Source organism: Triticum aestivum, chromosome 3A (assembly GCF_018294505.1).
Source record: "Triticum aestivum cultivar Chinese Spring chromosome 3A, IWGSC CS RefSeq v2.1, whole genome shotgun sequence".
NCBI classification, from domain to species: domain Eukaryota; kingdom Viridiplantae; phylum Streptophyta; class Magnoliopsida; order Poales; family Poaceae; genus Triticum; species Triticum aestivum.
In genome coordinates, this window is record NC_057800.1 from 24,275,149 (window position 1) to 24,347,237 (window position 72,089).

General features: G+C 44.9%; 3 protein-coding genes across 4 annotated transcripts; 1 reads left to right on the forward strand and 2 right to left on the reverse strand.

Annotated features, from left to right (window-relative positions):
• Positions 1-7,172: 7,172 nt before the first annotated feature.
• LOC123059954 (disease resistance protein RPM1) lies at positions 7,173-13,222 on the forward strand. Of its 2 annotated transcripts, XM_044482512.1 has the most exons (3): positions 7,173-7,356; positions 7,471-7,689; positions 8,614-13,222. In XM_044482512.1, exon 3 carries the CDS (start codon positions 8,853-8,855, stop codon positions 11,619-11,621), a length of 2,769 nt encoding a protein of 922 aa, XP_044338447.1. In that variant the 5' UTR covers positions 7,173-7,356; positions 7,471-7,689; positions 8,614-8,852; the 3' UTR covers positions 11,622-13,222. The 2 variants fall into 2 exon arrangements, with proteins under 2 accessions (XP_044338447.1, XP_044338448.1); XM_044482513.1 differs by lacking the exon at positions 7,173-7,356 and having other exon boundaries at positions 7,375-7,689.
• A 343-nt stretch (positions 13,223-13,565) lies between these two features.
• LOC123059953 (receptor kinase-like protein Xa21) lies at positions 13,566-16,992 on the reverse strand. Its single transcript, XM_044482511.1, has 2 exons — positions 14,245-16,992; positions 13,566-14,166 (listed from the first exon to the last, which is right to left on the reverse strand). Exons 1-2 carry the CDS (start codon positions 16,976-16,978, stop codon positions 13,751-13,753), a joined length of 3,150 nt encoding a protein of 1,049 aa, XP_044338446.1. The 5' UTR covers positions 16,979-16,992; the 3' UTR covers positions 13,566-13,750.
• Positions 16,993-18,650: 1,658 nt separating this feature from the next.
• On the reverse strand, positions 18,651-25,314 carry LOC123059955 (synaptotagmin-4). The gene is made up of 14 exons (XM_044482514.1): positions 24,353-25,314; positions 23,995-24,069; positions 23,806-23,913; positions 23,504-23,536; positions 23,335-23,424; positions 23,100-23,225; positions 22,167-22,310; positions 21,614-22,027; positions 21,380-21,514; positions 20,852-21,073; positions 20,483-20,758; positions 20,095-20,232; positions 19,349-19,654; positions 18,651-19,231 (listed from the first exon to the last, which is right to left on the reverse strand). Exons 1-14 carry the CDS (start codon positions 24,539-24,541, stop codon positions 19,013-19,015), a joined length of 2,475 nt encoding a protein of 824 aa, XP_044338449.1. The 5' UTR covers positions 24,542-25,314; the 3' UTR covers positions 18,651-19,012.
• Between the last annotated feature and the right edge of the window lie 46,775 nt (positions 25,315-72,089).

Here is a 72,089-nt window from a genome sequence, read left to right on the forward strand (position 1 = left end):
CTGGCCTCTTTGGGTCCACCCAGGCAGTCAGCAACCCATCAGATCCGCCCCCATTGTCGCCGACGTGCCCCACCATGTCGAAGCCAGCCACTATAGCTTGAGAAGTATAGATTTTTTTTCTCTTTTTGTTATGATTGGTGTGGGAATATCTAGATTTGGGGGATTGCTGATGTGAAAAACAAATGTGATATGTTGCTGAAGCCACCCTATTTTGCACCCCAAAAATACAAAATATAAACGATAATGTTACCCAGCTGACGTTCGTGGAGAGGGGTGGCAAGAGAACGCCATTTGATGACAGTTTCAGTTGTGAAGAAAAATCGAACGACGGCAGTTTTAAAACAAGAAATGCCTTCTCTGAACGTTGGTGTCTTGCTCTTGGAAACTGCATATAGGAGCGGGATGGGGGGAGGGTTGCGGGCGGCGTCGATATTGACCCCAGCTTGAAACTCCAAAAGTCAACCCTAATTGGCTATAGGCAGTAGCATATACTATGGAGTTAGTGCTGCACTGCCGACAACCCTAATTAGCTTAGCTAGGCCGGCCCGTGCTGCACTGCATGAGATCGACCAATTGACTTTTTCCCGGCTGGCTGGCGGGCGGACGGGCGGCGCTGGCAGCTGGCCGGCCGGCAATCCACGCAGAGACCGTACAAGCTGATAGCTGAGCTGAGCTCCCAAGGGGCTGTTGGCATTAACTCGTCGCTGCGTCTGCGTGCGACTGCGAGAGCAATTGCTTTCCAGTTCGGGCGCTACATCGCCGCTAGCCTTTGGCCGTCCTAGGCGCCTCTGCCTCTGCCCCTGCACTCCCCTTGCTCGCTCCCGTGACTGTCCTCCGCCCAGGGACACCATGGCCTGAAAACATGGCCACCTTCGGGAAAAACGGATTGCACCCAAGTGTGCTGCCAATCTGCCATCACATGGACTGCACGCACGCATGGCAAGGGAACCAGTGACGCTGCAGGATGATACGTTGCGCCCACGCTCGTGTACTGAGATGTTTATCTTCGGACTTCAATGAAACACACGTGAAATATCAGGAACGAAACAGACGCAGCATGTCGTGCAGGCTGTGGCTGTTCCGTCACTTTATTGTTCAGATACAATAACGTCCTAATTTGTAGGACTTCATTTTTTTTAAAAAAAAAAGAAAAAGTGAAGAGTGTGGCAACGTAATCAAATGTTGGTATGTACTACTATCTCTGTAAACTAATATAAGACGTTTTAGATCACTATTGTAGAGTGATCTAAAACGTCTTATATTACTTTACATAGGGAGTATTTTAGTTTAAATTGTCCAAATTAAATCTAGAACGTTTCAGAGTTAAATTGGGATATGAGACGAGGCAATGAAAATACGTTTGCTATAGACCTCCCATGTCCACATTCGCAAAAAGAAAAAAAAAACTCATGTCCAAACTGGTTTGCTTTAGTTTTCTTGGGATACTTTTTTTAAACCCGCACCATATATCAATGGACAAATGTTTATATACTCATTGTATAAGATAGATCTCGCACATGAGTGAACATCACCGAGCAACATACCATAAACTTTAACTCTCCTTGCAAAAAAGAAACTTATCCCTAGAACAAGGTTTAGCAATCTCATGCATCACCTTATTCACGTTCCTCTCAATCTTGAAGAAGGTGGAATTTTCTAACTAATTGATAACCTCAATCCTAGAACAAGGTTAGTTCCATGTTTCTATTATTTACATTTGGAGCATTTGAGAAAATGTTCCAATAGTTTTAAAACTATATTGAGAAAATGTTGGTGACATGTCAAAATTGGTTCACGCAAAAACTAAATTTGTACATATCATTCAAAAAAATTTCCGTGACATTTTAGAAATGTTTGCACATTAAGAGTATGTTCACGATTATATTAAGAAATTTATGAAATGTAAAAAATAAAATAAAAATCGTTCGCATAGTTTTGGAAGAATGTGTTGTACCATCAACAAATGTTCATGAATTAAAAAATGTTGGTAACACTTAAAAATATTGCATACTTTTAAAAATGTTCATGGTATTATGAAAGTTCAATGTGCATTTAAAAAATTTACTGTTTATTTTAAATTATTCAATGTGCATTTCATAAAATATCCACCATGTATTCAGATAAAAATGTTTAACTAGCTTGGTAGGGTATAGGTCGCACGAATGCAAGCATGAAAATAAAAAAATATAGGTAACACATTTAAAATGTTTGCACATTTTGAAAACATGTTCCTGGCATTTATGAAAAAGTTCAATGTGTATTTCAAAAATGTTCACCATGTATTTAAAAATGTTCTATGTGCATCTGATAAAATATTCAACATGTATTTTGATAAAAATGATTAACTAACTAGCTCGGGTATGGGGTAGCTTAGCTGAAATTACAAAAATGTAGGTAACACTTTTAAAATGGTTGCACATTTTGAAAACATGTTCTTGGCATATATGAAAAAGTTCAATGTGTATTAAAAAATGTTCACCGTGTATTTATAAATTTTTCAACATGTAATTGGGTAAAAATGTTAGTGTATTTGGAAAATGTTCAATGTATTTAAAAAATTCTTATACCTGTGTATGAAAAATCTTCAACTTGCATGTAAAAAATTCGACATGGATTTAAAAAAGGGGTAAATAAAAGCAAATAGGAAAAAAAAGGAAAAAAAACTGGAAAAAAGGATTAAAAAACTTAGAAAAATAGACAATGAAAAATCCGGTCAAAACCTTCCTAAACTGATGGAATGTTCCGGAACCGCTCCAAGGAAGCTTTCGAAAACCAGGGATGAGAGGTTTGTATGTAAGTCTCGCAGTAAGCTGGACATAGTTCTTGTGAGTCAGGCGGACGAGCCGACTGCTACTAGCTTGCAGCTCGCCTTGCATTGCGTGAGCGCCGAATAGGATTATTGCGAGTAGATAGTGCGTCGCCTGAAAGAGTTACCCTTAGTCGACCGGCCTAAACGCACGGTTTTGGGAAGGTTATATACACCTGTTTAATTTTTTTGAGTAATTTTGGTTTTTGTCTTTCTGGTGGTTTTCAGCGGTTTCTTTTTCTTTCACATTCCTTCTAGGTTTTCATTTTTTATTTTCGTTGATTTCTCATTTGAGAAAAATGTTCTCTACTTTTAAAAAAAGTTTTGAAGAAATGTTCGTGGCATGGCAACATTTGTTCTGATAATTCCAAAAAAATGTTCATGACATTTTAAAAGTGTTCAAACATTTATAAGTTCACATTTTTTTAAATGCCCATGAAATGTAAAAAAAAGTTTATAACAATGTTTTCTACCATCAACAAATGGGCATGAAACTAAAAAAATGTTGATAACAATTAAAACAATTGCATATTTTTTTAAATGTTCATTGTATTATGAAAAGTTCAATGTGCATTTTTAAATTTATTTAAAAAAATTCAATGTGCACTTCATAAAATATTCACCATGTATTCAGATAAAAATGTTAACTAGCTAGGTAGGGTATAGGTGGCACGCACGCAAGCATGAAATTAAAAATAAATCTAGGTAACACTTTTAAAATGTTTGCATGTTTTGAAAACATGTTCCTGGCATTTCTGAAAAAGTTCAATTTGTATTTTAAAAATGCTCGCCGTGTATTTAAAAACTTTCTATATGCATCTGTTAAAATATTCGACATGTATTTACATAAAAATGATTAACTAGCTAAGTAGGGTATAGGGTCGCTTTCCTAGGCCGCACGTACGCACGCATGAAATTGGAAAAAAATGTAGGTAACAATATTAAAATGTTTGCACATTTTGAAAACATGTTCTTGGCATACATGAAAAAGTTCAATGTGTATTTAAAAGATGTTTGTGGTTTATTTATAAAATTTTCAACATGTATTTGGATAAAAAATATAGGGTATTTGGGAAATGTTCAACGTGTATTTAAAAAAATCTTATACCTGTGTATGAAAAATCTTCAACTTGCATGTAAAAAAATCCAGTCAAAACAAGGAAAAATACTTTCAGAACCTTCTGATAATAGACCTTCTGATAATTCCAAAAAAAAGGGAAAAAATAAAAAATAGGGAAATAAGGAAAATAAAATTGGAAAAAAGGATTAAAATACTTAGAAAATAGACAAAGAAAGATCCGGTCAAAACCTTCTGAAATAGGCGGAACGTTCCAGAACCGCTCCAAGGATTCTTTTGAAAACCAGAGATGAGAGAAGTGTATGTAAGTCTCGCAATAAGCAAGACATAGTTCTTGCGAGTCAGGCGGACGAGCCGACTGCTACTAGCCCGCAGCTCGCTTTGCATTTCATGAGCGCCGAATAGGCTTATTGCGACGTAGAAGATAGTGTGTCGCCTCAAGGGGTTACCCTTAGTGGACAGGCCTAAACGTATGTTCTGAGTAATAATGTTCTGAGTAATTTTAGCTTTTTATTTTCCTATCGGTTTTCTGTGGTTTCCTTTTCTTTCACTTTTCTTCTAGGTTTTTCATTCTCGATTTTCATTGATTTTTCATTTGAGAAAAATGTTCCTATACATTTTAATATTGTTTTGAAGAAATGTTCGTGGCATGGCAACATTTGTTCAGATAATTCAAAAAAATGTCCGTGACATATTAAAATGTTCACACATTTAATAATATGTTCATGATTTTTTAAATTCCGTTGAAATGTAAAAAAATGTTGAAAATAATTTATTGACGTTATTTTAAAAAAACATTGTACCATATAATTCTTTATGAAATTAAAAACTGTTTTAACACTTCAAAAAAGTTACATAAAGGTCCTTGTAGTTTTTAGGAATCAACCCGCCGTCCCTATTTAAGTGGATCTGAAAAAACATTTTGGTTTTGTAAACTAACCCCTGCATTTGTAGAAATTGCGTCCACGCTCCTTTGTGCATCTTATCCAGTAGCAGGAGATGGTGGAAGGGGAAAGACTTCGGCTGGGCTCCTCGGCGAGCACGGCTGCGCCCGCCTCCACTCCCTTTCCAGCCGTGGCAGAGGACGAGAAGGTGAGGGACGGCGCTCGCGGCCCGCCTCCACTCCCTTTCCAGCCGTGTCGGAGGACGAGAAGGTGAGGGGCGGCGCCCGCGGCCCTGGTCTAGGACGAGGCGAGCGGCTCGGCTGGAGGTCGTCAGGGCGGGCACGTTGTCGCTCGAGCGGGCGGACGAACGAGAGGCAGATGGTGGCGGCAGGTCCGGCCGGAACAACAACGTCGGCTAGAGTTGGAGTCCCGCGAGGAGGGGTCTGCAGGCGGCGGAGCCGGCGCATCGGTGTTCGCTCTTGCAGAGCCGCTCGGCGCCATGGCTGCTCCGGCAACGAGAACGGAGAGAGGTGAAGTGAGGGAGAACAGAGAAGGAGGGAGGAGGCGCGTCGGAGGTCCTGCCGGCGGCGGCTCGGCTTGCAGGCGCGCGGGTGTAAGCAGGTGGCTCTGGATCGAGCCCTTGCTTGCTCCTGAGTATTGTTTTTACCCCGGCTGCACGACCAGCAGGCGCGCAGGCACAGCTGGCTTGGGATCGAGCCCTTGCTTGCTCGGGAGATTTCTCTTTTTTGACCCCTTTCTCGGTGTTTTTGTATATCTGGAGGTTTGAAGCTTTGAGCCCTTGCTCGGTCGTGAGGTGGAGCACCCAAAAGCACATATACGTACTGGGCCACACGAAATTTCTCCCATGGGAAGGCATGCGAGTGCGTCTCTAGGAACAAGCGAAGCTACCTCACGGAGACCATTCGTTTAGTTATTCGGTAGTCTCATATCGCTTATTTATACTTCATCCGACCACGTTACATATGCCTATGATTTCAAGTCAATAAGCACCTTAAGAATCAACAAAAGTCCGAGGTGTTGGACCCGGTTTGCTCATAGAAAAGAAAAATAAGAAAATGAGTAAATTCTTGAGCCCAAGAAGGAAACGAGTTAAGAAGGATTGAAGGAAAGGAGTGAATTCTGCTCTTATCTGAGGGCAAGAAAGGGGGGAAATCTGCCCAAGAAGGAAAGGAATTAAAATATGGAATAAATTTCCCCTTGAAGGAAATAAAAAGTTCCAATGTCCTAGCCCAGGAAGAAAAGGAACTAAAATCAAAAGAAGAAAATGTTTAGAAGGAAAGAAATTATTCGTTGTTATGAATGTGCACGGTGAACCTCTTGCAATAAAGGTTTGATTTTTGGCTCCTGTCTGTATTAATTTTTTGACAAAGTAAGGAGTACATGAATTACAAGCATGTGCAAACGTGGGTCTAAAGTTTTTTTTCTCGATTTCCCACCTTCTTAAATTTGACCGTGGTAGCTACAACATGGCATGCTAGAATATAATGACCAATCTCACTACCTTGAGAACGGTCCTGTTTATCGTAAAATAGATATACATGTCACCACCTTCGACATGATACACATATATACAAAGATAAAAAGTGACAACACGGATGCCCCACTGGAGATGTGCGAGAGGCTGTTTATCCCGTTGCAACGCACGGGCAATTTCTATATCTATATCTATATCTATACCTACTATTAAAGTGAGGTGATATTCTTAGTTTCACGTCAATGCAGACGCCAATGAGTAATCAGATCCATTCCACTCCACTTCTTCAGATAGCAGTCGATCCTGGATCGTCCTCGCTTCCAAACTTCGTAAATGAATGAAACTCCTTCCCTGGTCTATTGCTCGGGTGTGATATAAAACTCGGATTGAGTCTCATGGTTCACCGTCGCGACATTTTTACATAAAGGTCTTTGTAATTTTAGGAATCAACCCGCCGTCCCTATTTAAGTGGATCTGAAAAAACGTTTCGGTTTTGTAAACTAACCCCTGCATTTGTAAAAGTGACAACACGGATGGCTCACTGGAGATGTGCGAGAGGCTGTTTATCCCGTTGCAACGCACGGGCAATCTCTATATATATATCTATATCTATACCTACTATTAAAGTGAGGTGATATTCTTAGTTTCGCCCCGCTTCATTTGGTCCCGCTTTAATTAATTTCACGTACGATATTTGGTTGATCCGGAGAAAAATAAAATTGCCGATGGGAGGGTTCAATCTCATAACCTGTCAATCGGGCACGTACAGTTTGTCCAACTGACCCAGCTAGAGATATGAGTAGATTTTCTAGCAGTTTTGCTAGTCCTAAAAAACGATAGCAGTTTTGAGCACGTGGCTCCATGTCAGCCGGTATCGTCAACGTGGCGTCCACATCACCTTTCCTTCTTCTCCGTGCCGTCGTTCTCCTGCGTGTCTGCCTCCTCCCATCCTCTTCGCCCCGGCTCCATCGCCGGCCATGGCACATGGAGTCAGCGGCGAGGCGTGTCCTTGTCCCCAGCGGAGACCACTTCAGGGACGCGGTGCAGTCGCGGGACGCGTCTCCACCGAGAAGCCTGAGCGCTGAGCTCTACCGTAAGTAACAACGGATCACAACGCATTCCCTTGGGTTGCTTACCCTTCGATCCTGAGCACCCTGTCTATTTTAATCACAAAATCTCGGTTCTCGATGCTTCAAACTGAGCGCAGGATCAGCAGGCAGAGGGTTCTGAATTCTGATGGATCAGTGTCGCCCGGAACGCGTTCGACAGAATGCCCCAACCAAAACGTGGGTATCTATCCACCGGCCTGCCGGGAAATTGCGGTGACGAAAGAGCCTGCTGCCCGCCGACAACGACACTGTGATGTACTGGCCAAATCTTGTCGATGGAAGAAGACCAATGCATTCATCCCACCGGCACATGCTCGGTAATGTAGCGGCAATTCAATAGTGTCCCCTTGAATATTTTCTTCCTCTTCATTGTTTTGAAAGTTTTCTTTGTTCCAGTTGTCTGGGGAAATACCCTTTGGCTCCTGCATGTAGATACACCCTATATGGGGATTTTTTTTAAATAATTAAACAAAAAGTCAAAATAGTTTAAAAGTATTTTTAGATTAAACTTGACTTACTTGCACACTAGTATATAAATTTTCACCACTATAAACAAGATACTTGCTAGATTAGTACGTGCCACATCCTCAACCATAGCCTTAAATCTTTATTGGTTTCCGTCTAAAGTGGTATTTTCCTGGACACTCAAGGCCACATCAGCTGGAAAACGACGCTGCGTACAGTCGTAAATAGCAACCAAGGACAAGAGCAAGAGACGCTAGCTAGATCTAAACTATTGACCGTTTTGGCGGCGAATCTTCTTGCAAAAGTATAAAAGGTTAGATCAGTACGTGCCCCATCATCGACCACAGCCTTAGTCTTTTATTGGTTTTCGCCTAAAGTGGTATTTTCCCGGACACTCAACGGAAGACCAATAGAACATTCATCCCACGTGGGCTCAGTAATCTACTGGCAATGCACTGGCATTTCCTTCAATATTTCTTCCTCCCCATTGGGTTCATCGCATTATTTGTTTCAGTTGTTTGTGGACTTGTTATAAACAATACAGTACTAAATTAGTAGGTGCCCCGTCATCAACCGTTGCCTTAATCTTTTACTAGTTTGCATCTAAAGTGGTATATTCCCAGATACTCGAGGCCACATCAGCTTGAAAACAATGCTATGGTTGTAAAATGTAAATAGCAACCAAGACAAAAGCAAGAGACGCTAAGATAGATGTAAACTATTGACAGTTTCGATGGTGAATCTTCTTGGAAAGATAAAAGATTCCATCTTTTCAGGTCTTGAAAGGGACAAGGACGGCGCTTAGTGGGTCTGCTACAAACAATAGTAATATTCAAGCTTCCTGTAAGGTTACTTTAGAAATATATGCACACTGCACACCACAGGATTGGTTTGGAAGTGTCCACTAACCAAAGATATAAACGTTCCGTGGCCCTCATAGCATACTCATGAGTCATCACCCAACAACTCCATTACTCAAGCAAAGGTTTGTATAGCCAGCTCCATCTAGGCAACCATGTTAGAGGGTGTAATCTGGTTGCTAATCCTGAAGCTTGGGGATGCCCTGGCAAATGAAGCAGCTGTTCTAGGGAGGTCGTTTCTCGTCGAAGCATCTGCTCTGCAAGGCCTGTTTGGTGAGATACGGAAAATGAAGGAGGAGCTGGAGAGCATGCAGGCCTTCTTCCGAACTGTCGAGCGGTTCAAGGATGCAGACGAGACAACGGTTGCATTCGTGAAGCAGATCAGGGGCCTTGCCTTTAACATCGAGGATGTTATTGACGAGTTCACCTTCAAGCTGGGGGAGGACCATGAGGGGATGTTTCTGCTTAAAGCAATTAGGAGGGTCAGACAGATCAAGACATGGTACCGGCTAGCCAACAATTTGCGTGATATCAAAGCCAACCTCAAGAGTGCTGCAGAGAGAAGGCGCAGGTATGACCTCAAGGGTGTTGAGAGGGATGCAAAACTGACAAGAATAGGCAGCTTAAGCATTAGACCTGCAGAGTCTGTACATTTTAAAAGGGCAGATGATCTTGTGGGGATTGCGGAGAACAGAGACTTGCTGAAGAAATGGATGAAAGATGAGGAGCAGCGACACATGATCATCACTGTTTGGGGCATGGGAGGTGTTGGTAAGACAACACTTGTTGCGCATGTCTACAACGCCATCAAGACTGATTTTGACACCTGTGCTTGGATCACCGTGTCTCATAGCTATGAGGCTAATGATCTGCTAAGACAGATTGTTGAAGAGTTCCGGAAGAATGACAGGAAGAAGGAATTTCCGAAGGATGTTGATGTCACAGATTACAGAAGCCTAGTGGAGACAATCCGCCGTTACCTAGAGAAGAAAAGGTATGTTCTTGTCCTAGATGATGTTTGGAGTGTGAATGTTTGGTTTGACAGCAAAGATGCATTTTTTGGTGGCAAACTTGGTCGGATAATTTTCACATCAAGGATATATGAGGTCGCACTGCTTGCTTCTGAAGCCCAGATGATTAACCTGCAACCCTTGCAAAATCACTATGCATGGGATCTGTTCTGTAAAGAGGCATTTTGGAAGAATGAAAACAGAGACTGTCCACCAGAATTGCAATATTGGGCAAACAAGTTTGTGGAGAAATGCAATGGCTTGCCGATCGCTATTGTGTGCATTGGGCGTCTCCTGTCATTCAAGAGCGCAACTTTTCTGGAGTGGGAGAATGTATACAAAACTCTTGAGCTTCAATTTACAAACAATTGCATCCTGGATATGAACATAATCCTGAAGGTTAGTTTGGAAGACTTGCCACACAACATGAAGAACTGCTTTCTTTACTGCTGCATGTTCCCAGAGAATCATGTGATGCAAAGGAAGTGGCTGGTACGGCTTTGGGTCGCAGAAGGATTTATTGAGGCTAGTGAGCATAAAACACTGGAGGAGATCGCAGAGGATTACCTGACCGAACTCATCAATCGGTGTCTGCTGGTGGAGGTTAAGAGGAATGAATCAGGATATGTTGATGATTTCCAGATGCATGACATCCTTCGTGTGTTGGCCCTCTCCAAGGCACGCGAAGAGAATTTTTGCATAGTCCTCGATTACTCAAGGACTAATCTTATTGGGAAAGCACGCCGTTTATCAATCCAAAGAGGGGATATTGCACACCTTGCAGAGTCTGTACCACATCTCCGCTCCTTGCTTATTTTCCAGAATTCGCTGACTTTTGGCTCACTCCGTTCATTCTCAAGGTCTGTTCAGTTAATGTCTGTCTTGAACCTGCAAGATAGTTCAATTGAGTCTCTGCCAAATGAGGTGTTTGACTTGTTCAACCTGCGTTATCTGGGCCTTAGACGGACTAAAATTGCTAATATCTCACGGCTGATTGGAAGGCTACAGAATCTGCTTGTGTTGGATGCTTGGAAAAGCCAAATCACCAACCTTCCAGTGGAAATCACAAGGCTCACTAAGTTGACCCATCTTATTGTCACCGTGAAGCCACAGATACCGGCTATGCAGTTCGTTCCTTCTATTGGCGTGCCAGCACCTATTGGCATGTGGTCTTTGGCAAGCCTGCAGACATTATTGCTGGTGGAATCCAGCTCTGAAATGGTCCGTTACCTTGGAGCTCTGGTTCGGTTGAGATCATTCCGCATCAGTAGAGTCCAAGGTCGCCATTGTGAAAAGCTCTTCATGGCCATCACCAATATGGTCCATCTCACCCGGCTCGGGATCCATGCGGATGATGACCAGGAGGTTCTGCAGCTCGACGCACTCAACCCACCTCCGCTACTCCAGAAGCTTTTCCTGCTAGGGACGTTAGAGAAAGAGTCACTGCCCCGGTTCTTCTTATCAATCAGCAAACTGAAAAGCCTCACCATCCTACGGCTCGTCTGGTCAAAGCTCGAGGAGGACATGTTCTGCTACCTCGAGGAGCTGCAGCAGCTGGTGAAGCTTCAGCTTTATGATGCATTTGATGGCAACAGGATGCACTTCCGAGCAACGTCGTTTCAGAAGCTTCGGGTGCTGAAGATCTGGGGAGCTCCACGTCTCAGCCAGATGACGATAAGAAGTGGGGCGATGCCCAGCTTGGTTGATCTGAAGCTCCTGCTCTGTCCGGAGTTGAAGTCGTTGCCGTGCGGGATCGAACACGTGACCACGCTTGAAGAGCTGACCTTGGATTCTACAGCGGAAGAGCTTGTGGACAGGGTTCGCCGGAAGAAAGAGGACAACATATCTCATGTTCAGAGAGTTTACGTCGGTTTCGTCAGGAACCGCGAGCTCGCTGCAGAGAGGATTCAGTAGTAGATGCAGCTCCATCTAGGCCAGTTATTGTTTTTTCTCTACTCTAAGTCAGCTGATGTAACTTGAATCCTTCTGTTTCTATCCACACCGTGGCCTTATTTTTGTGCACTTTGAAGTCTTCTTGTATCAATGTAACGTGTTGTGCTGTCATACATATGATTGAACCAAAGTTATATCATTCTCAATCCTAGGCTTCCTTCTCTTACAGACTGTTCCTCTTTCGTATTTTAGTCTTAGCAAGATAATCAGTTGTCATTCATGTGGGATAAATGGCTTATTCAATCATCTCAGCAGAACTGTGCTATATCATAACAGGAAATAGCCCTCAGCAAAAAAAAAAGGAAATAGAAATGCTATTTGCGATGTGTATGCCCCTATTAGGAGTTTCTCTATGCATTTCCATTATTTAGATTCAGTAGAATGATTTCTTCCATAATTGTGTATGTTAAGGTGTTGTGCTGTTTTCGGTGGTTGAGCTCTACTCATCCTGAGAAAATTATTCTGTAACATAGTTCTTTAATCCAAAGTGTGAGGAACTTGGTCTGTCCCGTGGGAGCTTTCCTTTTTGAATACCTAGAATTATGTTGTTCTTCCCCCACTCCAACATGGTTTGCTTATGTCTGAACTTTTTCTTTAGAAGGGCGTCTAAGCAGTATGTAGATTCAAATGACATGTGGATTCATGGGCAGAAGTATATCACTGTAGTTTGGGCTTTAGAGGGAGATGCTCTGGTTGCCGTAGATTTGTGTATAACTTATTTCCCTACCAATATACACAACATGATTTTCTGCAACAATGTTGCTTCTGTCAACGTTGGTTCCCAATGCTGGATAACTACGGTTTGGAACAAGGCCAGACAGCACGAAGTTTAACTTGTAGCCTCAACCGCTGTCGGTGTTAATTATGAGAGATGTTAGCAGGCAATAGGTTATCCGAAACTGAAGATGCACCCAACTGCATACAGTTCCTTACATCTTTGAGCCATAGTAGAGCTGCTAGCCTATTGTTCGGACTGAATTTCACACCAACGTTGGGTATCTCATCATAGATCAGTGTTTGAGAAGCTAAAAAAAATCATGATCCTGGTTTAGTTGTACTAGCATTTAGCATGAGAAAAGGAAAATAGAAGAAGGATTCAACAGAGCTACCCTGCAAGTAACTTAGACACATAAAGCATATTTCAATAATCAAATTAGGTAGGCCTCCTGCCTGCCGCCCTGCCCCTCGTCTCTGCCATCTTATCTCGCTCTCCAGATCCACCAAGTTATTACCATCCTCTTGCTAGGTAAGGTTGTGCTGCTCTGGTCATCTACTGCTTGTATTTTTACTGGCTGGTTGGTTATATTGCCCGGAGTGATAATGATGGTCATAGTCTGCAGTTACAAGGATTTATTAAGGTCAATTTCTGCTGCTACTGCCTACTACCCCCTATGTTCCTTTCTGTACACATGGACAGTATATACTTTGTTAACAAACAGTCTGACTGACTGCTGATTTGCTTGACTTACAAAACCATGTTGCTAACATGCTGGATTGAGGATACGGTTGTTCGAATCTTTGGAATTTTTGAAAAGCCACTTAATACGCTATCAACTGTTGTTGCTCTAGTGCTATTGCACAGTCTACTAGGATGATTTTACATTACATTTTTCTGACATGGAGCAAAGAAAATAGCTCTGATAATAAACAAATGCTTCGTTGTGCAGAGGTATTTTTTTTAGTAATTCTTGGAATTTAGCATGATGCGTTCCTGCAAATTGTTGCTCGACGTATCTGAATAGTACTGATGCACTTCTAATTAGAGATGTTTTTCCTGATGCTGTATGAATCTATATTGTTCTGCTTCCTGATCGCATACTGTCAAGTATGTCCGTTTGCTGTTACTGGACTATGCTTTGCGGTGCAGTCTGAATTTTTGTCAGTAGGTTTACCTCAAGCATGAACTAATGTTTCCTGTACGTGTACAGTTTTTTAGAATGGAAAAACAATTACACTGATTGATTTTTCAAACTCTCTACAACTTGCTGTGGTGCTATTATCGCAGAACACCATGGTTCTGCTTTTATTTGATACAGTTTTAAAGCAACATAGCTCTGAGAACAATTACTAGCCGATACATAAATTTATTATTATGCAACACTGTACTGTATTTCTCCAGCTGAGGCTTCTCTTTCTGGTCCTTGCTCCCCTATAAACTTGAGGTATGCATCTCTGATTGCATGTATCTCCGCCGCTGCATTTCTCGTCAGTGCTCGGTCTCGGGGCTGTTGCTTTGAGCAAGATATGCCAAGTCTGAAGACTGAAACCAAACACTCCTGCATTCTAGTACTTGTAGTTTCATCTTGTTGTCCGCTGTGGAGCCACATCGTTGGGTCAGCTATTTCCAGAGTTCTATCTGGAACAGCATCGTCGGCAAACTTATGCAGATCCAATGAATCTCCAAACGTGCCTTCTGTTGGGCTCCTTCCCGTAAACATCTCAAGCAGCAATATGCCAAGGCTATAAATATCACCGGTTGTTGAGACCGTAGAGCCTTCTCCGTATTCTGCAATTATGCAAAACTTTGTGGCTAGCATGCCATCGAGTGAAAAGTAAAATATAAAATTAGAAGAGTTTAAGTTACCTGGAGCAACATAGCCTATGGAACCTCTAATTCCAGTTGAGCTATATGAAGTTTGCATCCCCTCACTTGTATTTTCTTGAAGGATCCTTGATATGCCAAAGTCTCCAACTCGTGCGCTCATGTCTTCAGCAAGAAGAATGTTGCTTGGCTTAAGATCGCAATGGATTACCAATGGCTGACAGTAGTTGTGCAGATATTCTACTGCGTCCACAATATCGACAGCAATGCCAAGCCTCTGGGCAAGGCTAAGCGTGTTGTTTGTAGTGGGCTCTTGAGATTTTGGATGAAGCCAACTATCCAAGTTACCATTGGGCATGAACTCAAAAACCAATGCCTTGAACTCTTGACCTTGGTGGTTGACACTCGAACAAGAAGTAACGATCTTGATGAGACAACGGTGTCGTATCCTTCTCATGGCCTCACATTCAGCCTCAAAACTCTTGGAATACCTAGATTGACCAAGGTTAAACACCTTGACAGCCAATGTTCTGTCTTCAGTGTCCAGAACACACTTATAAACCGCACCATAACTTCCTCTCCCAAGCAAGTTGACTTCTGAAAATCCATTAGTTCCTCTCAGTAATGCATGATAGGGAATTCTCTTGTAATGGTCATCATCAACTGAATTTTGTGCTGATGTCTTGTGGCTTGGTTTGAGCTTCTTGCGAAATATCCAAGCAAGAAGAATAACTGAAAGTGAGAACAAGATTGCTCCAGTTGTTGCTAAAGAAATCACAAGAGACTTCGGCGCATTTTTCTTGTTCTTGCTTATGGAGCATGGAGCCAAATGAAGTTGAGGTGTACCACCACACAAGTTGACATTCCCAGCCACTGCTAAGTAAGTGATGTTTCTGAAAACACCTTCATTTGGAACCCCACCTTGCAAATTATTGAAGGATACATCCAGTTTGGATAATGCTGTCAAATTCTCTAGAACTACTGGGATTGACCCTGACAAATTGTTGTGCGCTAGGTACAGTCCCTGCAGGTTGCCAATGCTACCAAGGGCCTCAGGAATATTACCAGAGAACTTATTCATGGTCAGGTTCAGTATACGGAGCCCCTTTATATCTGCCAGTGACGGAGGTATGCTTCCCTCTAGCGAATTGTTGTCTAAGAATAGCCATTCCAACACTACGCAATTCTGTATACTGTCAGGTATCTTGCCAGACAACTGATTTCCTGATAGAACCAGATGGTTAAGATTTGACAAACTACCAACTTCATAAGAAAGGGGTCCAGAAAGGGAGTTGTATGACAAGTCCAGATAGTAAGAAAGGCCAGGTAATTTGAAGATCTCTCTGGGTATTGAGCCGTTAAGACGGTTCATTGAGAAATCCAGTTCAAAGAGGTTTTTCAGCTGCCCCAGGCTTGCCGGAATTGGCCCCTCCAAGTTGCCAAGGTATGCTTTAAGCTTATTCAACTGTGACAGGTTTCCTAGCGATGGCGGTATGAGGCCAGACAAGCTATTATTATACAATGATAGCACGTTCAAGTTCTGTAGCTTGCCGATGCTCTTTGGAATCACTCCGGACATGTAAGTGTTTGCTATCACCAGTATTTTCAGACCAACCAAGTTGCCGATATCTGCAGGTATGCTCCCAGAGATCCTATTATCCTGCAAGTATAGCCGCTGGAGAGTGGTTGTGAGGTTCACAACTGAACCCGGTAGCTGTCCCCCAAAAGAATTGTTGCTGAGTACCAATACCTGCAGCAGGCTGCAGTTTGACAAAGAAGCGACGAACTCCCACCCCTTACTATCATTAGCTTGGAGCCTATTGTCAGACACGTGCAGATATTGAAGCACTCCGAGCCTCCCTAATGCGGGAGGCACATGCCCGCTAAATCCATTTCCCCAGGCAATAAGCGACATGAGATGAGACATATTGGATAGTGATGAAGGGAGGACTCCAGTGAATTGGTTAGAAGGTAAGCTTAGAACTTTCAGCTTGGGGAGCTTGCTTCCGATATTGTTTGGGAGGCCTCCGTGAAGCGTATTGAACGCCACCACAAAGAATTCCAACGACGACCAGTTGTAGAGAGAAGGTGGAATCATACCAGAGAGGCTGTTTTGGGCGAGACTGAATTTCCGCATGCTCTGGAAGAAGCTTCCGAACCTCGACGGGATCGAGCCGGTGAGCTGGTTGCTGCCTAGATCAAGGTACCATAGATGGGACAGATTGGCCAGTGACGCAGGAACAGGGCCCGTGAACATGTTGCTGCTCAGCGAGATCACTGCCAGAGACGCCAGCTTCTGCCCGAGCTCAGGCGGGATGCGCCCGCCAAGCTTGTTGTTGTCCAGCACCACCTCGGTCATGCTGACGCAGGAGCTCAGGTTCACCGGGAACGTGCCGGAGAAGGAGTTGCCGTCCAAGTGGAGCCTCTGCAGGCGGCGGAGGCGGCCGAGGCTCGCCGGGATGCCACCGCGGAGCGAGTTGGAGCTCAGGTTGAGCGTCCGCAGGAACGTGAGGTTCCCGATGGCCGGGGAGAGCGCTCCGGCGAGCCCGGCGCCGTCCAGTCTGAGCGCAACCACCCGCGCCGGCCTCCGGCGGCTGCACGTCACGCCTTCCCAGCCGCAGAAACCGGCGCTGCTGTTCCAGGAGGCCAGCGAGCCGCCGGCGTCGCTGACCTCCGCTTTGAAAGCAAGCAACGCGGCCTCATCGCCACTCGCGGTCGCCATGGCGGCCAGGAATGAGCATACCAGCAAACCCATGCCCCCCTTCGCCATTGCCATGCTCCCCTCTTGGTTTGGTTGGCAAGTACAGTAGTAGCAGAAGCAGCCTCGTTGCTCCGTTACTATAATGCAGCATGCCCTTCTGGTCTTCGCGTGATTGACTGTCCTGAGTGCTGCGCTAACTGTATCTAGGCCCCAGAAATAATGTATGCAGGCTTTGTCCTCTTTTGACGACTTGGGAACGACTGATCCCAAAAGGAACTTGGGTCAGCAGTCAGCAGCGTCCAGGTTTTCTCTAACTGGATGCAAGAATATGGAGATTGAGTCGCACCATCCCAAAAGGCATCACCACTATGGTTATCTGATCCGAGAAAATTCTATTGCAGTAGCTAGCTACGGCGATCCATCAGTAGAACATTGAAATTCATTGCTCAGAGTTGCTCAATGTAACCGGCCCATCAGAGAATTGCCATTCTTTTAGCACAAAGCTGGCTGACAGTTAACTGTATTCAAGCATTATATGGCCGACATGAATTATGCACTTGTGGCAATGCTGATCGACGCCGGAGGAATTATGCACTTGTAACTGGCAAACAAACTACCAGTTCTCTGTTTCCTCCATTAGCACTTATTTTGCTTCATTCACAGCTTGCTTGTCCAGGTTTAATGTAAGTCTCACTCTGAATTATATTGTTCTTCCTCCACTCCAACATTGTGTTCACTTATGTGTGAACCTTTTTCTTTTCTTCTGCGAGGACAACTATGTCTGAACTTCAGTGACAGAAGATCATGCTAGAATGGCAGAAGGGTGCTTCAACCTGAATGCATGTGGATTCATTGGACCATTCATGGTCAGTCAGAAGAATGTTCCTTCTCTGAACATTGGTTCCCAGCGCAGGAAGGTTAACCTGAAACTTCAATAGGTTATTTTTAGAAAACACTCCAGCTTTTTCGTATTGTACTCTCCCATTTTGTATAAATACAGGATAATCAGAAACGGAAGATGCGTACAGTTCTTTAACATCTTCGAGCTGTATCACAGCAAAGCTGTTAGCTTATTGTTCGGATTGAATTTTGCATCATCATTGAGTATCTTATCATAAATCAAGTGTTTTTTTTTAGGGAAATGCCATATCATAAATCAAGTGTTTGAGAAGGTTGAAAGAACAAAAATAATGATTCTGGTTTATCTGTACTAGCATTTCGCATGAGAAAAGGGAACATTCTCAGTAATCCAGTTTGAGCGATGAAACGCTTTGCATAACGTGAGCCCGTAAGAAGTAGGAGAAGTTGGGCCAAGAAGGAGAAAGTGGATTCTTCTGGGTTTTTTAATGCAAAAAATAACCCAGATAGCCATATTTTCAGATAATTTTTAGCAGTTGCCCATGCTCCAGCCATATCTATCACTGTGAAAATTTTGGAAAATTTTGAAACAAAAATCCAAAGGGGTCCAATTTTATAAAGAGTCACCAGTCAAGGATTTGGTTACCAGTACCAAAAAAAAAAAAGAGGGGACATGTTGATCTAGTAACCGTCGGTAACCAGGAAATACCATTTTCTTATTGCTAAAATCTTCAGACTTCAAAATAATGTGTGGCATTTTTGTCAAAAAATAAGGAAATCTTGGCAAATTCGTCAAGTCCATTACCAAAACCATGGTAGCATTATATACCCGTGTGCAAAATGGCGAGCCTTTGGTAAGCTGCAAATACTGATGCTTCAGCACTAGAGATACCACAAGTCATGTACACTCTTTCTGAAAATTTACAACCCATTTTCAAGGATTTTTGTACAACTTTAAGGCCTTGTTCGGTTGCGGGTGAATCCGAGTGGATTGAAGGGGTTTGAGGGGGATTTAAACCTCTTCTAAGTCAAAATATGAACCAATCCCTGCCAATCCCCTCCAATCCTCTTGGGGAGAGGATTAACCGAACAAAGCCTAAGGGCGTCGGGGCGTGATGATTTCGCCGTGATTTCCTACCCATCTACTTACTTACAAGCAACCGCTGATAAATTATATAATTATATAGTTCTGCGAAAAATGATTAGCACTTTCGCCATCTTGTCTGTGGAGTGTATTTGTTGATCTAATTACTAGCAGGAGGTCCTTGCAGGACCGGAGGATGTCCTGAGGACTTCAGAACCAAGGTCACGTATCTTTTGCAGCATCAAGGCCTTCTCCCGCTCCAGCTGCTGTATGTACAAATCCTGCTCGTCCTGGACGCTCTCCACCTCCGTCAGGGCCAACGACAGTGCCTCCGCATCGCCGCCGTCGTCCACCAAGCCCGAGCATTTCTTCAGGCTGTCTCTCATCTGCAGAGTTTCAAAGGATGTTCATCACACGGGACATATAAGCAGTGATGGATGTCACAGAGGAGAATTAATGTTGGCAGGAGTGAACGGCAAGCATGGATTTATGCATTGGCTCACCTGTGCTGATATCTTGTGTCCTTTGCCGAGGGCGGACGCATCTGTCAGCAGGCTGGTTTTCTTTTCCGAGTTTGCGACCCTCCGGGTGATCTTCACATGGATTTCTCCGCTCCGCACTCCTTGCAGCGGTATCCATTTGTCGGCGGGTTGATTCGGAGAAAGCATGCTGTATTCAACGGTGCAGTTGCCTATGCTGGCGGTTGGAAGGACCGCGTTATGGTCCTTGACATGCAGGATCATGGGCTCTCCGGTTTCCGCAAACTCAAATGTCTGGTTCCAGTTTGGAGCCAGCGTCTTGTAAATGACCTGCATAGAAAGAATTATTCAGCTCAAATTGGTTCCCGCACCTAGCATCTGCAAGTAAAAGACTTTGACTTATTCTGGAGCCTCAGATATAGAAATGGTGGCAAAGACATGATTGCAAGAGTTAGCATTATACTCCCTGACGTTCTCACGTGAGCTCTTCCACTATGCTCACTGCTAAGCACAGACTGCTATGCTTACAGGATTTGGATAATCATTATTAATGACACACTATCAAATAATTATTCATGGCAGGTACTGCTACATTAGTGTGTGTGCACAGTTTATGCCTTCACCATGGTACTGAGCTTATTTTCTCTGTTTTAAAACTGCTCGGAAATTCAGTATGACTCGCGCTGTATCTACTGGGACAGATTCCATGTAAGAGAAATGTAATGGAACTCTTGACTGATGAAAAATGTCAATAGAACTAATCACCAGACCTTGGTTCGCTTCTTCTTGTTCCCATATTGCACCCTGACATAAGGATCACTAGTTCCTCTAAGATCAGCAGCAACAAGATCCCTGGCTTCAATTATTACTAGCTCGATCCAGCCAGCTTCAACTTTACTGCTTGATCTCTGTAAAAAAAGAAGCACAATTCACACCCAAGAGGCACAAATAAGTTGACAAAATGGAGACTATGAGGTTACCTGACTTTAACAGAAATCAAGGATACACACACAACTAGCAGTGGAGGGTTTCATGGGTACTACTAAGATAACTGTACAGAACATCACAATTTAATAGTTCTAGTAGGATCCTTAGCAAAATGTACTGGTGGTTGGTGCTCTTTCACAATCAAGAAATTCAATGCTTAGGAATGCACACCTTCAGACTGTCGTTGTGATCATTTGGTATTGCCTCTATTTCGAGCCTGATCTCTCCTGAATCTACTTTTTCAAGTGGTACCCACACATCTCGGCTAGCACCATCTAGAAGTCCCTCCAGATTTACTCTTGCGCTGCCAATGCTATCATCACTGAATGTATCTAAATTATAACATTTGACCTTCAGATATTCACCACCACCAATCTCATCAAATTCAAACTTGTCATTCCAAACTGGTTGGGCCGTACGGGAGAGCGTCTTTGTTCTGTATAGAGCCTAGTGAAATAATCTGATATTAGAATACAAAATTATCTAAGCTGAATATATTATTTTTGTTAGTGAAACCAAATTTGAGCAAGGTAGCAAAACCTTTCCATACTGGAGTTTCACATAAGGATCGCATTTCCCAGATTTACTGTTTACTGCAAGGGCCCTACCCTCCACTACTTTGACTCTGAGCTTCCTTCCTGTCCTTGACTGAAGCTTCGGTGATCCATCAATGGAACATTGGAATTCATTGCTCAGAGAGTTACTCAATGTAACCGACCCATCAGAGAATTGCCATTCTTTTAGCACAAGACTGACAGTTAACTGCAAACAAAAGGATTTGGAACGGTTTGCAGTGCAATCAATAAATATAAAGCAGTTCAAATATGTAACTATATACATATAGTAAGGATAACCTCCAACACATATGGCATAATTGGCAAAGCAGACAGACTAATATACTTTCTTTAGTTAGCTTATATGAAAATTAGCCAGCAGATATGAATCCATGTATTAGAAGTTACAATCTTATATCAGGTCTAAAAACAAACAGGCCATATATTATGTGAAAAGAACTGATGATGGACAGATAGTTACTAAAGAATAAACGAAAATAAATAGGCTAGTTACCTCGCCTGTGATATCCTCCTCAAATGGAACCACCATTCCAACTTCTTTCCCACAATGCTCAGCATGCCTTGCAACCACACCATCATTATGTCCTATAGCCCAGAATATTGTCGAACCATCTAAAACATACTTGACCTGTTCAAATCGATTCCTTAGTGTCCTTGTTATGCAGGAAGAACCTCAAATGTCTAAAGCGATGAAAAACATGGTGAAAGAAGAAACTTGACACCCTACCTTTATCTCGCAGCTTGTCAGGTAATTATACTTGACACCATCGGAATCCAGTTCATACAGAAGAAACTTGACAACACCTGTCTCTCCATGCAGTACCATGTTAAATGTGCTATTCCATGTAGGATTTGGACCCTCACAAGTAGTTGTTTTTCTCGTCAAAGTGCCGACTTCTACCTCAATAAATGTATGTGCCCTCCTGTTAAGAGGAATCCCAGGTGTAGTGTTTCCACTTGAGCTTTGGTTGTTCCCTAACTCATTAGTTCTGCTCTTTCTGCCAAGATTACTAGCTGAAACAACAGTAACAGAAAGAACACCACCAACTGCTTGTTTCTTCAGATCTACTGGTGGCAAAGAAAAGCAGAGACGGCGAGGCTCAACCATTGTCTTGGCTATTGTTTCAGTCAAAAGCTTTACCTGAATGGATTTAAGAAGCATGCATTAGATATGTCAACTGAATTTGGCTTCTAAATGTCAGTACACAATGGCCGCCGCCATTACCCTAAGAAGATGCAAAGATATCAAGGACTGAATTAAATGGTCCACACAGACCCACCAGCCATGTTGAGACACCCGGTAACTCCATACCAGGAACTGTTTGGCTTCCACCACTTCCAAATGCTACACCTATCCTGACTTCTGGAGTAGATTCAAAAGAATAGAGGACAGCTACGCCATCAAGAATGGGACTCAGTAGAAGCTGCAACAATGTGATTTGAATCAGAGATAGTAGCAGAACTCAATCCTGCACAGCGCAGTACGCTGATGCAGCTCGGGAGAGTCGATTGTTATCAATTCAGATCTGTTAATAAACATAGAATGTACCCCCCCCCCCTGCCAATTGCAAATTAGTTGGACCAAGTCTATAGAAAATTATAGTCCCTCCTTCCCACAAAATGGATCCCGTAAGTTTTTTCTTAAGTCAACAAACTCCAAACTTAAAAAAGTCCGACATAAGACAAAACTTTAAGGACTTAATCTTTTAGGAAGGAGGGAGTATAAACATCTACAACACCAAATTAGTTCATCATATCCATCATAAAATATATTTCCATAATATTATATACTTGATTTGTAGATATTAGCACATTTTCCCATAGACTTAGTCAAATCTAGAGTTTGAACTAGGACAAAACTAGAACTTCAATTAATTTGGAACAGAGGGAGTAGTCAAGACAAAAACATGTAACGGTATAACCATTGGGGCAAAAAAAATCAATGTACGGAAAATTCACTAAGCCTCGCAAAAAAGTGCTTCCTGTGAAATAACACAAGACACCATGTCCTTGCTGTGACACGCTTGTAATCTAAACTGCATGCTAACGCTTTTTTCCTTTGTCAACCACTCATAATTAAATGGCTCTTGCAAAACACATTTTTCGTAGTCAGTCTCTTGACATTATTAAAAAAAGTTTGAAACATGTCACTTTCAAATTAGATATAATGGTTAGATAGAGTATAACCAATGGAGAGAGCACAGAAGACATACATCTCCCTTGATGTGGATGCTGTTTATAACAATGCGAGCAGTGCCCATCAGAGGTTTTGCTAATTTCGCCATAAACATCACACTCATCTCTTTGCTGTGCCAATCAAAACCCAAGGACATGACTTGCTGCATATTCAAAAATAAACAAATTATAGTGTTAAGTTGTGTCTTAAATAAACTATATGGATTGTACAAGTCTTTCAGATAGCACACAATACAGAATATGGACAACTACCTGTTCACCTGAAGTCATCCAGCGCATACCCTGCTCTCCCAAGGTAGGTGGGCAAGAACCGAGTGAGAATTCCTGTAATTCTATTTTATCCTGGGGATGTAAGACCAAAGTTTTAGCACTGCAACCACAATAGCAAACAAAGAAGGAAAATGAATTAAGGGGAACTTACAATCAGTTTTGGTTTTCGATTCTTTAAGCGTCTCTGCAAAGTTGTAGACTCAGGTCAGCTACTTATAAACAAAAAACTGTAGAAACCAGTAAGCAACATATCTTGCAATGCATATTGACTACCTCAAATTAACAGAACCAAAGGGAATTTTGTAATTAAATTTGATTTGTAGACAATCAACTTCCATGGATCAAAGCATATAGTACAATCTAATTTGATTTGCCAAAACCTTTTGAACTACCGACTGCTAAGTTGCATCCAAGCAAAAATATATAATATCAAGATATGGTGCAGAAGCTGACCTCGACGGTAGATTGAAACTTCTTTGATAGTTTCGGTTCCATGTAGTTTGGCCAAACTTCAATCAAAAGTTTGTTCAACCACTCGCAAGGCTCTATCGGTGTGGTAGGCTACAACAGAGGTAAAATGAGTATTGACTGTATATCCATAAATAAACAGAAACATAAATAAAGCAAGGGAACGTCACATACTGTTGTGTTCAGTATAAGGTGCTTCCATCTTTTGTTCAAATCTTCTACAGCCATCTTTCGTTTGAACCTCCCATACTGCATCAGTGATATAAAAGTGTAAGGACTAAGAGACAAACAAACCATCAGGGGCCCAGATAAAATGCTGTTTGTGCTGTCAATCTCACATTCCAAATCATCATTAACACTTAACGAAATAAAACATATCAGAATGTCTGAATAAATAAAAAGGTATAGTTCACACTCTGTTTCTCTTTCAGAAAGTACAAAAGTATCATGTGAACGCCCAAGACCAGACACTATATCCCTACGAAACTATTCATGATCTGAACAAAACACGGGGGAAAAAAACAACAGCTACCTGAATGGTCGCCCAGACGGCGGCCGCGAGGGGCACCCAGTTGGAGAAGGGCACGACCCAGCGCTCGACGAACCACGCGAAGAGGCCGAGCGGGATGAGGAAGGGGAGCAGGGGCTGCTCCACCATGACCTGGTTGAAGAAGTCGAGCGCATCCTTGGCGTGCAGCTTCTTGAGCCCCTTCTTCGGCATCTCTGCTGCACCCTTGGCCCTGCGGCTTCAGGAACAAGCCACTCCACTCTTGTAGGATTCCACACAACACAAGCACACACACCTTGGCGCGGTGACTGACAGACAGAGATGGCTTTGTGTGGTGCTTTACGCCTTTGTTTCCACTGGTCTCTGTCTTGCTCCTACGCCCATCTCATCTTTTTGCACGCACCACACACAACTTTCTCAGGCACACTACCTGTCGTCCGTCCACCTGCAATTCAGCACGAGTTAATGCCTGGCCGCATCATGAAGAGGCACCACCATGAGATGATTAGGTCCTAGAACTGCTATTGGCTACTAGTATTGCTCCCACTTGTGGGATCTTTCAGTTCCACCTGTCCTTTCTCTCCCGATCCCCCATCTACTAGTGTATAGAGAGAATAATACAGTCCCTGAATTGAAATTCGTGCCTCGTACCGGCAATTATCATGGAGAAATTGACCTACTGCTGTTTGGCTATGGGCTATGGCAATTGCTCTGCTCCCCCCACTTGTGAGATCTTTCAGTTTCACCCGTCCTTTTCCCCTTGTAGAATAAATAAAATTCATGGCGCGTGCTAGGCAATTATGATGGGGAAATTGACCCAGATGAGCCTGCCTACCCAGGTCAATGGCCGAATCACGAGCCGTCTAGAACCGCGGAAAAGTAGAGGGGAGGGGGGAAGTCTATGGCACAGTGTCTTGGTCAGAATTGGGCAGCATCGCAATCTGGCGCTGGGGAGTCGGGAATTGGGTGCGAATCGTCGGCGGGAAGACTTGCATGAATGCGAGGAGGAGGAGGAGCGAAAGAGAAGAGAAGGAACCAACCTGGCGCCGCCGCGGGGGCGCCGTGGGACCGACCCGCCGGCAGGCGGCCAGAGGCCAACCCGGTCCGGGAACGCACGAAGGCCTACCGACGAGGAGAGGAGGAGGAGGAGGACCGAGCGGAGGGGAGCTAGGGCCCCAGATTGAGACGGAAGGCCTCGACCGATGTCCCGGGCGGAGCCGCCGGGGCAATAATAAGGATCGCCGGGCGCGGCCTAGGCGGCGAGGATGGGCCAAGTTTTGGGGCCGGGAATCGATCGGGGTCGGGGTCGGGGCGGGCAGGTTCCTTCCTTGCTTTTGGATTGGAGGCGCTCGCTCGCTGTCCAGTCCCGTGGCTGGGTTGGTTTGGATTTGGAAGCTATTGGGTGGGGGGAAGCGGAGGAGGGGCGGGAATGCGTCCGTCAAATTTGGGGGGTTTCCTCTCCTCTGCTCTGCCTCTGCTTCTGGCCTGCCCCGCCTGCTGAAGAGGGAATGAAGAGGGGCAGTTGAATCAACCGCACTCCGCTGCGCTGCGGACTCTGACAGGCCACCACCAGGGGAAGGGGGAGGGGCCCGGCGCCGCGGTCCAGTTTCGCTTTCGTCCACCACCCCGAAGGACGCGACGACGAACGGTGTGGCGTGCGTCGCGCATCGGAATCGGAAACCGCCAGAACATAATGACGAGATTCCGTTTGGGCTGGGCGGGTCGGCTGGGCGGCGGTCGATCTGCCCCTCCACGGCGACGCGTGCCGCTCGGTTGGCGTTGGCTTCGCGCGCGCTCACGCCGGCTGCGGGGACAATGCCCGGTCACCGCTTATTTTCGTCCGCCAGCCTTAGGGCATCTCCAGCCGCGCCTCAAGCGTTTTTTTTTTTCACCGACGCTGAAAAAACGGCCCAGTCGCGTTCTCGGTAGCCCGATTTTTGCCGGCCTATGCTGAAAACAGCGTCAGCGGACCCAGGCCGAACCCGGCGCGCTGGGGGCGCCCGAGGGTGCCGGGGCGAACTGTTTTGACGCGAAAAAACCACGGGCCAGCCGCGTCAGGGACACGGCGGCTCGTCTTCCCCCAATTGTCTCGGTTCCCGCGGGGAATCAATGGCTGATTCCTCACGGGCGGCGCGTCTCAGGACGCCTCCCCTCCCTCGCACGCATACACACGGGCCCGGAGCGGCTATAAAAGCCGGCGGTTCTCGCCGGTGCCCACACCAGACTCGCCCCTTGCCGCCGCTCAGCCCCTCTCACTCTGTCTCCGTCTTCCTCTCTCGAGCGCCACCGGCAGCCCCTCTCTCTCCCTCTCTACCACCGCCGAGCCCGTCGCCATGGCAGAGCGCTTCCCCGGAGACGAGGCGGCGGCGAACGGCTTCGGCCGGCGTTCGCTTCGCGAACAGGAGTCCTGGCTCCTGTTCCAGGCGAACATCCCAACGCCGCCGGACATGCGCGTCGGGCCGACGGGGTGGCGGCTCAGCGACGGGGGAGTGCCCGTTCCCCCGTTACCCGACGCCGTGGCGAAGCCCACGTACTTCGCCGAGGAGATCGAGGTCGCGCGCGCCTCCCTGACCGACGACGAGTGCTCCCTCCCCCAGTACGCCGCCGGCAATCACGCGGCTTGGGCGGCGTACTTTCAGCGCCGCCAGCAGCAGCGCCTGACCTCCACCAACGACGCGCCGGTGGTCGGCGGCGTGAAGAACAGCGTGGGGCGCCACCTGTGGTGGGGCGTCCCGGGCCGCACGCTGGAGGGCGTGCTGACGCACCTCGACGGCAGCAACAACCCGCCGTTGACCTATCCTGCGACGGGGGCCACCCCGTCGCAACACCGACGCGCATGGGCGCCAAGGAGGTTCGCCTCCTCCTCGTTTTCCTCCTCTCGCTCATCTTCCCACTCCTCCGGTTCTCCGGCGCTTCTCGGCGTCAAGGTCGAGCCCGCGGCGGAGACGCCAATCGATCGGCGCACTCGCAGCGTCGGCATCGTCATCAACGAGGGCGGCCGGCGCGCCCCCTCCTCGTCGGCTCCTCCGCGCTTCGTCAAGCCGAAGATGGAGCCAGGGCTGGCGCCGGTGAAGACGGAGCCGGGGCTGGCGCCGATGGAGGCGGAGTTCGACGACGACGACGCGGTCCTAGAATGGGCGCGCCAGGACTCCATTGCGATGGAGAAGGCGCGCCGGGAGAAGGAGAAGGAATGCCAGCGCGCCGCCCTGCGCCGCTTCGAGGAGGGTCAACGCGGCCGCGTTGAATACGGGGTTGTCGTCTTATGCGACAGCAACGACGACGACGACGCGCCGCCGCCAGTCCGCCATGGTGACGCCGGGCAGGGGTCCAGCAGGGGCGCCCGCGTCAAGGAGGAGAAGGCCGACGACGACGATGGCGGCGACGGCGGCGACGACTTCAGCCATTTTCTTTTTTAGATTAGGTTAATGTAATGAAAATGCGTGAATTTCACCGAAATTTGCCATGTTTGGCCGAAATTTAACTAGTTTTTATCATAACTTCGCTGAACGGTCTTTTTCTTTTAAATACGCGCCTGGGGGCGGCCTTGGGGGCCGACGGCTGGGGACCGACTCGCCCCCAGGGCCATTTTTTGCGCCGGCTCACCTTCAGGCGGCATTTTTAGACGCCCTCTGAGGGGCCAACGGCTGGAGATGCCCTTACGGCCAATTCCAACCCATGGCCCAAGCCAAGGTCCGTTCTGTCCGGATTTCATTTGTTTGGGTATAATAGCAAATGAAGCAACATCCAGCCATTTTCCCGAATGCGTCCATGGTGCATCCAACATCCGGTCGCATCTTGTTCGTTTCCCTATGACTATGCAAATAACCAAATAATGCAAATAAATCAAACATTGCAATTCCTTTTACAAAATATAAAACAGTTTCACGTCCAAATAAAAACACAATCAAATAGTTGTTTTACAACCCAATCAAAATTGTTTTGAATAGATGAAAAGTAAAAATAAACCGGTACATCTACTAGTTGCCACTGTGAGTCCAGATGTATTTGACCAAGACATCTTGGAGCTGCATATGAGTATGCCAATCACGCATTTCGTGATGAAATTGGGCAAACTGTTCAAAGGTTGCCGGTTCTTGGTGCTCAGGCTCAAAATCTTCGCCCTAAAAATTGAACCCTTGGTCGTAGATGCTATCACCATGCTCATATTCCAAAAGCACGCTTATGCATGATCAACACAAGCAGTCATCATCTCTCAAAACTTTTGGGTGCTCCATGTTAGTGCAGGGTTTCAAACGATACCCCATCGAGATTGAAGCACGCTCCGCATCCTTCCTGGCATTCTCTTGCATTTGGGCAAATATTTGTCGCTTCTCTCCTTGTGGATTGGGTATTGTCTTCACAAAAGTTGACCACTGAGGATAGATACCATCAGCTAGGTAGTATCCCTTGTTGTAATGGTGGTCATTGATATCAAAGTTGACCTCTGGGGAGTGGCCTTCTGCAAGCCTTGTAAACACTGGAGAACACTGAAGCACATTTGTTAGGGCATATTTTATCATTGGTAGTTTTGGTGATTGATGACAGTGCGATTTGCAGACTAACTATGTGCATTGAGTTTTAGAGATTATTAGATGGTTCGAGACGGTTTGTTTGCCCTCGGTGATTAAGAGTGAAGACGATTATTTTTCCAGCGATTTTTTTTGGTGGATTTGAGTCATAGGAAATCTATACTATCAAGAGGGGTCCGCATTTGGAAAGGTTAGGTTGAAAATCAACACGTACACATTCATCTTTGCACCCTCCTTCCTTCCCGGCAACGTGGATCACCATCTATCTTTTGCTTGGGCTTATTAGAAGCACACAAGCGGTAGTACTGTGTTGGGGAGCGGCAGTACTGCTCCAGCGGTACTACCGCACTCTAGTACTTTAGACAGTGCCGCTTGTTTTAGGCATTCTGTACAATGAGCGGTAGTAAGACAGTACTCCCAAGCGATAGTACCGCTCACGCGGTTTCACCGAACTCTATGCGGTACTACCGGCTTCTACCTCCGCCCGGAGTACTGCTTAGCTTTGGGCTTCTGTAACCCATTTTCGCTCCAGAGGAAGTAGAGCGGTAGTACCACCCTGTGTGGTATTGCCGCACTACCTACCTCTACTACTGCGGTTTCACCTCTGTGTGCAACAATAAGTGGAAGTACCACTGGCGGGAGTGGTAGTACCGCTCCAGCGGCACTACTGTGTCCTTGATTGTGTTAGTTGCATGATGTGACTGGAACTACCATGTGCAGCGGTAGTACCGTTCCCCCGAGCGGTAGTACCGCTTGTGCATGACTTGTGGGCAGAAAACAGTTGGATTTTGTTCCCTCACTATATAAGAAGGTCTTCTTCCCCAAGAAGACTTACCTCTTTTCCCCTCAAGCTCCATTGTTGCCCTTAAGCTCATTTTTTCCTGATCTCTCTCCCTAGCCAACAAAATTTGTTGATTCTCTAGGGTTTGCTTGAGGGGGCCCCGATCTACACTTCCATCGAGAGAAATTTTATTCCTCCCACTAATCCCTTGTTGATCTTGTTACTCTTGTGTGTTTGGGCACCCTAGACAGAAGAGGTCACCTTGGAGGGACAATCCATTGTGGTGAAGCTTCGTGGTGGTATTGGGAGTCTCCAATTAAGTTGTGAAGAGAGCTCCAACCTTGTTTGTAAAGGTCCGGTTGCCGCCTTCAAGGGAACCACTAGTAGAATCACGACATCTTGCATTGTGCGAGGGCGTGAGGAGAATACGGTGGCCCTAGTGGCTTGTTGGGGAGCATTGTGCCTCTACACTGCTCCAACGAAGACGTACTTCCCCCTAAAGGGAAGGAACTTCGGTAATACATCCTCGTCTCCATCGACTCCACTTGTGGTTATCTCTCACCATTAATTACTTTGTGCAAGCTATTATTGTATTGTATCTCTTGCTTGCTTGTGTTGTGAGCGTCATATAGGTTGTTCACCTAGTTGCATATGTAGACAACCTATTTGTTTCTAAACCTTTTTAAGTAAAGCTAAAAAGTGGCAATAGCCTATTCACCCCCCCCCCCCCCGCCCCCTCTAGTCAACCATCGATCCTTTTCAAGGTTGATATCATTGTGAGAACCAACCATGCCGAAGAAAGAATGCCATATCCACAAACCTTGTGAAGCCACCGCTTCTGGTATGACAGTGGTACCTTTCACGTGACACTCGTATTGCCCCTGCCAAGCAAATGGACAGTTCTTTCACTTTCAGTGCATACAATCTATACTAGCAAGCATGTCCGGAAAGCCCCTATCGGCATTGATGACCAACAACATCTCTGTATCAGCGGTAGTTGTCTCTCTCAGGTACTCAGGGCCAAACACTACCACCGCAATCTTGCATAAACTATACATCGATAGAAGACATGTGGACTCACTCATACGCACGTACTCACAACAAGATCACCTGGAATTCCATATGCAAGCATGCAAATAACCAAAGTGCATTTCTGGTAAGAGGAGAAGCCAAGCTTGCCAAGGGCATCCTCTTTGCACTCAAAGGATCAGTCATATCCTACCACTCCCTCTCAAATACAATTGAACACATGTCTCCTCATACGGAAGCGGCGGCGGAATCGGTGTGGTTTGAAGAGCGAGGTATTCTCAAAGTAATCGACATAGAGTAGGGTGTGGCCACTCTCCCTATTGTGGTTCAAGGCCGGAGCATGACCCAGGATTGATCCCCTGAACCGAGGCCGCTACCTAGCATTAGCAGTGTGGTCATTCACGACCAATGCAGTCACCACAAGGTCTTCGTCATCTGATGAACAAATGAAGTTATAAAAAAAAATACTCACCCCACTATCCATGGTATCTTATGAGAAAAGTGTTGAACACCTTGCGGTCGTGGTGGAGACGCGGCCGGGAAGAACATCTCAAGCTCCCCTCACAAGCAGCAGGCAAGGTTGAAGTTGGTGGGCGGCATCCTGCGTCTATGCAGCGCCTGCCTGAAGGTGTTGGGGTCGATGGGCGTCGGCGACGGCCGTAGCTTCTCTCCCACCGGTTGCAGCAACAAAGATCCACGGACGCCGGCAAAAAGTCCTACGAAACGCATGCGTGGAGTAGGCTATGGCATGGGGTGGTCGTGGTTTGGGCGGCCTGGTAGGAAAGCAAGGAAGGCGGATGGGAAAATGCACCGGCGCTGATGGATGGCGGCGGCGATGGCGCCGGGGGGGAGGGGGGAGGGAAGGGCCGGGGAAGAGAAAATGGGCGTCTTTGTCCCCGACGGGCGGGCCAGGGAGGACAAGGGGCGTGCACGTCCCGCCCGTCCGCGCGCTGTCCATTTTGGCGCAAAAGCGACACAAATTTGGGCCGGGAATGGTTTGAAAGCGGATGAAAACAAACGTTTGTCCGTTTGCTCCCGCGCGTTGGACCATGTTTTCTGTCCGTACGTTTACCCCCAAACGGACGCGGCCGGACCATTTGGGGTCATGCGATGGAGTTGGCCGAAGGGACATTTCCTTTAGGCGGCTTAAAATATAAGCTGGTTCTCCCGAGCTTAAAAAATAAATCTATGCTACACTGTGCAACACAAAATATCTGCGTACTACGTTATACATTTTTAAACCTACCTTGGTAGTTCTTGTATACGTCGGAGAGGTCGACGACCTCCGTGTCGACAGTGCCGGACGGACCGGCCTCGTCGTTGGCGGGAGCCCGCAACTCTGGCTCCTTGTTGGTGTCCAGGTCTGCGAAAACTTGCTCCAGCTCCGCGTCCGCCTGACGGAGGTAGTGCAATTTTACCGCGACCTCAAGCTCCGACCAAATGGAGTCGAGGATGATCTGTTGCCTTGCCGCCTTCTCTGTTTGGGCCACCTCAAACACGGCCAGCGTGTCGCCCATGCCGAATTCGGCAACAGGATGTGCTGGAACCGCCTCACCTTCCTTCTCCTCCTCATCATCCATCTCCGTGTCTGACGCCTCCTGCTCCTCCTTCGGAAAGTCCGGAGGCAAGTGGTTGCAATGTGAGCAGCGCGTCCTGCCTGGATCTCTGATAGGAGCTCCAAACGGCACTACAGAGTAAGCATGGCGTAGGTGATGATCTGGCAGTGCACCATGGCTACTGCCGGACAACGAGCTCTGAGTAGATAGGGAGTGGTGGCGTGGTCGGGAGGAAGATGGTGGAAATGGGACTGCCTAGAGTTAAGGGTCGTCGTCGGCTTAAATAGCCCAATTTGGCCCCTCGGGCGGCCCGTCGAAGCGGCGTTCTCACCGAACCGTTGGTTTTCCACGTGTGTCCGCCTGGGTTCCGCATATCAGTCTGGCATGGCAAACGTGTCCAGGCCTCTTATATCCACCCCGGAGACGAGTTGGTCAACCCGTACCTATTGGGCCGGTTTGAGGAGCTCAGCTAGGTCACGATTTTATGACCGGACACTGATCAGGCCGTCCACCCAAATATATAGAGGACATTTGAGAAGCCGATTGTAGATGCCCTCAGGTCACGGAAATGGCCTGAAATGGACGACCGGACGTGACGAGATAGACACTTTTAGCCATCCAGCAGGGCTCATCAAATATGTCCAAACTGGTCCAGATGTCTGAAATCGCATGGGAGCTATATGAAATTCTGGACAGTTCGTCCAACCCACTGTGAGTTGGATAATGTCTCCCACTCTCCTTTTCGTTCGTCTGGTCCATTGTAAGTCACAGCTCACAGTTAAGAAACAAGGGATACCGCGTCAAAAAAGGATACGCTGAAGGGTCTCCGACCTGGAGCTGTACACGGACATTTGAGGTGGTCCGTCTTATGATTTCCATTGAAGATGCCTTCATATACTCCCTTCGGTCCTTTTTACTTCATGTTTCATCAAGTCAAACATTGCAAAGTTTGATCAAATTTATATTGAAAAATACCAACATCTACAATACCAAATGTATAGCTATGAAACTACATTTTATAATGAATCCAACAATATTGATTTGGCATTATGAAGATTGATATTTTTTTTATATGTTTGATTAAAGTGAAGATACTTTGACTTTGTATAAAACTTATAGGCAGACTAAAAAGGACCGGAGGCACTGCACAAAAGGCATGCACGCTGCGAACCATAGCAACCATGAATGAAGAAGAAATTGACTTGTGCGAGCTCTCTCCAACCAAAGTCAACTCCTCAATCACGTGGCCTCGCATAGACCACCGAAAAGCAGAGGAAGAAGAGGCCTGGCCTACGGCACACACCGAAGTCACAACGGTATCCGATCCGGAACAGTCAACGAATTGAACTAGGCAAAAAAAAATTAAAAAAATTAGAGCAACTCCAATGGGGCGATCCATTTCGTTCGTCCGTGTCCGTTTGGGTCGGCGCGTTGGCGATTTGCGTCGGCGCGGACATGGGACGGACGCGCGCGCGCCTACTCCTCTCCCCGGGCCCGCCGGTCGGTGGCAGCCATCAACATTCCCCCCATTTTCCAAAAACGCTCCCGCCCGCGCGCGCCTCCGCCCCCCAACCAGCCATGGAGGACGCCATCGGCCTCAACCTCGACCTCGACGCCGCTGCCCAATATGCCGCGCTCAAGGCACGTGGGGGGAAGGGCGCCGTGGAGGATGTTGGGGAGGGCGAGCCGGCACGGCCGCGGGGGAAGACAAACTCCAAGAAGGAGGACAAGCGAGATGCGGTCACCAACGCCTTGATCGCAAGCGTGGACGGCATGATAAATAAGAAGGACTCAAGGAAGGAGGAGCGCCGACGTTTCAAGGCAGAGCAAATGGATACTTTCATGAAGATCCAAAGAAGGAGGCTTGATCTTGACGCCGAGAAGCAAGCCAAGATGTTCGAGCTCGAGGCGGAGAAGTAAGCCAAGATGCTAAAGATCGAGGCCGCCAACGCCAAGACAAAGGCGAAAGAAGTGGCTCTTGCAAGCATGATGACCGGGGTGGAGATCATGAAGGTGGATCTCAACACCTTGTCGCCAAGGAAGAGGCTGTGGTTCGAGAAGATGCAGGCCGACATGCTCAAGTTCGGGGACGATGATCTATGGCGTCGAGGGCCATCTTTTTGTATGCCGGCAGGTGTGCCGGCATGACCACGGGAGCCGCGATGGCGTGGTCGAACTCAAGTCCCACCATTTTTTGTGTACTGGCATGTGTGCCGGCCGGCTGGCGAGTGCGCCAGCATGAACTGTGGTATTTTCTGAAGCCGGCATTGTATGCCGGCGCTGCCATGGTGCCGGCATGAGGCATGGCCGCTGGCACAATCAGCCGCAGACCTTTTTTATTTAAAAGTTGAATGCGGACATGAAATGGATCGGCGCGTTGGGCGCATTGCCGACCCAAATGCAAAACTGAACGGATGCCCGGTGGACCGCCGAACCAAACGGACAAAAAGCGGACAAATACGACGTCCGTTTGGGTCGCTCCATTGAAGTTGCTCTTTATCGCTTGTAAAAAGTAGAGTAAAATGCATTGGCGGTAATTGAACTTGCGTCGGTAGCTCATTTTGGTCATCGTACTTAAAAATATGGTCAATACGGTCACTATATATGACTGTTGGTGATTATACGGTCACTGCATCACCGTATGGCTTTGTATTTTTTTCAAGTGACTGGTCAAACAATCCAAATGGTGCCTCATCAACTCAGGTCCCACATGTCAATGGGATATAAAGAAATAAACAAAACAAACTAAAATTATGTTTTTTAGGCGAACGGATGACGTACCAGTGTGAGTATGGATGATGCTCGGTGCGTCAAGACTCGCCCGACGTGTGTGCGCGTGTACTAGTGTGAGTATTGTGCTGGGTGTTCGTTGTGTGCATGCCTGCTGACTGCTGTGTGCTAGCGCGTGCGTGCGTACAATGTGTTCACGTCCTGTGTGCGTCGTGGGTAATTTATACGGAGTATTAAGTATCAACCAATTTTTTTACACAAAAAGGTTGTGCGCTCAACCGGCTAGTTTACGTGGTCGGCGGCGGCGAGCGAGAGATCCATGCTAACGTCCACAATTTTAGTTTAACCCACTCACATGCGGCGATTCACATAGGCAGAGAATACGATTTTTTTACCCCACTGACATACTGCCCCCGCACAGGCAGTGAGAGAACGCGAGTTGATGTGGCGCCACTTAGACTGTTTGACCGGTCAACCAGAAAAAATACAAAGCCATACAGTGAGGTAGTGACCGTATAATCACCAACAATCGTATAAGTGACTGTATTGACCGTATTCTTAAGTACGACGATCAAAGTGAGCTATCGACGCAAGTTCAATGACCGCTAGTACATTTTACTCTAAAAAGTACTCCCACCATTTCACAATGTAGTGCTTCCTCTATCCACGTGCTTCAACTTTGACCGTAAATTTAACTATCAAGACCGATTACGGCGAGGGCAAAAGTTATATCAGTGAATTCGTATTCGAAAGAAGTTTTTAATTATGTAACTTTTTCTCTCGTCGCAGTCGGTCTCGTTCGTTAAATTTATGGTTAAAATTCGACCTCAAAAAGCATGGGCGCACTATATTTTAAAATGAAGGGGGTATATACACGCAAGATCGGGACAGATGACTGCGCGGACAGATAAGCTCGCCAGGAACGAACCAGTCTGAAGCCACGGCGCAGTCCCCGTTCGCTTCGGTCCAGAATCGAGAAGGCAACGACGACGACCACGTCTGCTCCCGCGCGTCGCGGTCGGATCGGAACCAGCACGGGTAACGGCGAATAGTACCAGCTAGTGCTCGACAAATTCCGTTTAGGTGGCCGTCGCCGTCGATCGGCCTGTCAATCCGTCATGCCGACGGACGGGCGGTTGCGGCTGACATGGTTTGCGTCCGTGTACACGGGTTCGTAGGCGAACGGCGCGGCTCTGTTTTTTCACTACAGAGCACGGCAACAAAGTTTTCTTCTCTCACCACCCTCCAGTGGAAGCAAGCAACACGAAGCCAAGTTTAGTGCGATGTCTGTTTGATATTTGATTCGGATATTTGGCACCCCTTCATTAAGGGATAGGATAAGAATAGTGACAAGTGTGTTGCCAAGATGATGACTTTTATCTTACTGATGTATTACTTTGTAAGATCTTTGTGAATAATTAATAAAAATGGTTGCATGTCGTCTAGATGCAAAGGTCGGGAATATATAATCTTTTTTCTAAAAAAACAGTTGCTCAGGGAAGATGTAAGATACGTTTAACCAGTTTAAATTGTTGTGACAACTTTAAGTCTTGTTGGATAGATTGACATTTAATCAGAAGACCAAATACCCACCTTATTCTCCTTTAGTTAAGATCACTTAGACCTTGCCCGATCCTTTGATTACACATATCTTCTAGGTTATTACTTTTTTCCCATGTCATTTCATTATTCTTTCATTATTATTTTTGAAAATATTGTAAACACATATATTCCAAAAGAAAGAAAAAAGAACTATATCTGTAAATCATGAGTTTGCAAACATGTTAACTTAATTCAAACAATGTTGATAACATTAAACAAACTGTTTGTGACATTTTAAAAATGTTCATGTCATTAAAAATGTATTTGACATTTTTACAAAATGTTTACACAATGTAAAAGAATTGCGTAATTTATAAAAAAAACTACCATTCAAAAACATGAAACTTACATTTTTTAAAATGTTCAGGCGTTTCATAAATATGTTCATGACACTTTTAAGATATGTTTATACAATCTACAAAAATGATTGCTTAGTGTAAATAAAAAATCAATGCATATTTGAAAAGTGTGTATAACATTTTGGAAAAATGTCCAAAATCATGTGTTTGAAAAGGTGTTAATTGTGTATTCATAAAATGTATAAAAAATTATTTACATGTAAACAACAATGTACAATGTGTGCAAAAAATAAATAATATTTGAAAAATCATGTATTTTCAAAATGTTAAACGTGTATAAAAAAGTTCTTGATGTATATGAAAAACATACAGTGCACACAAAAATTCAGATATAATTGACAAAGGGGAAAGAAAATAATAAGAAAAAGAGGAAAAGATATTCACGAAACATGTATTCAAAAAATGTACATCATGTATTTAAAAAATGTTTATCATATATTTTAAAAAGTTCCAAACATGTATTTAAAAAAATTCAACATATTTTCAATATTAAAAACATGAATTCTTAAAAATGTACATTGTGTCTCTGAAAAATGGTCGATGTCTATCAATAAAATGTACTACGTCTAAACTAGAAGTGTACATTGTGTAAAAGTAGACATGTGTAGAAAACAAACACACACAAAATGGTGAGGAAATGCCAAAGACGAAAGAAACCAATTAAAGAAAGAAAGAAAAAAATGAAGAAAACAAGCAAAAACCGGCGAAAAAGCGAAGAAAACCACGAAAAACCGGCGAACAAATGAACTAGATCATAAAGACGAAAAAGCAGTAAAGAAACAAAGTAAAACAGGGAAAATGAAACTAAACGCGAAAACAGTAGTCCGACAAATTAACGAGTGAAAGTTCTTGTTCGCTCACATTGTACATCACTATTTATAAGCTCCAGTAGCCCCACCTGATGAGGAAATGGAGTTTCTTTCCCACAACCGCAAGGTGCCCCATCTCCACAATGGTATATAGATACAAGATGGTGCCAAACGGATACGTAACGACGGCATTCAGGTTCTCAACCGAGATCATTTTGCTTCACTCAGTTGTCTCAGATGAGTAAACAAAGGTGAACATGGTCTTTTCCTACCACGTTGGAGCCCATGAAAGATAAGAGGAAGGGACCGTCATGGTAGCCTAGGTGGTCGCAACAGTTCTTGGCACACAGGACCGCGGCCATCCAGGTTATCTCCTCTCCATCACAAAGTGTCTTAAATAGCTTGGAGTCGGTGGACATCACTCGCTGGTTGTCGTTGATGGGGTCCCAAACGATGAAATATGTATCCTTCTCCCGGGTTGTGTAGAAGAGGACGCGGCCATGGCGGGAGTCGACCGCATCCTAGTCTCCATGCTCGCAAATGAGTGGGCAGAAAGCTTTGGTGGGAACAAATTGAGCAACGTCGTGGCTCTTGTAGGATTTGTTGCGGAGGTAGACCAAGATCGGGGGCGTCACGTGGAAGGCCTGGTAGCCGCTAAAAAAGCGGGGTAAGAGATGATCTCAAGTAAGGTGGCAGACGACGGAGGCGCGGACGGGCTCGTCGGGTCATCTGACTGGATGCGGAACAAAATCTCGCGGATAGCGTCGTTGATCAGCGAGTGGAGGCTGAGTTGCGGTGGAGGTGGATTCATGGCGGGTGGTTGGGGCGAGTTGCCCTATCGCTCTATCAGCATTAGTGGCAAAGGGGCGGAGGTTGGAAGCAGTGTGGCGTCGCGGCAGCATGGAGTAGCAGTACGCCACCCGTTGAGCCAAAAGGGGCGCCACGCCGCTGCGTGTCGTCGAACGAACAGGCTACCAGTGGGGACTACACTTAAAAATATACATTGTGTAAAAGTAGACATATGTCGGAAACACACACAAAAAACTGATGAAGAAACGCCAAAACACAACAAAGAAAAACCAATGAAATCCATAAAAAATCAGTGAAGAAGCAAAGAAAACCATGAAAACCACAGAAAACAGGTGAAGAAATGAACTAAAACAGAAAGATGGAAAATAGTAATGAAACAAAGTAAAACACGAAAACCCAAAGAAAACGCAAAATACCTTAGCCCTACCAATTAATAAGTGAAATTTCTTGCTCGCCCACATTGTACATCACTAGTTTCGTGCTATAGTAGCCCCACTTTATGGGGATATACACTTTCTTTCCCCCAACCGCAGTGTGCCCCGTCTCCTCAATGGCATACATATGCAAGATGGTTTCAAACGGATACATAACGACAATACTTTGGTTCTCAACCGATATCATTTCGCTCCAGTCGGTTGTCTCAGATGGGTAAACGGAGGCAAACATGGTCTTCTCTACCACGTTTGGAGCCGACGAAAGCCACGAGGATGGGACCGCCATGGTAGCCCAGGGGTCACAACAGTCCTTGGCGCAGAGGTTTGTGACCATCCAGGTTATCTCCTATTCTGCAGAAAGTATCTTCAATAGCTTGGAGTAGGTGGAACTCACCCGCTGGTTTTCATGATGGGGTCCCAAACAATGAAATCTGTATCCTTCCCAGGCGTGTAGAAGAGGACACGGGCATGGCGGGATTCGACCGCATCCCAGTCTTCGTTCTCGCAAACGAGTGTGCATAAGGCTTTGTTGGGAACGAATTGAGCGACGTCATTGCTTTCATAGGATTTGTTGTGGAGGTAGCCCAAGACCGTGGGCGTCCCATGGAATGCCCGATAGTCGTGAAAAAAGGCATGGTCAAAGATAATCTCGATCAAGGTGGTGCAGACGGCAAAGGCGTGGACGAGGCTGTTGGGGAACGCGGTAATTTCAAAAAAATCCTACGCACACGCAAGATCTATCATGGTGATGCATAGCAACGAGAGGGAAGAGTGTTGTCTACGTACCCTCGTAGACCGTAAGCGGAAGCGTTATGAAAACGTGGTTTATGTAGTCGTACATCTTCACGATCCGACCGATCCTAGTACTGAAAGTACGGCGCCTCCGCGATCGTGAAGACGTACTTTCGGTACTTGGATCACGGAGGTGCCGTACTTTCGTTACTAGGATCGGTGATGTCCCACGAACTCTCGATCCAGCTGAGAGTCGAGGGAGAACTTCGTCAGCACGACGACGTTATGATGGTGATGATGAAGCTACCGGCGCAGGGCTTTGCCTAAGCACGATGACGATATGACCGAGGTGGATTATGGTGGAGGGGGGCACCGCACACGGCTAAGACAATGATCAACTTTTGTGTCTATGGGGTGCCCCCCTCCCCGTATATAAAGGAGTGGAGGAGGGGGGAGGGACGACCCTCTATGGAGCGCCCTAGGGGAGTCCTACTCCCACCGGGAGTAGGATTCCCCCCTTCCAAGTAGTAGGAGTAGGAGAGAAGGAAGGGGAGGAGAGAGGGAAGGAAAGGGGGGCCCACCCAATTCGGATTGGGCTAGGGGGCGCGCCTCCCACCTTTTCCCTTCCTCTCCTCTATTCCAATAAGGCCCAATAAGGCCCATATACTCCCCGGGGGGTTCCGGTAACCTCCCGATACTCTGGAAAATGCCCGAACTCATCTGGAACCATTCCGATGTCCAAACATAGGCTTCCAATATATCGATCTTTACGTCTCGACCATTTCAAGACTCCTCGTCGTTTTCGTGATCATATCCGGGACTCCGAACTACCTTCGGTACATCAAAACACATAAACTCATAACACCGATCGTCACCGAACGTTAAGCGTGCGGACCCTACGGGTTCGAGAACTATGTAGACATGACCGAGACTCATCTCCGGTCAATAACCAATAGCGGAACCAGGATGCTCATATTGGTTCCTACATATTCTACGAAGATCTTTATCAGTCAAACCGCACAACAACATACGTTGTTCCCTTTGTCATCGGTATGTTACTTGCCCGAGATTCGATCGTCGGTATCTCAATACCTAGTTCAATCTCGTTACCGGCAAGTCTCTTTACTCGTTCCATAATGCATCATACGCAAATAACTCATTATTCACATTGCTTGCAAGGCTTATAGTGATGTGCATTACCGAGAGGGCCTAGAGATACCTCTTCGATACTCGGAGTGACAAATCCTAATCTCGATCTATGCCAACTCAACAAACACCATCGGAGACACCTGTAGAGCATCTTTACAGTCACCTAGTTACGTTGTGGCGTTTGATAGCACACTAAGTTTTCCTTCGGTATTCAAGAGTTGCATGACTCATAGTCATAGGAAGAACATGTATAAGTTATGGAGAAAGCAATAGCAACAAACTAAACGATCATCATGCTAAGCTAACGGATGGGTCAAGTCAATCACATCATTATCTAATGATGCGATCCCGTTAATCAAATGACAACTCATGTCTATGGTCAGGAAACATAACCATCATTGATTCAACGAGCTAGTCAAGTAGAGGCATACTAGTGACACTCTGTCTGTCTATGTATTCACACATGCACTAAGTTTCCGGTTAATACAATTCTAGCATGAATAATAAACATTTATCATGATATAAGGAAATATAAATAACAACTTTATTATTGCCTCTAGGGCATATTTCCTTCAGTCTCCCACTTGCACTAGAGTCAATAATCTAGATTACATTGTAATGATTCTAACACCCATGGAGTCTTGGTGCTGATCATGTCTTGCTCGTAAGAGAGGCTTAGTCAATGGGTCTGCAACATTCAGATTCGTATGTATCTTGAAAATCTCCATGTCTCCCTCATTGACTTGATCGCGAATGGAATTGAAGCATCTCTTGATGTGCTTGGTTCTCTTGTGAAATCTGGATCCCTTTGCCAAGGCAATTGCACTAGTGTTGTCACAAAATATTTTCATTTGACCCGATGCACTAGATAATACACCTAGATCGGATATGAACTCCTTCTTCCAGACTCCTTCATTTGCTGCTTCCGAAGCAGCTATGTACTCCGCTTCACACGTAGATCCCGCCACGACGCTCTGCTTGGAATTGCACCAACTGACAGCTCCACCATTTAATAAAAATTCGTATCCGGTTTGTGACTTAGAGTCATCCGGATCAGTGTCAAAGCTTGCATCGACATAACCGTTGATGACGAGCTCTTTGTCACCTCCATAAACGAGAAACATATCCTTAGTCCTTTTCAGGTATTTCAGGACGTTCTTGACTGTACCGTTGTCCAGTGATCCACTCCTGGATTACTTTGGTACCTCCCTGCTAAACTAATAGCAAGGCACACATTAGGTCTGGTACACAACATTGCATACATGATAGAACCTATGGCTGAAGCATATGGAATGACTTTCATTTTCTCTCTATCTTCTGCAGTGGTCGGGCATTGAGTCTGACTCTAACTTCACACCTTGTAACACAGGCAAGAACCCTTTCTTTGCTTGATCCATTTTGAACTTCTTCAAAACTTTATCAAGGTATGTGCTTTGTGAAAGTCCAATTAAGCGTCTTGATCTATCTCTATAGATCTTGATGCCCAATATATAAGCAACTTCATCGAGGTCTTTCATTGAAAAATTCTTATTCAAGTATCCTTTTATGCTATTCAGAAATTCAGTATCATTTCCGATCAACAATATGTCATCTACATATAATATCAGAAATGCTACAGAGCTCCCACTCACTTTCTTGTAAATACAAGCTTCTCCAAAAGTCTGTATAAAACCATATGCTTTAATCACACTATCAAAGCGTATATTCCAACTCCGAGAGGCTTGCACCAGTCCATAAATGGATAGTTGGAGCTTGCACACTTTGTTAGCACCTTTTGGATCGACAAAACCTTCTGGTTGCATCATGTACAACTCTTCTTTAAGATATCCATTAAGGAATGCAGTTTTGACATCCATTTGCCAAATTTCATAATCATAAAATGCGGCAATTGCTAACATGATCTGGACGGACTTAAGCATCGCTACGGGTGAGAAGGTCTCATCGTAGTCAACTCCTTGAACTAGTCGAAAACCTTTTGCAACAAGTCGAGCTTTGTAGACAGTAACATTACCGTCAACGTCGGTCTTCTTCTTGAAGATCCCTTTATTCCCTATGGCCTGCCGATCATCGGGAAAGTCAACCAAAGTCCATACTTTGTTCTCATACATGGATCCCATCTCAGATTTCATGGCCTCAAGCCATTTTGCGGAATCTGGGCTCATCATCGCTTCCTCATAGTTCGTAGGTTCGTCATGGTCAAGTAACATGACCTCCAGAATAGGATTACCATACCATTCTGGTGCGAATCTTACTCTGGTTGACCTACGAGGTTCGGTAGTAACTTGATCAGAAGCTTCATAATCATCATCATTAGCTTCCTCACTTACTGGTGTAGGAATCACTGGAACTGATTTCAGTGATGAACTACTTTCCAATAAGGGAGAAGGTACAATTACCTCATCAAGTTCTACTTTCCTCCCACTCACTTCTTTCGAGAGAAACTCCTTCTCTAGAAAGGATCAATTCTTAGCAATGAATATCTTGCCTTCGGATCTGTGATAGAAGGTGTACCCAACAGTCTCTTTTGGTATACTATGAAGACACATTTCTCCAATTTGGGTTCGAGCTTATCAGGTTGAAGCTTTTTCACATAAGCATCGCAGCCTCAAACTTTAAGAAATGACAACTTGGGTTTCTTGCCAAACCATAGTTCATAAGGTGTCGTCTCAACGGATTTAGATGGTGCCCTATTTAACGTGAATGCAGTCGTCTCTAAAGCATAACCCCAAAACGATAGTGGTAAATCAGTAAGAGACAACATAGATTGCACCATATCTAGTAAAGTACGATTACGACGTTCGGACACACCATTACGCTATGGTGATCCGGGTGGCGTGAGTTGCGAAACTATTCCGCATTGTTTCAAATGAAGACCAAACTCGTAACTCAAATATTCTCCTCCACGATCAGATCGTAGAAACTTTATTTTCTTGTTACGATGATTTTGCACTTCACTCTGAAATTCTTTGAACTTCTCAAATGTTTCAGACTTATGTTTCATTAAGTAGATATACCCATATCTGCTCAAATCATCTGTGAAGGTGAGAAAATAACGATATACGCCGCGAGCCTCAATGTTCATTGGACCACATACATCAGTATGTATGATTTCCAATAACTCTTTTGCTCGCTCCATTGTTCCGGAGAACGGATTTTTAGTCATCTTGCCCATGAGGCATGGTTCGCAAGTACCAAGTGATTCATAATCAAGCGATTCCAGAAGTCCATCAGAATGTAGTTTCTTCATGCGCTTTACACCAATATGACCCAAATGGCAATGCCACAAATAAGTTGCACTATCATTATCAACTTTGCTTCTTTTGGCTTCAATACTATGAAGTGTATCACTACTATCAAGATTTAGTAAAAATAGACCACTCATAAAAGGTGCATGACCATAAAAGATATTACTCATATAAATAGAACAACCATTATTCTCTGATTTAAATGAATAACCGTCTCACATCAAACAAGATCCAGATATAATGTTCATGCTCAAAGCTGGCACCAAATAACAATTATTTAGGTCTAAAACTAATCCCGAAGTTAGATGTAGAGGTAGCATGCCAACGGTGATCACATCGACTTTGGAACCATTTCCCGCGCGCATCGTCACCTCATCCTTAGCCAATCTTCGCTTAATCCGTAGCCCCTGTTTTGAGTTGCAAATATTAGCAACGGAACCAGTATCAAATACCCAGGCACTACTGCAAGCATTAGTAAGGTACACATCAATAACATGTATATCAAATATACCTTTCACTTTGCCATCCTTCTTCTCCGCTAAATACTTGGGGCAATTCCGCTTTCAGTGACCAGTCCCTTTGCAGTAGAAGCACTCAGTTTCAGGCCTAGGTCCAGACTTGGGTTTCTTCACTTGAGCAGCAAATGGTTTGCTGTTCTTCTTGAAGTTCCCCTTCTTCCCTTTACCCTTTTTTCTTGAAACTAGTGGTCTTGTTGACCATCAACACTTGATGCTCTTTCTTGATTTCTACCTCCGCAGCCTTTAGCATTGCGAAGAGCTCGAGAATAGTCTTATCCATCCCTTGCATATTACAGTTCATCACGAAGCTCTTGTAGCTTGGTGGCGGTGATTGAAGAACTCTGTCAATGACACTATCATCAGGAAGATTAACTCCCAGCTGAGTCAAGTGGTTGTGGTACCCAGACAGTCTGAGTATATGTTCATTGACAGAACTATTCTCCTCCATTTTGCAGCTGTAGAACTTATTGGAGACTTCATATCTCTCAATCCGGGCATTTGCTTGAAATATTAACTTCAACTCCTGGAACATCTCATATGCTCCATGACGTTCAAAACATCGTTGAAGTCCCGGTTCTAAGCCGTAAAGCATGGCACACTGAACTATCGAGTAGTCATCAGCTTTGCTCTGCCAGGTGTTCACAAAATCTGGCATTGCTCCTGCAGCGGGTTTGTCACCTAGCGGTGCTTCTAGGACGTAATTCTTTTGTGCAACAATGAGGATAATCCTCAATTTACGGACCCAGTCTGTGTAGTTGCTACCATCATGTTTCAACTTAGCTTTCTCTAGGAACACATTAAAATTCAACGGAACAACAACACGGGCCATCTATCTACAACAACATAGACATGCAAAATACTATCAGGTACTAAGTTCATGATATATTAAAGTTCAATTAATCAAATTACTTAAGAACTCCCACTTAGATAGACATCTCTCTAATCATCTAAGTGATCACGTGATCCATATCAACTAAACCATGTCCGATCATCACGTGAGATGGAGTAGTTTTCAATGGTGAACATCACTATGTTGGTCATATCTACTATATGATTCACGCTCGACCTTTCGGTCTCAGTGTTCCGAGGCCATATCTGCATATGCTAGGCTCGTCAAGTTTAACCCGAGTATTCTACGTGTGCAAAACTGGCTCGCACCCATTGTATGTGAACGCAGAGCTTATCACACCCGATCATCACGTGGTGTCTCGGCACGATGAATTGTAGCAACGGTGCATACTCAGGGAGAACATTTGTACCTTGAAATTTAGTGAGAGATCATCTTATAATGCTACCACCGAACTAAGCAAAATAAGATGCATAAAGGATAAACATCACATGCAATCAATATAAGTGATATGATATGGTCATCATCATCTTGTGCCTTTGATCTCCATCTCCAAAGCACCGTCATGATCACCATCGTCACCAGCTTGACACCTTGATCTCCATCGAAGCATCGTTGTCGTCTCGCTAACTATTGTTGCTACGACTATCGCTACCGCTTAGTGATAAAGTGAAGCAATTACATGGCAGTTGCATTTCATACAATAAAGCGACAACCATATGGCTCCTGCCAGTTGCCGATAACTCTGTTACAAAAAATATGAATTTAGCATCATGCCTTGACCATATCACATCACAACATGCCCTGCAAAAACAATTTAGATGCCCTCTACTTTGTTGTTGCAAGTTTTACGTGGCTGCTACAGGCTGAGCAAGAGCCATTCTTACCTACGCATCAAAAGCCACAACGCGGTATAGTGATTGCTTTTGATCTTCAGAAAGAACCATGTTCATTGAATCCAATTCAACTAAAGTTGGAGAAACTGACACCAACTAGCCACCTGTGTGCGAAGCACGTCGGTAGAACCAATCTCGCGTAAGCATACGCGTAATGTCGGTATGGGCCGCTTCATCCAACAATACCGCTGAATCAAGAATCAACTAGTGACGGCAAGCAATATGTATATACCCACGCCCACAACTCCTTTGTGTTCTATTCGTGCATATAACATCTACGCATAGACCTGGCTCTGATGCCACTATTGGGGAACGCGGTAATTTAAAAAAAAATCCTACGCACACGCAAGATCTATCATGGTGATGCATAGCAACGATCGGGAAGAGTGTTGTCCACGTACCCTCATAGAACGTAAGAAGAAGCATTATGACAACGCTGTTGATGTAGTCGTACGTCTTCACAATCCGACCGATCCTAGTAACGAAAGTACGACACCTCCGTGATCTACACACGTTCAACTCGGTGACGTCCCACGAACTCTTGATCCAGCTGAGTGGTGAGGGAGAGCTTCATCAGCACGACGGTGTGATGACGGTGATGATGAAGCTACCGGCGCAGGGCTTAGCCTAAGCACTACGACGATATGACCGAGGTGGATTATGATGGAGGGGGGCACTGCACACGGCTAAGACAATGATCAACTTCTATGTCTATTGGGTGCCCCCTCCCCGTGTATAAAGGAGTGGAGGAGGGGGAGGGCCGACCCTCTATGGCGCGCCCTAGGGGAGTCCTACTCCCATCGGGAGTAGGATTCCCCCCTTCCAAGTAGTAGGAATAGGAGAGAAGGAAGGGGAGGAGAGAGGGAAGGAAAGGGGGGTGGCCCCACCCAATTCGGATTGGGCTAGGGGGCGCCTCCCACCTTTTCCCTTCCTCTCCTCTATTCCACTAAGGCCCAATAAGGCCCATATACTCCCCGGGGGGGTTCCAGTAACCTCCTGGTACTCCGGAAAATGCCCGAACTCATCCGGAACCATTCCGATGTCCAAATATAGGCTTCCAATATATCGATCTTTACATCTCGACCATTTCGAGATTCCTCGTCATGTCCGTGATCATATCCGGGACTCCGAACTACCTTCGGTACATCAAAACACATAAACTTATAATATCGATCGTCGCCAAATGTTAAGCGTGCGGACCCTACGGGTTCGAGAACTATGTAGACATGACCGAGACTCATCTCCGGTCAATAACCAATAGCGGAACCTGGATGTTCATATTGGTTCCTACATATTCTACAAAGATCTTTATCGTTCAAACTGCACAACAACATACGTTGTTCCCTTTGTCATCAGTATGTTACCTGCCCGAGATTCGATCGTCGCTATCTCAATACCTAGGTCAATCTCGTTACCGGCAAGTCCCTTTACTCGTTCCATAATGCATCATCCCGCAACTAACTCATTAATCACATTTCTTGCAAGGCTTATAGTGATGTGCATTACCGAGAGGGCCCAGAGATACCTCTCCGATACTCGGAGTGACAAATCCTAATCTCGATCTATGCCAACTCAACAAACACCATCGGAGACACCTGTAGAGCATCTTTATAGTCACCCAGTTACGTTGTGACGTTTGATAGCACACTAAGTGTTCCTCCTGTATTCGGGAGTTGCATGATCTCATAGTCATAGGAACATGTATAAGTTATGGAGAAAGCAATAGCAACAAACTAAAGGATCATCATGCTAAGCTAACAGATGGGTCAAGTCAATCACATCATTCTCTAATGATGTGATCCCGTTAATCAAATGACAACCCATGTCTATGGTCAGGAAACATAACCATCATTGATTCAACGAGCTAATCAAGTAGATGCATACTAGTGACACTTTGTTTGTCTATGTATTCACACATGTAATAAGTTTCTGGTTAATACAATTCTAGCATGAATAATAAACATTTATCATGATATAAGGAAATATAAATAACAACTTTATTATTGCCTCTAGGGCATATTTCGTTCACAGGCTTGTCGGATTATCCGATGGGATGCGGAACAAAATCTCGCGGATAATGTCATCGATCAACGAGTGGAGGCCGAGTTGCTATGGAGGCTGATCCGTTGTGGGTGGTTGGAGACGAGTCATCCTATGGCTCTACCAGCATTAGAGGCGGAGGAGGCTGGAACTGGAAGTAGTGCGGCACCGCGGCAACATGGGCGAGTCATGCGCCGGCCATTGAGCCAAAAGGGGCGCCGACACCGCTACATGCCGTCGAACAAACAAGATGCGAGTGTGGACTTCACATAAAAATGTACATTGTGTAGAAGTAGACATGTGTAGAAAAACACACAAAGATATCGGTGAAGAAACGCCAACAAACAACAAATAAAAACTGAAGAGAACCATAAAAAAATCAGTGAAGAATCAAAGAAAACCATGAAGACCACGGAAAACCGGTGAACAAGTGAACTATAACATAAAGACGAAACCGGTAAACAAATGAAGTAAAACAAGAAATGCCAAAGAAAGGCATAAAATTGTAATCCGGCAAATTAACAAGTGAAAGTTCTTGCTCGCCCACATTGTACATCACTATTTTCATGCTTCAGTAGCCACGCTTGACGAGAAAGAGACTTCATTTCCTGCAATCGCAGTGTGCCCAGTCTACTCAATAGTGCACGGATGCAAAATGGTGCCAAATGAATAAGTAATGACGACATTTGGGTTTTCAACTAAGATCATTTCGCTCCACTCGGTAGTCACGAATGAGTAAACAGAGGCGAAGATGGTCTTTTCTACCACGTTGAAGCCGACAAAAGCCACAAGGAAGGGGTCATCATGGCAGCCCAGGTGGTAGCAGTAGTACTTGGCGCAGAGTACCATGACCATCCAGGTTATTTCTTTTCCAGCACAGAGTGTCTTCAATAGCTTTGATTCGGTGGAAATAACCCATTGGTTGTCGGTAATGGGGTTCTAAACGATGAAATATGTATCCTACTCCCTGGGCGTATATAAGAGGACGCGACCATGGCGGGAGTTGACCGCATCCTAATCTCGGTGCTCGCAAACAAGTGGGTGGTAGGTTCCGGTGAGAAGGAATTGAGCGACGTTGTGGCTCTCATAGGATTTGTTGTGGAGATAGCACAAGATCGGGGGCGTCCCGTGGAAGGCTCGGTAGTCACGGAAAAAAGCGGGGTCGGATATGATCTCAAGGAAGGTGGTGCAGACGACGGAGGTGTGTACGGGGCTCGTTGGGTCATCTGACGAGATGCGGAACAAAATCTCATGGATAACATCATCGATCAGCGGGTGGAGGCTGAGTTGCGGTGGAGGGGGGGTTCATTGCGGGTTGTTGGGGGCGATTCGCCCTATCGCTCTATCAGCATAAGCGGCTGAGGCTGGAAGCAGTGTGGCACCACGGCAGCATGGGGGAAGTCGTGCACCATCTATCGAGCCGAAAGGGGAGCCACCGCCGCCGCGTGCCGTCAAACGAACAGGCAACCAAAGGGGATCACACTTAAAATTGTGTAAAAATAGACATGTGTGGGAAACACACACAAAGAAACTGGTCAAGAAAGCCGACAACCAACAAAGAAAAACCAAAGGAAACCATGAAAAATAAGCAAAGAAAATCATGAAAACCATGGAAAATCGGTAAAGAAATGAACTAAAATAGAAAGTTGAAAACCAGTAATGAAACAAAGTAAAAAAAAGGAAAAACCAAAGAAAACACACAAAACCATGGTCCTACAAATGAACTAGTGAAAGCCCACATTATACATCACTATTTTCATGCCGCGGTAGCCCTACTTGATCAGGAAATAGACTTCCTTTCCCCAACCATGGTGTGCCCCCATCTCCTCAATGACATACAGATGCAAGATGGTGCCAAACGAATATGTAACAACGACACTCTGATTCTCAACCGAGATCATTTCGCCCCACTCGGTAGTCTCAGATGAGTAAACGGAGGTGAACATGGTCTTTTGTACCACGCTGGAGCCAAACAAAGCCATGAGGAAGGGACCGTTAACCCATGTGATCGCAATAGTCCGTGGCGCAGAGGTCCGCGACCATCCAGGTTATCTCCTCACAAGCACAAAGAATCTTCAATAGCTTGGAGTCAGTCGAAATCACCTGCCAGTGGTCAGTGATGGGGTCCAAACGATGAAACCCGTATCCTTCTCCCCAAGCCTATAGAAGAGAGTGCGTACATGGCGGGAGTCGACCACATCTGAGTCTCGGTGCTCGCAAACGAGTGGGCAGAAGGCTATAAGTGCAACTATCCCTAGGTGGTTTTGGTAATTCATAACAACATATAGCTCATTGAGCTAGTACTATTCCAAGATTAATATTTCAGGAAAAGCTCAATGAATGGCATGGCATGGATGAGGAAAGTGGACCCCTCAAAATACTAAGGACAAAAAGATTGGCTCAAGCTCAAAGCTCAAGACTCTACATTTTATATTTTAGTGATCCAAGATCACATTGAGTCTATAGGAAAAGCCAATACTATCAAGGAGGGATGAGGTGTTGCTTGATGAGGTTCTTGCTTCATAGTGCTTAGTGATATGCTCCAAAACCCTCAACTACCTTCCCACATCCACATATGACCTAAACCAAAAGTCAAACTCGGCCCCACCGATTCTTTCTATCTGGCGCCACCGAGTTCAGATGTCATAGCCACTGCCACAAACCCTAGGAAAATCGGTCTCACCGATAGGGATCTCGGTCACACCGAGATGGGGTTGTAATCTCTATGTTTCCCTTCGTAACGTTTCGGTCCTACCGAGATGAGCGATCGGTCCCACCGAGATTGCAATGTAAACTCTCTGTTTTCCTTTTGTAACATTTCGGTCCCACCGAAATGAGCAATCGGTCCCACCGAGTTTACCTGACCAACTCTTTGGTTAGCTTATTACCAAAATCGGTCCCACCGAGTTTATGTAATCGGTCACACCGAGATTACATTATGCCCTAACGCTAACCATATCGGTCCTACCGAGTTGCATCTCAGTCCCACCGAAAATCCTAACGGTCACTAGGTTTGCTAAATCGGTCCGACCGAGTTTCTCAATTCGGTCTCACCGAGATTGGTAAATTGTGTGTAACGGTTAGTTTTTGTGTGGAGGCTATATATACCCCTCCACCCAGTCTTCATTCATGGAGAGAGCCATCAGAACGTACATGCACTTCCAATACACATTTTCTAAGAGAGAACCACCTACTCATGTGTTGAGGCCAAGATATTCCATTCCCACCATATGAATCTTGATCTCTAGCCTTCCCCAAGTTGCTTTCTACTCAAATCTTCTTTCCACCAAATCCATATCCTGTGAGAGAGAGTTGAGTGTTGGGGAGACTATCATTTGAAGCACAAGAGCAAGGAGTTCATCATCAACACCATTTGTTACTTCTTGGAGAGTGGTGTCACCTAGATTGGCTATGTGTCACTTGGGAGCCTCCGACAAAGATTGTGGAGTTGAACCAAGGAGTTTGTAAGGGCAAGGAGATCGCCTACTTCGTGAAGATCTACCGCTAGTGAGGCAAGTCCTTCGTGGGCGATGGCCATGATGGGATAGACAAGGTTGCTTCTTCGTGGACCCTTCATGGGTGGAGCCCTCCGTGGACTCGCGCAACTGTTACCCTTCGTGGGTTGAAGTCTCCATCAACGTGGATGTACGATAGCACCACCTATCGGAACCACAACAAAAACATCCGTGTCTCAAATTGCGTTTGAATTCTCCAAACCCTTCCCTTTACATTCTTGCAAGTTGCATGCTTTACTTTCCGCTGCTCATAGACTCTTTGCATGCTTGCTTGAATTGTGTTAAGATTGCTTGACTTGTGCTAAGATAGCTAAAATCTGCCAAAGACTAAAATTGGGAAACAGATAGATTTTTTATTTGGTCAAGTAGTCTAATCACCCCCACTCTAGACATACTTTCTATCCTACGGGTGGTATCAGAGGTTTGGTCTCCATTTGCTTTGATTTCCATAGCTTTTGGTGGTCATAGCCTTGGTTTCACAACCTAGGAGAGTATGGCGTCTAGCGAGGGAAATTACCACCGTAGAGGTCCTTACTTTGATGGTACTAATTTTGCTAGTTGGACGCATAAGATGAAAATGCATATTCTTGGACATAACCCCGCTGTTTGGGTTATTCTATGTGTTGTCTTGCAAGGTGAATTCTTTGATGGGAGAGAACCGAATCTGAAGCTACCGCAGAAGAGTTGAAGATGCTACAATACAATGCTCAAGCTTGTGATATCCTCTTCAACGGATTGTGCCCCGAAGAATTCAACAAAATCAGCCGTCTTGAGAATGCAAAGGAAATTTGGGATACTTTGATTGATATGCACGAAGGTACCGACTCCGTCAAGGAATCCAAGTTGGATGTGCTTCAAAGTCAACTTGACAAGTTCAAAAGTAAGGATGGTGAAGGTGTCGCTGAAATGTACTCTAGGCTTGCTCTTATCACAAATGAGATTGCCGGCTTAGGAAGTGAAGAGATGACTGACAAATTCATTATTAAGAAGATCCTAAGAGCCTTGGATGGAAAATACGATACCGTATGCACATTGATCCAAATGATGCCAAATTACAAAGATCTCAAGCCAACGGAAGTCATTGGAAGAATTGTTGCTCATGAGATGTCACTCAAGGATAAGGAGGAGCTCCATAACAAGTCAAGTGGTGCTTACAAAGCCTCATGTGAAGCCCCCACATCATCAAGTGAGAAACAAACCTTCAATGAAGAATTGAGCTTAATGGTGAAGAACTTCAACAAGTTCTACAAGAATAGAAGCAAAGAGAGAAGTTCCAAGTCAAGGTCCTACAATGACAAAAGATCTTCTAGTCGAGAGCGAAACTGCTACAATTGTGGAAGACCCAGACACTACTCCAATGAGTGTACGGCTCCCCACAAGAGAAGAGAAGATTCTCCCAAAAGAAGAAGTAGAAGACAAGAATCACCATCAAGGGAGAGAAGGAGTAGGGATGATCGATATGAACGAAGACCCTCTCGAAGAAGCAAGGATTCGGAAAGGAAGGACAAGTCATCAAGGAGCTACACAAAACGAAGACATCAAGCTCATGTTGGTGAATGGGTATCCGGCTCCGACTCCGACAATGACTCCGAGAGAAGCTATCACTCCGACTCCGAATATACTCAAGATGAAGGTGTTGCCAGTCTAGCACTTGTGTCAACCAACTCCTCTGACATATTTGATTCACCAAATGAAAGAATTGGAAGATGCTTCATGGCCAGGTATCACACCCCGAGTATGTTGATTTCAATAGTGATGAAGATGACTTGTTAGGTGATGATGATTTACTTGTTGACAACTATAGTGATGAATACTATGATGAAACAAATGACAATGATAAGCAGAAGATTGAGTCTCTAACTAAAGAACTAAACACTCTTAAGTTAGCTCATGAAACTATCTTAGGAGATCATCGAGAACTTTTAAGGACTCATGAGAAATTACGTTTTGAAAAGCTCAACCTTGAGCAAGAGCATGAGTTCTTAAAGGAAATCAATGATGATCTTCGCAAGAAAAGTTCTTCTTACATTGCCAAGCGTTTACTCTTATCCACTTACATGCCTCAAGTCAAGTCTAGTAACAAGAACAAGAAGGATTCTTCTTCTAGTAGTAACAACAATCATGCTAAATCCAATATTGTTGCTTCTAGTAGTTCTCTTGATTCCACTAATGATTCTCTTAGCCAAGTTACACTTGAGCAAGAAAATAGCTTATTGAAGGGAATTATAGAGAAAGGTTTTTACAAGAGCCTTGCCGGGAGTAAGCAATTCGAGGAAATTGTACGCAAGCAAGGAAGGCACCGGAAGAATCAAGGTATTGGTTTTGAATGAAAGTTCAATGCAAATGGAGTTGAGTGGGAAGAAGATCAATACCCCAAGACGAAGTTTGTTCCTCAACAAGAGAAGTATGATCCTAATTCTTTCAAAGGGACACAAGCTCAAGATGATCTTCCACCACAAGACCACAAGCAAAAAGGCAAGGACAAGCTTCAAGAGGAAATTGATGCATTTAAAGAAGCTCCTAAGGCCTTGGTCAAGTGGGTTCCCAAGACTACATCAAGTTCCACTTCATCAAGTACAACTACAACTCCGAGGATTCCCATCAAGATGGTGTGGATCCCGAAGAAGAACTAGAGAGTTCTTGAGGGTGACTCCGCCAACATACTTCACTCTTATCATTTTGGCAAGAACAAGTGCAATCAACTTCCACATCTTGCACTAGTTCAAGGAGTCACAAACCCTCTTGTTGGTAAGACAAGGGACAAGGTAACCTAAAGCTTTCATAGACATCATCTTGTGTGTGCATCACTCTATGTCTATGGATATCCTTGTTTGTTCCTTGTGGGACTAACCCGTGTAGGTATTGAAAGTGCAACTCACTCCAAAGGATAGCTCCAAATGATCTACATCAACATAGAGCATCCATATCTTCAACATCTACATGAAGTCATCATCGACAAAACCCAAGGTTACTTCATCCCTCTTAGGGGGGATCTCACATCTAGGGGGAGCTTTACTCTAACAATTGAGTTAAAACAACTCTAACGGTGTGAACACAACAACGCTTTATGTAAAAGTGGTAACCCCACTTGTGCTTAAACGATGAGTATGACCTATGATCAAATGGTCTCATTTGACTCCTAAGTCAATATACTCATATATAAATGACCTAGTCATCGCCAATTGCTTAATAGATGCTAGAATTGTTTGTGCATGCTTTGCCACATATTTCATTTGTCATTTTATTGTGTGAGCATGTTGGTTGCATAATTTACTCATTCGAGGATATCCACTTGTTGTTTTGATTGATTGGTTTCCTTTTCTTTTGGCCAAGTGGATGGACAAGAATGCCTAAGAATCTTCTCTAGCTATCTATGATTTTCTCGTCTCAAACTCTATTCATGCCGCATCACAAAGTTTGATCAAGTCAGATTCAAACCACTCTGTGTGAGGAGCACTCGGAGTCCCCGATTCATCATAGACTTAAACTTCCAAAACTTCTTTGTGCGTTTCGGTCTGACCGATTCATCCATTTCGGTCATACCGAGATCACTAAGTCGATCTAGGCTTTCAATCTCGGTGCAACCGATTTGAACTTTTCGGTCACACCGAGTTGCAGCAACTGCTTGCAGTTATGCATCTCGGTGCCACCGAGTTTTCCACTCGGTCACACCGACAGGGTCGGGCTATATATACCCATGGGCAAAATTTTGGAAATTTTCTCCGAACTCTTTCGCCCGCGCTTAGCCCGCTCTGCCTCCAGGGTCTCCAGATCGTCCTCCTCATCGCCAGTTGCCTCCTGCTGCTGGTCTCCGCCGCTGCCAATGGGAATCATCCCTGACGTTGCCGCCGTAGCGAGTTCATCACCGAACTAGGGTATGAACTTGATCATTGTGCTATCCTTATCTGATTCCTAGCACATTGTGTTCGCCATGAATCTTGCCATGATTGAAACTACCTTATCCAGTCAAAACACTCTGTAGATTAGAGATGATTTGAAAATTTAGGGTTAGGTTTCCACCGAAACCATCTCAGACCAACCGAGTTGTGGAACTCGGTACCACCGATTCGGCTCAGGCCATTGCACATGTGATTCTCGGTCTAACCACATCTGAGTCTCGGTGCTCGCAAACGAGTGGGAAGAAGGCTATAAGTGCAACTATCCCTAGGTGGTTTTGGTAATTCATAACAACATATAGCTCATTGAGCTAATACTATTCCAAGATTAATATTTCAGGAAAAGCTCAATGAATGGCATGGCATGGATGAGGAAAGTGGACCCCTCAAAATACAAAGGACAAAAAGATTGGCTCAAGCTCAAAGCTCAAGACTCTACATTTTATATTTCAGTGATCCAAGATCACATTGAGTCTATAGGAAAAGCCAATACTATCAAGGAGGGATGAGGTGTTGCTTGATGAGGTTCTTGCTTCTTAGTGCTTAGTGATATGCTCCAAAACCCTCAACTACCTTCCCACATCCACATATGACCTAAACCAAAAGTCAAACTCGGCCCCACCGATTCTTTCTATCTGGCGCCACCGAGTTCAGATGTCATAGCCACTGCCACAAACCCTAGGAAAATCGGTCTCACCGATAGGGATCTCGATCACACCGAGATGGGGTTGTAATCTCTATGTTTCCCTTCGTAACGTTTCGGTCCTACCGAGATGAGCGATCGGTCCCATCGAGATTGCAATGTAAACTCTTTGTTTTCCTTTTGTAACATTTCGGTCCCACCGAAATGAGCGATCGGTCCCACCGAGTTTACCTGACCAACTCTTTGGTTAGCTTATTACCAAAACCGGTCCCACCGAGTTTGTGTAATCGGTCACACCGAGATTACGTTGTGCCCTAACGCTAACCATATCGGTCTACCGAGTTGCATCTCAGTCCCACCGAAAATCCTAACGGTCACTAGGTTTGCTAAATCGTCCGACCGAGTTTCTCAATTCGGTCTCACCGACATTGGTAAATTGTGTGTAACGGTTAGTTTTTGTGTGGAGGCTATATATACCCCTCCACCCACTCTTCATTCATGGAGAGAGCCATCAGAACATACATGCACTTCCAATACACATTTTCTGAGAGAGAACCACCTACTCATGTGTTGAGGCCAAGATATTCCATTCCCACCATATGAATCTTGATCTCTAGCCTTCCCCAAGTTGCTTTCCACTCAAATCTTCTTTCCACCAAATCCATATCCTGTGAGAGAGAGTTGAGTCTTGGGGAGACTATCATTTGAAGCACAAGAGCAAGGAGTTCATCATCAACACACCATTTGTTACTTCTTGGAGAGTGGTGTCTCCTAGATTGGCTAGGTGACACTTGGGAGCCTCCGACAAAGATTGTGGAGTTGAACCAAGGAGTTTGTAAGGGCAAGGAGATCGCCTACTTCGTGAAGATCTACCGCTAGTGAGGCAAGTCCTTCGTGGGCGATGGCCATGATGGGATAGACAAGGTTGCTTCTTCGTGGACCCTTCGTGGGTGGAACCCTCCGTGGACTCGCGCAACCGTTACCCTTCATGGGTTGAAGTCTCCATCAACGTGGATGTACGATAGCACCACCTATCGGAACCACGGCAAAAACATCTGTGTCTCAAATTGCGTTTGAATTCTCCAAACCCTTCCCTTTACATTCTTGCAAGCTGCATGCTTTACTTTCCGCTGCTCATAGACTCTTTGCATGCTTGCTTGAATTGTGTAAAGATTGCTTGACTTGTGCTAAGATAGCTAACATCTGCGAAAGACTAAAATTGGGAAAATGATAGATTTTTATTTGGTCAAGTAGTCTAATCACCCCCCCTCTAGACATACTTTCGATCCTACAAAGGCTCCAGTGGTAAAGAATTGAGAGACGTCGTTGCTCTCGTAGGATTTGTTATTGAGGCGGCCCAAGATCATGGGCGTCCCGTGGAAGGCCATGTAGTCGCGAAAAAAGGCAGGGCCAGAGATGATCTCTAGCAAGGTGGTGCCGAAGATGAAGGTGTGGACGAGGATCGTCGGGCCATCCGACAGGATGCAGGACAAAATCTCACAGATAACGTTGTCGATCAGCGAGTGGAGGCTGAGTTGCAGTGGAGGTGGATTCATTCTTGGTGGTTGGGGGAAAGTCGCCCTATCACTCTATAAGCATGAGCGACGGCGCAGCGGAGGCTGAAAGTAGTGCAGCACCACAGCAACATGGGGGAGTCATTCGCCAGCCGTTGAGCCAAGAGTGGCGCCGCTGCCACTACGTGTCGTCGAACAAATAGACTGTGAGTGTGGACTTCACATAAAAATGTACATTCTGTAAAGGTAGACATGTGTAGAAACACACACACAAAGATACCGGTGAAGAAACACAAAAAACCAACAAACAAAAAATGAAGAGAACCAGAAAAAATCACGAAGAAGCGAAGATAACCATGAATACCATGGAAACCTGGTGAACAAGTGAACTAAAACAGAAAGATGAAAATCGGAAAACAAACAAAGTAAAATTGAAAAAAAAGAAAACGTGAAAAATTGTAATCCTGTAAATTAACGAGTGAAAGTTCTTGCTCGTCCACACTGTACATCACTATTTTCATGCTCTAGTAGCCACACTTGATGGCTAAGAGAATTTTCTTTTTCCTGCAACCGCGGTGTGCCCCGTCTACTCAATGGCACACGGATGCAAAATGGTGTCAAACTGATAAGTAACAATGGCATTCGGGTTCTCAACCAAGATCATTTTGCTCCACCCGGTAGTCTCGGATGAGTATACGGAGGTGAACACGGTCTTTTTCTACCACGTTGGAGCGGACGAAAGATAAGAGGAAGGGATCATCATGGTAGCCCAGGTAGTCTCAACAATCCTTGGCACAGAGGACCACAACCATCCTGGTTATTACCTCTCCACCACAAAGTATCTTAAATAGCTAGGAGTCAGTGGAAATCACCCACCAATTTTTGTTGATGGGGTCCCAAACGATGAAATCTGCATCCTTCTCCCGAGGTGTGTAGAAGAGGACGCGGCCATGGCGGGAGTCGACCGCATCCTAGTCGTCGGGCTCGCAAATGAGTGGGCAGAAAGCTCCGCTGGGAACAAATTGAGCAACGTCGTGGCTCTCGTAGGAATTGATGTGGAGGTATCCCAAGATTGGGGGCATCCCGTGGAAGGCCCGGTAGTCACGAAAAAAAGCGGGGTAAGAGATGATCTCAAGCAAGGTGGCAGATAACGGAGGCATGGATGGGGCTCATCGGGTCATCCGATGGGATGCGGAACAAAATATCGTGGATAGCATCGTCGATCAGCGAGTGGAGGCTGAGTTGCGGTGGAGGCGGATTCATGGCGGTTTGTTGGGGCCGAGTTGCCCTATCGTTCTATCAGCATTAGCGGCAAAGGGGCGGAGGTTGCAAGTAGTGTGGTATCGCGACAGCATGGACTAGCGGTGCACCACCCGTTGAGCCAAAAGGGGCGCCACGCCGCTGCGTGTCATCGAACGAACAGGCTACCAGTGGGGACTACACTTGAAAAATGTACATTGTGTAAAAGTAGACATATGTGGGAAACACACACAAAAAAACTGATGAAGAAACACCAAAACACAACAAAGAAAAAACAAAGAAAACCATAAAAATCAGTGAAGAAGAAAAGAAAACTATGAAAACCATAGAAAAACGGTGAAGAAACGAACTAAAACAGAAAGATGGAAAATAGTAATGAAATAAAGTAAAACAGGAAATCCCAAAGAAAACGAAAAATACCTTAGCCCTACCAATTAATAAGTGAAATTTCTTGCTCGCCCACATTGGACATCACTATTTTCATGCTGTAGTAGCCCCACTTTATGGGGATATACACTTTCTTTCCCCCAACCGTAGTGTGCCCCGTCTCCAATGGCATACAAATGCAAGATGGTGTCAAACGGATACGTAACGATGCCACTCTGGTTCTCAACCGAGATCATTTCGCTCCACTCGGTTGTCTTGGATGAGTAAATGGAGGCAAACAAGGTCTTCTCTGCCACGTTGGAACCCATGAAAGCCATGAGGATGGGACTGCCATGGTAGCCCAGGAGTCGCAATTGTCCTTGGCGCAGAGGTCTATGACCATCCAAGTTATCTCCTCTCCTGCAGAAAGTATCTTCAATAGCTTGGAGTAGGTGGAACTCACCATCTAGTTGCCATGATGGGGTCCCAAACGATGAAATCTAGTGGGAAAGAATTAAGCGACATCGTTGCTTTCATAGGATTTGTTGTGGAGTTAGCCCAAGACCGTGGGCGTCCCATGGAAGGCCTGATAGTCGTGAAAAAAGGCGCGGTCAAAGATAATCTCGAGCAAGGTGGTGTAGACGGCGAAGGCATGGACAAGGCTTGTCGGACTATCCCATGGGATGCGGAACAAAATCTCGTGGATAACATCGTCGATCAACGAGTGGAGGCCGAGTTGAAGTGGAGGCAGATCCATTGTGGGTGGTTGGAGGCGAGTCCTCCTATCGCTCTACCATAATTAGAGGCGGAGGAGGCTGGAAGCAGTGCGGCATCGCGGCAACACGGGGGAGTTGTGCGTCGGCTGTTGAGCCAAAAGGGGCGCCGACGCCGTTACATGTCGTCGAACAAACAGGATGCGAGTGTGGACTTCACATAAAGATGTACATTGTGTAGAAGTAGACATGTGTAGAAAAACACACAAAGATATGTCAAAGAAAAGGCAAAAAATTGTAATCCTACAAATTAACGGGTGAAAGTTCTTGCTCACCCACATTGTACATCACTATTTTCATGCTCCAGTAGCCACACTTGACGGGAAAGAGACATTCTTTCCTGCAACCGCAGTGTGCCCTGATACGTCTCCGACGATCTATACTTTTTGGTTGTTCCATGCTGTTATATTATCCATCTTGGATGTTTTATAATCGTTTTATACTATTTTTTGGTACTAACCTATTGATATAGTGCCAACTGCCGGTTGTTGTTTTCTGCATGTTTTTTACATCGCAGGAAATCAATTCCAAACAGAGTCCAAATGCAACGAAACTTTACGGAGATTTTTTATGGACGAGAAGACACCTAATGGGCCAAGGCAGCGCCTGGGGGTGCTTCAAGGGGAGCACAACCCACCACGGCGCGCCAGGAGGCCCAGGCGCGCCCTGGTGGGTTGTGCCCACCTCGGGTGCCCCCCGGACCGCCTCTTTGCTCTATAAATACCCAAATATTCCAGAAACCCTAGAGGAGTCGATAAAAATCAATTCCAGTTGCCGCAGAGTCCAGAACCATCATATCCAATCTAGACACCATCACGGAGGGGTTCACCACTTCCATTGGTGCCTCTCCGATGATGCATGAGTAGTTCTTTATAGACCTTCGGGTCCGTAGTTAGATGCAAAGGCCGGGGGTATATCCCCTTTTTCTAAAAAAAAAACAATTGCTCAGAGAAGACATAAGATACGTTTAACCAGTTTAAATTGTTGTGACAACTTTAAGTCTTGTTGGATAGATTGGCATTTAATCAGAAGACCAAATATCCACCTTATTCTCCTAAGATCACTTAGACCTTGCCCGATCCCTTGATTACACATATCTTCTAGGTTATCACTTTTTTCCCATGTCATTTCATTATTTTTTTTGAAATATTGTAAACACATATATTCCAAAAGAAAAAAAATAACTATCTCTGTAAATCATGAGTTTGCAAACAAGTTAACTTAATTCAAACAATGTTGATAACATTAAAAAAACTGTTTCTGACATTTTAAAAATGTTCATGTCATTAAAAAATGTATTTGACATTTTTACAAAATGTTTACACAATGTAAAAGAATTGCGTAATTTATAAAAAAACTACCATTCAAAAACATCAAACTTACATTTTTAAATGTTCAGGCGTTTCGTAAATATGACCATGACAATTTTAAGATATGTTTATACAATCTACAAAAATGATTGCTTAGTTTAAATAAAAAATCAATGCATATTTTGAAAAGTGTGTATAACATTTTGGAAAAATGTGCAAAAATCATGTGTTTGAAAAGGTGTTAATTGTGTATTCATAAAATGTATAAAAAATCATTTACATGTATACCAACAATGTACAATGTGTTCAAAAAATAAATAATATTTAAAAAATCATGTATTTTCAAAATGTTAAACGTGTATAAAAAAGTTCTTGATGTATATGAAAAAAATACGGTGTACAGGAAAATTCAGATATAATTGATAAAAGGGAAAGAAAAGAATAAGAAAAAGGAGGAAAAGATATTCACAAAATATGTATTCAAAAAAATGTACATCATGTATTTGAAAAATGTTTATCATATATTTAAAAAAGTTCCAAACATGTATTTAAAAAATCAACATATTTTCAATATTAAAAACATGAATTCTTAAAAATGTACATTGTGTCTCTGAAAAATGGTCGACGTGTATCAATAAAATGTACTACTTCTAAACTAGAAGTGTGCATTGTGCTAAAGTAGACATGTGTAGAAAACAAACAGAGAAAAAACGGTGAGGAAATGCCAAAGATCAAAGAAACCCAATTTAAGAAAGAAAGAAAAAACGAAGAAAACAGGCAAAAACCGGCGAAGAAGCAAAGAAAACCATGAAAACCGGCGAAGAAATGAACTAAAACATAAAGACGAAAAAGCAGTAAAGAAACGAAGTAAAATAGGGAAAATCAAAGTAAACACGAAATCAGTAGTCCGGCAAATTAACAAGTGAAAGTTCTTGTTCGCTCACATTGTACATCACTATTTATAAGCTCCAGTAGCCCCACCTGATGAGGAAATGGACTTTTTTCCCCACAACCGCAGTGTGGCCCGTCTCATGATGGCATATAGATGCAAGATGGTGCCAAACGGGTACGTAACGACGACATTCGGGTTCTCAACCGAGATCATTTTGCTCCACTCAGTAGTCTCAGATGAGTAAACAAAGGTGAACAATGGTCTTTTCCTACCACTTTGGAGCCCACGAAAGATAAGAGGAAGGGACCGTCATGTTAGCCTAGGTGGTCGCAACAGTCCTTGGCACAGAGGACCGCGACCATCCAGGTTATGTCCTATCCATCACAAAGTATCTTAAATAGCTTGGAGTTGTTGGAAATCACTCGCTGGTTGTCGTTGCTGGGGTCCCAAACAATGAAATATGTATCCTTCTCCCGGGGTGTGTAGAAGAGGGCACGACCATGGCGGGAGTTGACCGCATCCTAGTCTTCGTGCTCGCAATTGAGTGGGCAGAAAGCTTCGGTGGGAACAAATTCAGCAACGTCGTGGCTCTCGTAGGATTTGTTGTGGAGGTAGCCCAAGACCGGGGCCGTCCCGTGGAAGGCCTGGTAGCCACAAAAAAAAGCGGGGTAAGAGATGATCTCAAGCAAGGTGGCACGGCGGAGGCGTGGACGGAGCTCGTCGGGTCATCTGACAGGATGCGGAACAAAATACGGCGGATAGCGTCGTTGATCAGCGAGTGGAGGCTGAGTTGCGGTGGAGGTGGATTCATGGCGGGTGGTTGGGGCGAGTTTCCCTATCGCTCTATCAGCATTAGTGGCAAAGGGGCGGAGGTTGGAAGCAGTGTGGCGTCGCGGCGGCATGGAGTAGCGGTGCACCACCCGTTGAGCCGAAAGGGGCGCCACACCGCTGCATGCCGTCGAACGAACAGGCTACCAGTGGGGACTACACTTGAAAATGTACATTGTGTAAAAGTAGACATATGTGGGAAACACACACAAAAAGCTGATGAAGAAACGCCAAAACACAACAAAGAAAAACCAAAGAAAGCCATAAAAAATCAGTGAAGAAGCAAAGAAAACCATGAAAACCACAGAAAATAGGTGAAGAAATGAACTAAAACAGAAAGATGGAAAATAGTAATGAAACAAAGTAAAACAGGAAAACCCGAAGAAAACGCAAAATACCTTAGCCCTACCAATTAATAAGTGAAATTTCTTGCTCGCCCACATTGTACATCACTAGTTTCATGCTATAGTAGCCCCACTTTATGGGGATATACACTTTCTTTCCCCCAACCGCAGTGTGCCCCGTCTCCTCAATGGCATACATATGCAAGATGGTTTCAAACGGATACGTAACGACGGTACTTTGGTTCTCAACCGAGATCATTTCGCTCTAGTCGGTTGTCTCGGATGGGTAAACAGAGGCAAACATGGTCTTCTCTACCACGTTGGAGCCGACGAAAGCCACGAGGATGGGACCGCCATGGTAGCCCAGGGGTCGCAACATTCCTTGGCGCAGAGGTCCGTGACCATCCAGGTTATCTCCTATCCTATAGAAAGTATCTTCAATAACTTGGAGTAGGTGGATGTCACCCGCTGGTTGTCATGATGGGGTCCCAAACAATGAAATCTGTATCCTTCTCCTCGGGTGTGTAGAAGAGGACGCGGGCATTGCGGGATTCAACCGCAACCCAGTGTTCGTTCTCGCAAACAAGTGTGCATAAGGATCTGTTGGGAACAAATTGAGCGACGTCGTTGCTTTCATAGGATTTGTTGTGGAGGTAGCCCAAGACCGTGGGTGTCCCATGGAAAGCCCGATATTCGTGAAAATAGTCATAGTCAAAGATAATCTCGAGCAAGGTGGTGCTGACGGCAAAGGCGTGGATGAGGCTTGTCGGATTATCCGATGGGATGCGGAACAAAATCTTGCGGATAATGTCGTCGATCAATGAGTGGAGGCCGAGTTGTTGTCGAGGCAGATCCGTTGTGGGTGGTTGGAGGGGAGTCATCCTATCGCTCTACCAGCATTAGAGGCGGAGGAGGTTGGAAGCAGCGCGGCACCGCCACAACATGGGGGAGTCGTGCGCCGGCCATTGAGCCAAAAGGGGCGCCGACGCCGCTACATGCTGTCGAACAAACATGATGCGAGTGTGGACTTCACATAAAAATGTACATTGTGTAGAAGTAGACATGTGTAGAAAAACACACAGAGATAACGGTGAAGAAACGCCAACAAACAACAAAGAAAAACTGAAGAGAACCATAAAAAATCTGTGAAGAATCAAAGGAAACCATGAAGACCACGGAAAACCAGTAAACAAGTGAAGTGCAACAGAAAGACGAAACCGGTAAACAAACGAAGTAAAACAAGAAATGCAGAAGAGAAGGCGTAAAATTGTAATCCTGCAAATTAACAAGTGAAAGTTCTTGCTCTCCCACATTGTACATCACTATTTTCATGCTTCAGTAGCCACACTTGACGGGAAAGATACTTTCTTTCCTTCAACCGCAATGTGCCTCGTCTACTCATTGGCACACAAATGCAAAATGGTGCCAAACGAATAAGTAATGACAGCATTCAGGTTTTCAACAAAGATCATTTTGCTCCACTCGGTAGTCACGAATGAGTAAACGGTGGCGAAGATGGTCTTTTCTACCATGTTGGAGACGACAAAAGCCACAAGGAAGGGACCATCATGGCAGCCCAGGTGGTAGCAGTAGTACTTGGCGCAGAGGACCATGACCATCCAGGTTATTTCTTTTCCAGCACAGAGTGTCTACAATAGCTTTGATTCAGTGGAAATCGCCCGTTGGTTGTCAGTAATGGGGTTCTAAACGATGAAATATGTATCCTACTCGCTGGGCGTGTTGAAGAGGATGCGACCATGGCAGGAGTCAACCGCATCCCAATCTCGGTGCTCGCAAACAAGTGGGCGGCAGGTTCCAGTGAGAAGGAATTGAGCGACGTTGTGGCTCTCATAGGATTTGTTGTGGAGGTAGCCCAAGATCGGGGGCGTCCCGTGGATGGATCGGTAGTCACGGGAAAAAGCAGGGTTGGAGATGATCTCAAGCAAGGTGGTGCAGACGGCGGAGGTGTGTACGGGGCTTGTTGGGTCATGTCACGGGATGCGGAACAAAATCTCATGGATAACATCATCGATCAGCGGGTGGAGGCCGAGTTGCGGTGGAGGGGGATTCATGGCGGGTTGTTGGGGGCGAGTCGCCCTATCGCTCTATCAGCATAAGCGGTGGAGGCTGGAAGCAGTGTGGCACCACGGTAGTATGGTGGGAGCCGTGCACTGTATGTCGAGCCGAAAGGGGAGCCACCGTCGCCACGTGTCGTCAAACGAACAGGCAACCAAAGGGGATCACACTTAAAATTGTGTAAAAATAGACATGTGTGGGAAACACACACAAAGAAACTGGTGAAGAAATGCCGACACCCAACAAAGAAGAACCGAAGAAAACCATGAAAAATAAGCAAATAAAATCATGAAAACCATGGAAAACCGGTAAAGAAATGAACTAAAATAGAAAGTTGAAAAACCAGTAATGAAACAAAGTAAAAAAAGGAAAAACCAAAGAAAACACACAAAACCATGGTCCTACAAATGAACTAGTGAAAGCCCACATTATATACATCACTATTTTCATGCCGCGGTTGCCCTACTTGATCAGGAAATAGACTTTCTTTTCCCCAACCGTGGTGTGCCCCCATCTCCTCAGTGACATACAGATGCAAGATGGTGCCAAACGAATATGTAACAACGACACTCTGATTCTCAACCGAGATCATTTCGCTCCACTCGGTTGTCTCGGATGAGTAAACGGAGGTGAACATGGTCTTTTCTACCACGTTGGAGCCACCGAAAGCCACGAGGAAGGGACCATCAGCCCAAGTGGTCGCAATATTCCATGGCGCAGAGGTCCGCGACCATCCAGGTTATCTCCACACAAGCACAAAGAATCTTCAATAGCTTGGAGTCGATGGAAATCACCCGCCTGTGGTCAGTGATGGGGTCCAAATAATGAAACCCGTATTGTTCTCCCTAGGCCTATAGAAGAGAATGCGTACATGGCAGGAGTCGACCACATACGAGTCTCCCATGGTAAAGAATTGAGCAACGTCGTTACTCTCGTATGATTTGTTATTGAGGCGGCCCAAGATCATGGGTGTCCCGTGGAAGGCCATGTAGTCTCGAAAAAAGGCGGGGTCAGAGATGATCTCCAGCAAGGTGGTGTAGAAGACGAAGGTGTGGATGAGGATCGTCGGGCCATCCGACAGGATGCAAGATAAAATCTCGCGGATAACATTGTCGATCAACGAGTGGAGGCTGAGTTGCAGTGGAGGTGGATCCATTCTTGGTGGTTGGGGGAAAGTCGCCCTATCACTCTATAAGCATTAGCAATGGCGCGACGGAGGCTGAAAGCAGTGCGGCACCGCAGCAACATGGGGGAGTCATTCGCCAGCCGTTGAGCCAAGAGTGGCGCCGCTGCCGCTACGTGTCATCGAACAAACAGACTACGAGTGTGGACTTCACATAAAAATGTACATTCTGTAAAGGTAGACATGTATAGAAACACACACACAAAGATACCGGTGAAGAAACGCCAAAAACCAACAAACAAAAACTGAAGAGAACCATAAAAAATCACGAAGAAGCGAAGGTAACCATGAAGACCATCGAAACCCGATGAACAAGTGAACTAAAATAGAAAGATGAAAATCGATAACCAAACAAAGTAAAATAGGAAAAAAAGGAAACGTGAAAAATTGTAATACTGCAAATTAACGAGTGAAAGTTCTTGCTCGCCCACATTATACATCACTATTTTCATGCTCCAGTAGCCACACTTGATGGCAAAGAGAATTTTCTTTTTCCTGCAACCGGGTGTGCCCCGTCTACTCAATGGCACACGGATGCAAAATGGTGTCAAACCGATAAGTAACAATGGCATTCGGGTTCTCAACCAAGATCATTTTGCTCCACCCGGTAGTCTCGGATGAGTAAATGGAGGTGAACACGGTCTTTTTCTACCATGTTGGAGCGGACGAAAGATAAGAGGAAGGGATCGTCATAGTAGCCCAGGTGGTCTCAACAATCCTTGTCACAGAGGACCGCAACCATCCAGGTTATCACCTCTCCACCACAAAGTATCTTAGATAGCTAGGAGTCAGTGGAAATCACCCACCAGTTTTCGTTGACGGGGTCCCAAACAATGAAATTTGTATCCTTCTCCTGGGGTGTGTAGAAGAGGACGCGGCCATGGCGGGAGTCGATCGCATCCTAGTCTTCGTGATCGCAAATGAGTTGGCGGAAAGCTCCGGTGGGAATAAATTGAGCAATGTTGTGGCTCTCATGGGAATCGATGTGGAGGTATCCCAAGATCGGGGCATCCGTGGCAGGCCCGGTACTCGTGAAAAAAGCAGGGTAAGAGATGATCTCAAGCAAGGTGGCAGACAATGGAGACATGGACGGGGCTCATCGGGTCATCTGACGGGATGCGGAACAAAATCTCGTGGATAGCGTCGTCGATCGGCGAGTGGAGGCTGAGTTGCGGTGGAGGCGGATTCATGGCAGGTGGTTGGGGCCGAGTTGCCCTATCGCTCTATAAGCATTAGCGGCAAAGGGGCGAAGGTTGGAAGCAGTGTGGCGTCGCGGCCGCATGGACTAGCGGTGCGCCACGCCGCTGTGTGTCGTCGAACGAACATGCTACCATTGGGGACTACACTTAAAAATGTACATTGTGTAAAAGTAGACATATGTGGGAAACACACACAAAAAACTGATGAAGAAACGCCAAAACACAACAAAGAAAAACCAAAGAAAACCATAGAAATCAGTGAAGAAGAAAAGAAAACCATGAAAACCACAGAAAACCGGTGAAGAAACGAACTAAAACAGATAGATGAAAAACAGTAATGAAACAAAGTAAAACAGGAAAACCCAAAGAAAACGGAAAATACCTTAGCCCTACCAATTAATAAGTGAAATTTCTTGCTCACCCACATTGGACATCACTATTTTCATGCTGTAGTAGCCCCACTTTATGGGGATATACACTTTCTTTCCCCCAACCGCAGTGTTCCCCCTCTCCAATGGCATACAGATGCAAGATGGTGTCAAACAGATACGTCACGATGCCACTCTGGTTCTCAACCGAGATCACTTCGCTCCACTCGGTTGTGTTGGAAGACTAAATGGAGGCAAACAAGGTCTTCTCTACCATGTTGGAGCTGACAAAAGCCATGAGGATGGGACCGCCATGGTAGCCCAGGGGCCGCAATATTCCTTGGCGCAGAGGTCCATGACCATCCAGGTTATCTCCTCTCCTGCAGAAAGTATCTTCAATAGCTTGGAGTAAGTGGAACTCACCATCTAGTTGCCATGATGGGGTCCCAAACGATGAAATCTGTATCCTTCTCCTCGGGCGTGTAAAAGAGGACGCGGGCATGGAGGGATTTGACCGCATCCCAGTCTTCATTCTCGCAAATGAGTGTGCTAAAGGCTCTGGTGGGAACGAATTGAGCGACGTCGTTGCTTTCATAGGATTTGTTGTGGAGGTAGCCCAAGACCATGGGCGTCCCATGGAAGGCCCGATAGTCGTGAAAAAAGGCGCGATCAAAGATAATCTCGAGCAAGGTAGTGCAGACGGCGAAGGCGTGGACGAGGCTTGTCGGATTATCCCACGGGATGCGGAACAAAATCGCGTGGATAACATCGTCGATCAACGAGTGGAGGCCGAGTTGAAGTGGAGGCAGATCCATTGTGGGTGGTTGGTGGCGAGTCCTCCTATCGCTCTACTGGGATTAGAGGCGGAGGAGGCTGGAAGTAGTGCGGCACCGCTGCAACATGGGGGAGTCGTGCGCTGGCCATTGAGCCAAAAGGGGCGCCGACGCCGCTACATGGTGTCGAACAAACAGGATGCGAGTGTGGACTTCACATAAAGATGTACATTGTGTAGAAGTATTCATGTGTAGAAAAACACACAAAGATACCAGTGAAGAAATCCAAAAAAACAAAGAAAAACTAAAGAGAACCATAAAAAATCAGTGAAGAAGCGAAGAAAACCATGAAGACCACGGAAAACCGGTGAACAACTGAACTATAACAGAATGACGGAAACAGGTAAACAAATGAAGTAAAACAGGAAATGTCAAAGAAAAGGCGAAAAATTGTAATCCTGCAAATTAACGAGTGAAAGTTCTTGCTCAACCACATTGTACATCACTATTTTCATGCTCCAGTAGCCACACTTGACTTTCTTTCCTGCAACCGCAGTGTGCCTGATACGTCTTCAATGTATATATAATTTTTGATTTTTTCATGCCGTTATATTATCAATCTTGAATGTTTTATAATCATTTTATATTAATTTTTGGTACTAATCTATTGACATAGTGCCAAGTGCCAGTTGCTTTTTTTGGCATGTTTTTTACATCGCATGAAATCAATTCCAAACGGAGTCCAAATGCAACGAAACATTACGGAGATTTTTTATGGACAAGAAGACACCTAATGGGCCAAGGCAGCGCCTGGGGGGTGCTCCGAGAGGAGCACAACCCACCAGAGCACCAGGAGGCCCAGGCGCGCCCTGGTGGGTTGTGCCCACCTCGGGTGCCCCCAAACCGCCTCTTACCTCTATAAATACCGCAATATTCCAGAAACCCTAGGGGAGTCGATGAAAATCAATTCCAGCCGCCTCAGAGTCCAAAACCACCAGATCCAACGTAGACACTATCACGGAAGGGTTCACCACTTCCATTGGTGCCTCTCCGATTATGCGTGAGTAGTTCTTTATAGACCTTCGGGTCCATAGTTAGATGCAAAGGCAGGGGGTATATTCTCTTTTTCTAAAAAAAATCAATTTCTCAGAGAAGACATAAGATACATTTAACCAGTTTAAATTGTTGTGACAACTTTAAGTCTTGTTGGATAGACTGACATTTAATCAGAAGACCAAATATCTACCTTATTCTCCTAAGATCACTTTGACCTTGCCCGATCCCTTGATTACACATATCTTCTAGGTTATTACTTTTTTCCCATGTCATTTCATTATTATTTTGAAAATATTGTAAACACATATATTCCAAAAGAAAAAAATAACTATCTCTGTAAATCATGAGTTTGCAAACAAGTTAACTTAATTCAAACAATGTTGATAACATTAAAAAAACTATTTCTGACATTTAAAAAATGTTCATGTCATTAAAAAATGTATTTGACATTTTTACAAAATGTTTACACAATGTAAAAGAATTGCGTAATTTATAAAGAACTACCACTCAAAAACATGAAACTTACATTTTTTTTAAATGTTCAGGCGTTTCATAAATATGTTCATGACACTTTTAAGATATGTTTATACAATCTACACAAATGATCGCTTAGTTTAAATAAAAAATCAATGCATATTTGAAAAGTGTGTATAACATTTTGGAAAAATGTCCAAAATCATGTGTTTGAAAAGGTGTTAATTGTGTATTCATAAAATGTATAAAAAATCATTTACATGTATACCAACAATGTACAATGTGTGCAAAAAATAAATAATATTTAAAAAATCATGTATTTTCAAAATGTTAAACGTGTATAAAAAAGTTCTTGATGTATATGAAAAACATAAAGTGTACATGAAAATTCAGATTTATTTGACAAAAGGGAAAGAAAAGAATTAGAAAAGGAGGAAAAGATATTCATAAAACATGTATTCAAAAAAATGTACATCATGTATTTGAAAAATGTTTATCATATATTTAAAAAAGTTCCAAACATGTATTTAAAAAAATTTCAACATAGTTTTAATATTAAAACATGAATTCTTAAAAATGTACATTGTGTCTCTGAAAAATGGTCGACGAGTATCAATAAAATGTACTACGTCTAAACTAGAAGTGTACATTGTGTAAAAATAGACATGTGTAGAAAACAAACACAGAAAAAACGGTGAGGAAATGCCAAAGACCAAATAAAACCAATTTAAGAAAGAAAGAAAAATCGAAGAAAAGGAGCAAAAACCGGCGAAGAAGCGAAGAAAACCATGAAAAACCGGTGAAGAAATGAACTAAAACATAAAGACGAAAAAGCAGTAAAGAAACGATGTAAAACAGGGAAAATCAAAGTAAAGACGAAAACAGTAGTCCGGCGAATTAACGAGTGAAAGTTCTTGTTCGCTCACATTGTACATCACTATTTATAAGCTCCAGTAGCCCCACCTGATGAGGAAATGGACTTTCTTTCCCACAACCGCAAGGTGCCCCATCTCCACAATGGCATATAGATACAAGATGGTGCCAAACGGATACGTAACGACGGCATTCAGGTTCTCAACCGAGATCATTTTGCTTCACTCAGTTGTCTCAGATGAGTAAACAAAGGTGAACATGGTCTTTTCCTACCACGTTGGAGCCCATGAAAGATAAGAGGAAGGGACCGTCATGGTAGCCTAGGTGGTCGCAACAGTTCTTGGCACACAGG

Bases quoted from the DNA above. Each gene is read 5' to 3' on its own strand.
- LOC123059954 (XM_044482512.1), top strand. From the start codon at position 8,853: ATGTTAGAGGGTGTAATCTGGTTGCTAATCCTGAAGCTTGGGGATGCC.
- LOC123059953 (XM_044482511.1), bottom strand. From the start codon at position 16,978: ATGGCAATGGCGAAGGGGGGCATGGGTTTGCTGGTATGCTCATTCCTG. The intron at 14,167-14,244 runs GTAACTTAAACT...GCATAATTGCAG, and splicing joins CATAGGCTATGTTGCTCCAG to AATACGGAGAAGGCTCTACG.
- LOC123059955 (XM_044482514.1), bottom strand. From the start codon at position 24,541: ATGCCGAAGAAGGGGCTCAAGAAGCTGCACGCCAAGGATGCGCTCGAC. The intron at 23,226-23,334 runs GTAGTTGTCCAT...TTGAATATGCAG, and splicing joins GGATGACTTCAGGTGAACAG to CAAGTCATGTCCTTGGGTTT. The intron at 19,655-20,094 runs GTCTGGTGATTA...CTTTCTATGCAG, and splicing joins ACAAGAAGAAGCGAACCAAG to GTCATTTACAAGACGCTGGC.